Here is a 72089-nt window from a genome sequence, read left to right on the forward strand (position 1 = left end):
GTTTGAGGTTCGCCGATTACATTGTAATTCTGTCAGAGACAGCAAAGGACTTGGAAGAGCAGTTGAACGGAATGGACAGTGTCTTGAAAGGAGGATATAAGATGAACATCAACAAAAGCAAAACGAGGATAATGGAATGTAGTCGAATTAAGTCGGGAGATGCTGACGGGAATTAGATTAGGAAATGAGACACTTAAGTAGTAAAGGAGTTTTGCTATTTGGGGAGCAAAATAACTAATGATGGTCGAAGTAGAGAAGAAATAAAATGTAGACTGGCAATGACAAGGAAAGCGTTTCTGAAGAAGAGAAATTTGTTAACATCGAGTATAGATTTAAGTGTCAGGAAGTCGTTTCTGAAAGTATTTGTGTGGAGTGTAGCCATGTATGGAAGTGAAACATGGACGACAAATAGTTTGGACAAGAAGAGAATAGAAGCTTTCGAAATGTGGTGTTACAGAAGAATGCTGAAGATTAGATGGGTATTGAATAGAATTGGAGAGAAGAGGAGTTTGTGGCACAACTTGACAAGAAGAAGGGACCGGTTGGTAGGACATGTTCTGAGGCATCAGGGGATCACAAATTTAGCATTGGAGGGCAGCGTGGAGGGTAAAAATCGTAGAGGGAGACCAAGAAATGAATACACTAAGCAGATACAGAAGGATGGAGGTTGCAGTAAGTACTGGGAGATGAAGAAGCTTGCACAGGATAGAGTAGCATGGAGAGCTGCATCAAACCAGTCTCAGGACTGAAGACCACAACAAACAACAACTCAGCTATAATCCTGCTCTATTCTCTTTAGCCGCTTTTATGTCGTCTCGTTGTTCCTGTAGAGCTGTACCATAGGAAGCAAGGAGAGGATGTTGGTTGGTGGCCGGTATCCTCGATCTATAATACAAACTGCACACAATTAATGACTGGGTTCTTTATTCCTAAACAAAGAGCTACTTAACTTATGAGTCTCCATGTGCTGTGGTACAAGCTCTTTTCTGTATAGTGCACGTAGCCTCATTGCTGTTGAAGTAGAAGTCCGCTGTGTTCAGTATAAGGTTACTATGTGTTGCCTGTCTCTGTACTAGAGGCTAAGTCTGCGGGTCCATCTCGATGACACGCTAAACTCCATGACGTATAGACTGGAACTAACTAACCGGCTAAACTGGCCCTCCGGTCCGCGTTGGCGATCCTAAATACTGGCGGCTGAGAGGGCTTTGTCTTCGCGTTTCCATCGAGTCCTGTCGTTGGCCTCTATCAGTACTCTCTTAACCTCTACGCCGCATGGTGTGCTAGCGTCAGGGTACGCCAGTTCAGATTTAAAGCAGGGCAGAGCGAATATCGTTCTGCCAAATAAAAGATGGCTGGAGCAGATACTTGAGACAGTGAAGAAAAAAATGGTTCAAATGACTCTGAGCACTATGGGAGTTACATCTATGGTCATCAGTCTCCTAGAACTTAGAACTACTTAAACCTAACTAACCTAAGGACAGCACACAACACCCAGTCATCGCCGGCCGCGGTGGCCGTGCGGTTCTGGCGCTGCAGTCCGGAACCGCGGGACTGCTACGGTCGCAGGTTCGAATCCTGCCTCGGGCATGGGTGTGTGTGATGTCCTTAGGTTAGTTAGGTTTAAGTAGTTCTAAGTTCTAGGGGACTTATGACCTAAGATGTTGAGTCCCATAGTGCTCAGAGCCATTTTGAACCCAGTCATCACGAGAACAGTGAAGAAACCAGAGATAGTTCACCTGCTGATGATGATGAGCCGGCCGCGGTGGCCGAGCGGTTCTAGGCGCTTCGCCGCGCGGAATTAGCCAAGCAGTCTCAGGCGCTGCAGTCATGGACTGTGCGGCTGCTCCTGGCGGAGGTTCGAGTCCTCCCTCTGACATGGGTGTGTGTGTTTTGTCCTTAGGATAGTTTAGTTTAAGCAGTGTGTAAGCTTAGGGACCGATGACCCAGCAGCTAAGTCCCATAAGATTTCACACACATTTGAACATTTATTTGGTGCTTCAGTCCGGAACCGCACGACTGCTACGGTCGCAGATTCTAATCCTGCCTCGGGCATGGATGTGTGTGATGTCCTTAGGTTAGTTAGGTTTAAGTAGTTCTACGTCCTAGGGAAATGATGACCTCAGATGTTAAGTCCCATAGTGCTCAGAGCCATTTGAGCCATTTTTTTTTTTGATGATAATGATTTTTGCCCAGATGTCGGCTACTGCTGAAACAGACTCCACTGACCTGAGGAAGAATCTGTGAGAAGCGCTTTGTTAGAGCAGAAGCCGAGAGGGGGCAGCACCTTCGCTAGTGCGCCCGCAGTAGAAGAGTCAATGCGAGAGTTGGTCGGTGCATGGTGCGTGCGTCGGTCTACGCCTGCGTTTGCTGATAGCGTCCGCCCACCGGCGGTACCATCCGAACTCATCTCCCAGCTAGCAGCTGACGTTGTAATTATTTCCAGGGCAGGCTACACTCCAGCGGGCCGTCTAATAGCCACGTCCGTTACACGGGCGTACTCAGTCGCCCGCATCGCTCCATTCACGTCCGTGTGCGGGCCCGCTTGTTGCCGGGTACCGACGAGGAATTTCATCCTTATCGCACGAATAACGCCGGCACGTGCATCTCCGGCGCTAGTCGGCTGACCAGCACGGGCAGCGTTCGGCGTTGTTAGGCGAGACCCTGAGGGAGATAAGTTTTCTCATCAGCTTTCTGTGCGTCGTGTGTGGGTGCTGTGAGCTCGACGTAGCTGGAGGAATCTGAACTCGCACGCAACCGACACGATTAACTAATTTCTCCAGACCCTTGTTTACAAACAGGTTTTGTTGGTCCTTTTTAACCAACAATCAATTTTCTTTCCGAAAAAATAGGTGATCCGGAAACAAGTGACATCAGCCGCGCGGTCCAAGGCGTCTTGACACTGTTCGCGCGGCTCCCTCCGACGGAGGATCGAGTCCTCCCTCGGGCATGCGTGTGTGTGTGTGTGTGTGTGTGTGTGTGTGTGTGTGTGTGTGTGTGTGTGTGTGTGTGCGTGCGTGTGTGTGTGTGTGTGTCTGTGTGTGTGTGTGTGTGTGTGTGTATGTGTTGTCCTTACTGTAAGTTAGTTTAAGTTAGAGTAAGTAGTGTGTAAGGCTAGGGACCGATGACCTCAGCAGTTTGGTCCCATAGAACTTACCACAAATTTCCAACAGGTGACATCTACATCCACATGGATACTCTTAAAATCACACTTAAATGCCTGGTTACATTGAACCACTTTCACAGTTATTCTCTATTATTCCAACTTCGAACAGCGCGCGGGAAAAACGAACAAAATGGCTCTAAGCACTATGGGACTTAATATCAGAGGTTATCAGTCCCCTAGACTTAGAAGTGCTTAAACCTAACTAACCTAAGGACATCACACACATGCATGCCCCAGTCAGTATTCGAACCTGCGACCGTAGCAGCAGAGCGGTTCCGGACTGAAGCCCCTAGAACCGCTCCGCCACAGCGGCCGGCAAAAAAAGAACACCTATATCTTTCCATGCGAGCTCTGATTTGCCTTCTTTTGTTATGGTACACGATTCTCCCTATGTAGGTAGGCGTCAAATAAATATTTTCGCATTCGGAGAAAGAAGTTGGTGACTATAATTTCGTGGGAACATCGTGCCGCAACGAAAAGCGTCTTTGTTTTAATAATGTCCACCCAAAAACCTGTATCATGTCCTTGACACTTTTTCCCCTTTTTCACGATACTACGAAACGTGCTGCTCTTCTTTGAATTCCTATATATACTCCGTTAATCCTATCTGGTAAGAACCACAAACCGCGCAGCAGTATTGCAAAAGAGGACTGGCAAGCGTAATGTAGGCAGTCCCTTTAGTAGACCTGCTACATTTTCTAACCGTTCTGCCAGTAAAACGCAGTCTTTGGTTTGCCATCCACACAACATTTTCTTTGTGTTCTTTCCAATTTAAATTGTTCGTAATTGTAATTCCTAGGTATTTAGTTGGAATTTACGGCATTTAGATTTGACTGATTTATCGTGTAACCGAAGTTTAACGGATTCCCTTTAGCACTCATGTGGATGACCTCGCACTTTTAATTATTTAGGGTCAATTGCCAATTTTTGCACCATTCAGATATCGTTTCTAAATCGTTTTGCAGTTTGTTTTGATATTCTGATTTCTTTACTGAATGATAAATGACAGCATCATCTGCAAACAACCTAAACGGCTACTCAGGTTGTGTCCTGAATCTTTTACATAGATAAAGAACAGCAGAGGGCTTATAACACTGCCTTGGGGAACGCCAGTAATCACTTCTGTTTTAGTCGATGACTTTCCGTCAATTACTACGATCTGTGACCTCTTTGACAGGAAATCACGACTACAGTCACATAACTGACACGATATTGCATAAGCACGCAATTTCACTACAAACCCTTCGTGTGACACAGTGTCAAAAGCCTTTTGGAAACCAGAAATACGGGATCAAGTGTTATTCCCTTGTCAATAGTATTCCACAGTTCATGTGTGTAAAGAGCTAGTGTAAATTGTGTAAAAATGACTTTTAGCAAAGTATCAAATTGTGTCAGTGCTAATTTATTAGTCTTGTTGGGCTTGGTGGTCTACTTGTAGAGTGCGAGCATGGACACGGTTAGGTCTGGGGATCGAATGGCGGTCAGATACCGGAATTTTCCAGTCTGCATTTACGCCGGCCTTCACCTCTCGATGACGGTGAAGACATCTGAGGAACGGCACGTGGTTGGGATTCCACGTTAAACTGTAGTTCCCCTTTACCCGGTTAGATTGCTTGGGTAGGTTAAGGGCACGCAAGTCACCGAAGTGGCGTTCAATAGAAAAAAACTTGCAAACAGCTGGCTGAACATCCTTTGAGGTACTCCTAGCCGGCCATGCGATACAAATTTACTGTTTACTTATTAGCCATGTTACCACAGCACTGTATCGTTTCAAAAAGCGTCTGTGGAACTTAAAGGATGGAAGCAGGCTGTTCATAATGTCAAGCACTGTGGAAGTCCTGGTCTTCAAGTGTCAACGATATCGTATACTTCACTCATCGTCTCTTGCGTACACGTAAACAAAACATTTCGGTCACGGCAGAAAAGCTACCGGGAAGTGGTGTTACAGAAAAATGCTGAAAATTAAATGGATGTTTCAAAGTACTAATAAATAGATACCGAATCTAGCTGGAGAGAAAAGAAATTTACAGTACATCCTCATTAAAAGAAGGGATCTGTTGATACAACATGTCCTGATGCATCAAGGTTAAGTCAGATTGCTAATGGAAAGATTTGTAGAGGGGTAAACATTGTAGAGAAAGACCAAGGAGTGACTAGAGTAAACTAGTTCAAATGGATGCCCACTACAGTATTTATGTGGAGATGAATAGGTTTGCGGACTGAACACAACAATGTGTGGTTTCTGCCACGATTAAACGTGTTTGTATATAACAATATGTGAAAGTTGCAGAAACCTCGTGGTTTTCCGCTATAATGTTTTAATTGCGTGTGTCACAGCTAAAAAAGGCACAGCTAAATAAATGTTTCGACAAGCCAAAAGCAAGAGAAGCACGATTACAGCCTTAAAAACCACGACAAGTTGGACAATGCATAGCAGATACACCCCAAGACAAAAAGCGACGCACCACGAAGGAAGCATCCGAATGGAACGGAAATCGATAGATGTGATTTACATGTACAGACAAAATAATAATTACAGTTTCAGAAACTTTTGACACCAATGCAAAAAGGCCTGCCGAACCGAGACACCAGTGAACATGTTGCAGTTGTCAGGTCGCTGCAGAAGACGTCTTTAGCCGCATAATCACCGTCGATAAGTCCTGGCTCTTGCTCTATGACCCCGAGACAAAGCAGCAAAGCAAGCAATGGAAACTGTAATGCGTAAATGGGGATTGATTTTTCCTATTAAAGTTAACCCATCTCTTACACACTACACGTAGGTTCCTGAATACAACACTTCCCATCAAAAAGATGTGGCAGGATCAACAAACACGTAGGTTTCAGTAAGTAATGGCCGCGCTTGCTTTCCGGAGCATAACCGGAGGCAACTTACTTGCCTCTCGTCCTGTAAAGATGTCACGTAGCCATCGTCCTGATTGGTTTCTTGTCCTCTGGCCGCAGGATCGAAAGTGCTTGCAATAAATAGTGGATGACTAAGTGGCAAATGGGAAAGAATTCAGTGTTACTAAAAATGAAATTATGAAATATTAGAATGCCATTTCATTTTTGGTATTTTCGATAGAATCTTAAAATCAATCCACACGAACTCACAGTTTACACGAGATCACACATAAATGTTTCCCGAAGCGATTATTAGCGATTTGATTCATCTTTACACGAAATCGTCACGACAAAGTACACTACTGGCCATTAAAATTGCTACACCACGAAGATGACGTTCTACAGACGCGAAATTTAACTGACAGGAAGAAGATTCTGTGATATGCAAATTATTAGCTTATCACAGCATTCACACAAGGTTGGCGCCGCTGGCGACACATACAACGTGCTGACATGAGGAAAGTTTCCAATTGATTTCTCACACACAAACAGCAGTTGACCGGCGTTGCCTGGTGAAACGTTGTGATGCCTCGTGTAAGGAGGAGAAACGCATATCATCACGTTTCCGACCTTGACAAAAGTCGGATTGTAGCCTATCGCAATTGCGGTTTCTCGTATCGCGACATTGCTGCTCGCGTTGGTCGAGATCCAATGACTAATAGTAGAACGTGGAATCGGTGGGTTGAGGAGGGTAATACGGAACGCCGTGCTGGATTCCAACGGCCTCGTATCACCAGCAGTCGAGATGACAGGCATCTCATCCGCATGGCTGTAACGGATCATGCAGCCACGTCTCGATCCCTGGGTCAACAGATGAGGACGTTTGCAAGACAACAACCATCTGCAGGAACAGTTCGACGACGTTTGCAGCTGCATGGAGTATCTGTTCGGAGTCCATGGCTGCGGTTACCCTTGACGCTGCATCACAGACAGGAGCGCTTGCGATTGTGTACTCAACGACGAACTTGGGTGCACGAATGGGACACGCCATTTTTTCGGACGAATCCAGGTTCTGTTTACCACTTCATGATGGTCGCATCCGTGTTTGGCGACATCGTGGTGAACGCACATTGGAAGCGTGTATTCGTCATCGCCATACTGGCGCATCACCCGGCGTGATGGTATGGGGTGCCATTAGTTACACGTCTCGGTCACCTCTTGTTTGTATTGACGGCACTTTGAACAGTGGACGTTACATTTCAGTTGTGTTACGACCCGTGGCTCTACCCTTCATTCGACCACTGCGAAACCCTACATTTCAGCAGGATAATGCGCGACCGCATGTTGCAGGTCCTGTACGGGCCTTTCTGGATACAGAAAATGTTCGACTGCTGCCCTGGCCAGCACATTCTCCAGATCTCTCACCAATTGAAAACGTCTGGTCAATGGTGGCCGAGCAACTCGCTCGTCACAATACGCCAGTTACTACTCTTGATGAACTGTGGTATCTTATTGAAGCGGCATTGGCAGCTGTACCTGTCCACGCCATCCAAGCTCTGTTTGACTCAATGTCCAGGCGTATCAAGGCCGTTATTACGGCCAGAGGTGGTTGTTCTGGGTACTGATTTCTCAGGATCTATGCACCCAAATTGCGTGAAAATATATATCACATGTTAGTTTTAGTATAATATATTTCTCCAATGAATACCGGTTTATCATCTGCATTTCTTCTTGGTGTATCAATTTCAATGGCCAGTAGTGTACATACTGCCTTCCCGGAAACCTATCGCAGACAGGGCGTGGTCCATTTTGACAGTTTGGCACATGTCTGCGGCTGGCTCGTAGTTCTGAGCAATGATTATCAGCATTACAGAAATTTGCATTTAGTTTTTGCGTGTGCATTGAAAAACTTACTGAAAGTATTATTAACATATTATCAGTGCACGTTACGTCAAAAGCAGATGTATATTAACATTTAAACAGTATAAATTATGTAAATTATTCTCCTTACCTCCAAGCCGTGCGTGGGAATCCCTGCTACCTGTATGGGTTCCAGCACGATACGGCTCTTACTTACACGACCGTTCTCCATCTATAGCCAGGCGTTGCGTACACTCTTCACGCTACCTTACAGCCATGTGAATCTTTCTGTACTTTATATTAAGACGTAACAACAAACTGTAATGAAATGAAATGTAGGCGGATATGTGGCATAAACGCTACGTAACGTGTGGATTGACGACTGCCGAACAAGATGAAGGCCCAGTGATCGTACAGAAACATATGTTGAGTGTTTCCTAGGACTGCCATAGTTTGGTACTGAAAGGTTATACTACCAAAGGGCAGTCCATTACTGGAGCGTACTATTATCGAAATGGCACGACGAGGAGGTGGGATGCTGTCATGAGCAAGGGTCAAGGGAAGCTGTCCAAAGAGGTAATCATGTTCCACGAAAAGCTCCAAGTCAATCTGCACAGAAGGGACTCGCATATGCTGCTTCTCTAGGCTATCAAATTTTATCTGCCCCCCCCCCCCCCCCCCGCCGCTCCCAAACCTGTTATCCTGACTTGGCACTCCTGTTTCCTCGCATGAACCAACCATTGCCTGGCAGACATTTCCAGAATGAAGACGAGGTAATTTTCTAGGTGGAACAGTTATTTGCGCAGCCAAAATGGAGACTTATCCACTCAAGGGCTCCTCCAAAACATCCATAGTTGGTAAAAATGTGTCGCATTGAAGCGTGAATAAGTGGAGAGCGACTAACACCATAACCATATTGATTTTTCGACGTAATCACCAAACCTTTGTGATCACTTGTCATACGTGCATAGCGAGTAGGTAGCATTACCGTATATGTGTAGATCCAGAGCCAACTGTATACCATCTCGACACTGAAGACGATGGTCCCATTTTCCCAGGGAAGATAAAAATTTCATTTTTTAAAAAGCGATTGCCTTGATCTACAAGTGTGACTAGAATGCTGTCTGGGAAGGCTAAGCGTATTAATCTGCCAGAATGTTCACAGCAGCACAGACTGAAAGATGCATTGTGGAAACTGGTGCACAAGGGGTGTGTCATACAACAACAATACAAGAAAAACTTTATTCTATTTAAATTCCTCTCCGAAATAGCTTGTTTTGAAATTTGACCTTTGACGTACATGTTTATTCAGATGGTTCAAATGGCTCTGAGCACTATGGGACTTAACATCTATGGTCATCAGTCCCCTAGAACTTAGAACTACTTAAACCTAACTAACCTAAGGACATCACACAACACCCAGTCATCACGAGGCAGAGAAAATCCCTGACCCCGCCGGGAATCGAACCCGGGCGCGGGAAGCGAGAACGCTACCGCATGACCACGAGATGCGGACTACATGTTTACTCTGCATGTAGATGACGAACAAGAAAAATTCCGAAAAACACCACTTTAGTTTCGCTCTCGTGATTGGCGCTCCAAGTTCAGTGTTGCTATAATTAAACAGCCACTACTTGAGAGGGTCTTCATGAAAAACTAGTGATCGTAGGGCGCTCAGACTTTGTGGAAACATCTGCAAGGGCATGCGGCAGAGAAATAACGAACAAACCGAAGAAAGAAACGTATTTTACCTCCCACATGAGAGGATAACATTTCTTAACTGACTAACATGTTTACATTCCTGGTTACAAACGTTGATCAATGTGACGACCATCTGCATCCACGAAAGCCTGGAACCGTGCTAGAGATTGCTCTACTATTGCCCGACGTATCGCAGATGGGATGTTGGCTACCTCCTTCACTATGCTCATTTTCAACTTCCAGTGTGTGTCAGTGTCCAGTTGATTAACTCTGTCGTTCAGGTAACCCCACAGCCAGAAATCATACGGGTTTAAATCTAGTGATCTTGGTAGCCAAGCAATTTGGAACGATCGGCCAATGATTCGGTTTTTTCTCCAGATGTGTTACGAAATAACCGACTCACTTCACGAGCAATGTCAAGTGGAGCTCCGTCGTGCATCAAAAAAGTTTAATCCAAAGCACCTCTCTCCTGTCGAGCATGTTGGCGAACCAGACCGCAATAACTCTCTATGTCCTTGGTCCTTGAGGTCCGAGTTCGTCCTACCTCGCCGCACCAGTGCTGTCGCCTAACGGCAAGTCATGGCACTGTAACAGGACATCCTCCTCTAGCATTAATTTTCCTCAACAGTAGTTGTCGATACCAGTATTATTTTTCGAATTTTGGACAAGTCAGTATTATCTCAGTTGGTTTTCTGAAAACTTCCATATCATTTATACACAGTATGTTATATTTCAATCTAAACTTTATGAATAGGAATTACTTTATGAAATATTTTAGTTTCGATGTTATAATCGTAAGTATTAATTCTGAATGTAAAGTTATAATTATTTTTTTCTAGAAATGTTTGAAATTACGAAATATTTGTACACTTAAAATTTTTATTGTTAATTACTTAATCCTGTGCAATTTATTATGTTTATTTATGGATTCATTTATGAAATAATAATCAAAATTAATAATGTAGCGAGGGCTAGTAGGAATTCATTTGTTAAGAAAAACTGTAAACCCTTCGGAATATTGTTTTCTCCAAAGAATGTGAGAGTCGTAAGCTTGCGTGTGACGTGATGCGACGTATTTTTGGATAATAAGTGCGAAAAATGTAATTTCGGTTTTGTTAATGTGAAAAACCAAAAGACTATTTGAAATACTGAAATGTGAGAAAATATATTTACGTAAACAAAAATCAGTAACAACAATCTTCAAATTTTTTTAGTTCAAACTAACCGTGCGGACCTGGTGCGAAATTTCCTGCATGAAGCCATTTCAGACGGCCGGTGTGGCCGAGCGGTTCTAGGCGCCTCAGTGTGGAACCGCGCGACCGCTGCGGTCGCAGGTTCGAATCCTGCCTCGGGCATGGATGTGCGTGGTGTCCTTAGCTTAGTTAGGTTTAAGTAGTTCTAAGTTCTAGGGGACTGATGACCTCAGATGTTGAGTCCCATAGTGGTCAGAGCCATTTGAACCATTTGAAGCCATCTCAACATGACAAGCCAAGTAAACTTGAAAGTTTATTGTAATCTTCGCTCCTCTGAAATTCCTCATAAAGACTTTGCTTATTAATTACTGGGACTGGGCATTGTTTAATGTGGACAATAGCTGGAAGAAGGAAGGAGGGGGAGATTACAACACTAACATTACTAACAGTGCAAATCTTGCAGCGCACAGCCTGAACATTATTCACAGGAAGTCGGGTACCCATACGGTAAATAGTTTCCCTTCTACACTATCTCAAGTAGTGAAAGTTTAATTATAGCCACTCTGTACACATTGAAAGAGTGTAGGAGGCGTGTTTTTTACGTTAAGTACCGTTTTGAAATTAAAAAAAGATGTGCTAAGATATCTCAATAATTTTATTTTTACATGAAAGCCTGTACCTTAATCTACGGACTGACACCATTACAGTTTGATTCTTCCTTGTTTACGTTGTATACTGAGTGTTGAAGATGCTTCCGATAATCGCAAGTTCCGCCGACTGTGAAGTACGGGCTGTTATAAGATTTCTTAGTGCTAAAGGCCTAAATACGATCGATATTCATAGTGAGATCTGTGCAGTTTACGGAGAAAACATTATGAGTGATGGAATGGTAAGAAGTGGGTGAGAGAATTTAAAGACGGTCGCACAAATGTGCATGATGAACAACGGAGTGGGCGTCTTTCGGTCGTTAATAAAAGTTTGGTGCAGGACGTGGACAATAAGGTGAGAGAAAACAGACGCTTTACGATTTCCTCCTTGCGGGATGACTTTCTAATGTTTCTCGTAGTGTTTTGTATGGCATTATGACCGAGCACTTGAATTACTGAAAATTGTGCGCACGTTGAGTACCGAAAATGTTGACGGATGTGCACAAAACCAAATGTTTAGACAGTGCATTGACTTTCCTTGAGCGGTACCACAACGACGGTGATGATTTCTTAAGCCAAACTGTTACGGGCGATGAAACAGGGGTAGCCTACATCACACCAGGATCAAAGCAACAGTCCATGGAAGTTGAGCAAGGGCATCGTTTTGCTGCAAGACAATGCCCGTCCGCATGTGGCGAATCAGACCAAAGATCTCATCATATCTTTTCGATGGGAAACTCTAGAACATCCTCCGTACAGCCCCGATCTTGCACCCAGTGACTACCATCTGTTCCTGCACTTAAGGAAACACCTGGGCGGTCAGCGTGAAACGCTTACGTTTCATAGGCAGCGATGGCGAGCCGCAGAATCTCTGACCAGAGAGCATGTAGTCAGTTCAGTTGCGAGAGAGTAATAGCGCGCGAGAGTACAGTTCAGTTGCATGTAGGGAGTCGGTGCTAGTAGCGCGCAGTTGCGAGTTAGCTGTTGTGTGACGAGTCGGCGGGCATCGACATGGCATTCTGGTCGAGATTCAGGACAAGGTATATTTTTAAATAAGGTAATGAAGCAGCTTTGCGCACATCTGATAATGTAATGTAAATTAACTGTAACTAATTTGTTCAAGAATCGCCCCAATAATAATTTTATTTTCAAACCAAGCATTTTAACAAAACAAACATTTTATTGAAAGAAAATTTCCTTTGCTTTTCCTCCAAGAATCAATTTATCACGCTGGTTATTGCACAGGGCCTAAGGTTAGCGCAGCTGGCCTTATAAGATTTATCAGGTTTAGCATAACGTTAATTTTGTGGGGACTTAACATTTTTGCACATTTTTATTATCATTGACTTTTTTTACTGTGGGAATCTAACATATGGGATTATTTGCATTTTTTATTGAATTCATATCATTTAAAAATAATTACGGGGAGGTTACACTTGGCTCTATGTCCATTGACATTTAAAATATTTTCATTTACATTTTTTGCTGGGAGGTTACAAGCGTCTTCAAGACGATGACGAAGTCAAAACAGTGGTGATGCAGTGGTTAACAAGTCAGGCGGCAGACTTCTATGAGGAGGGTATTCAAAAACTGGTCCAACGTTATGACAAGTGCCTCAATATTACGGAAATTATGTAGAAAAGTAGATTAAGGTACATGTGGTGTCACCGCCAGACACCACACTTGCTAGGTGGTAGCCTTTAAATCGGCCGCGGTCCGCTAGTATACGACGGACCCGCGTGTCGCCACTGTCAGTGATTGCAGACCGAGCGCCGCCACACGGCAGGTCTAGTGAGACGTCCTAGCACTCGCCCCAGTTGTACAGACGACTTTGCTAGCGAAGCTACACTGACAAATACGCTCTCATTTGCCGAGACGATAGTTAGCATAGCCTTCAGCTACGTCATTTGCTACGACCTAGCAAGGCGCCATGACCAGTTTATATTGAGATTATATAATGTATCAACAAGAGCGATGTTCTCCAATTATGGATTAAAGTTAAGTATTACATCAACTCCGTACTTTATTTATTAGACTCAACTCCTTTAATCTGTTCCAGACCTCACGCCAGTCTGCGTGAGCTTAAACGCGTGCTATTCGGCTACAAGTCATAGTGGACTGGCTGTCGGGTCAGTCCACTACAGTACAGGCTTTCATGTGAAAATAAAATTATTGAGATATCTTAGAACGTCTTTTTTAAACTTCAAAACGGTACTTAAAAAACACACCTCGTATCTGATTCAGATGTACGTTCTCTGCGCGCTCTGCCCAGCTCACGGCTGAATCTCGCAGCGCGGTCCGTGCAGGGGACTTTTACTGGATGGGGGAAGGGCTCAGGGCGCTGAGGGATGTGGCCATTACAGCGTACAACATTAGTTTCGCCGAATTCGGGGAAAATGCACAGTGCTCTGGGGAGAAGAATGCGTGCTGCGGTGAGCGAGGCCGCAAATGAGCAATACATCTTGCTTCGTGAGCAACTGCCGGACACATCAATTATGTTCGTAATTGGAAGATTGCTGCCTTCGGTTCCGGCACGTGCACAAAAACGTGTGCCACGCGGTGACGTCATCACAGCGGCCGATTGCACCACACCGTTACCGATATAGGTTTCCACAGTCTGTCTTCAGCAGATGGCGCGAATGAGGATACCATATTTTGTGAGAGATTTCACTAAAGCTAAAGATTATTTGTCACCTATAAATGGAGCGCTGACTGTTCTCTTCTACACAAACGATTGTATATTACTAATCAATGGCCAGCCCATTTGTTAGTATTTTGTTTAAGTAAGATACTTTGTAAGTCAAGTAGGCGATATGCATTGGTTCTAAAAAGAAAAACAATCTCGGATAGGAGTGCAGTTGCGAAGTTAACCAATATAGTTGCAGATACAGGCCGGCCACGGTGGCCATACGGTTCTAGGCTGCTACGGTCGCAGGTTCGAATCCTGCCTCGGGCATGGATGTCTGTGATGTCCTTAGGTTAGTTAGGTTTAAGTAGTTCTAAGTTCTAGGGGACTGATGACCTCAGATGTTAAGTCACATAGTGCTCAGAGCCATTTGAACCAATTTTTGTTTTTGACTGCATCGGAGCTGCAGATATAACTAACTATATGTCAGAGCCGGTAACGAGCAGAGACCTATGCCTTAACAGTACATGACCTAGTTGGGGAATAGATAAAACGAAGCTGCTGTAGTTTGATAATATCATAGAGACACAATTCTGATGATAAAGTCTCTGACACAAGTTTATGAGGTGGCTTTCGATACGTGGGTAGCTGGTTAGTCTGTTCGAATAGTAGTAGTGGAAACCAGTAATTGGTAATTTAATGGAGTAGACGTGGTTCAAAAATGGTTCAAATGGCTCTGAGCACTATGGGACTTAACATCTCTGGTCATCAGTCCCCTATAACTTAGAACTACTTAAACCTAACTAACCTAAGGATATGACACAACACCCAGTCATCACGAGGCAGAGAAAATCCCTGACCCCGCCGGGAATCGAACCCGGAAAACCAGGCGCGGGAAGCGAGAACGCTACCGCACGAGAGTAGACGTGGTGATCCCTGGAACTCGCACTAATGTCCTACATTCAATTGCAAATACTTTCCTAAGTGCAGCATGCAGTTGCGGAGGTGGGAGTTATTTGACGTATCCCACCCGTCAGATGAGAACATTATGGTTGGAAGTCCCATGAAAGGTATTAGAAAGGAGCGGCAGGGTGTCGCGCCTGGGTTTCACTCTCTCTTTTCCCTTTCATTTTCGATATCGTCATCGTAAACAACAAAATCAAGACACTGTATAACGTTGTTGCTTTATTTTGTGGTGTAAGCGGTGCTGATAGCCAATAAAAGCGGTTTAAAAGCTGTGAGCTGTCTGGGGAAGTTAACCTTGCATTACTGCTCAACTGTTTCACCAGGTATCGAGTCTAGCTTACCAAATTCCCAACCAGACTAACATTAATTATAATCTTTTAATAGTCATACGATAACCGGTGATATATATATATTTATATAAAAGAGAATTTAAATAAAAAGAAATAAATCAGTTTATATTTGGAAATTTATTTTAACATTGATCATTGAAATTTCAGCATATTAAACGTGAGTCATAACTAAGCTGGTGCCTTATTTAGGATTGTGAAAATGTGAGATTGTAATCTTACGGAACACATCAAATATGGAGCCAAGATTGGGAGACTGCATACAACACTGCATTCATAAAATAACACACGAAGAACGTTGAAACATATGCAAGAGGAAATTAACCACAACCAACCGATTCAATTTTCACCCAAAGAAATTACGTTCGTAGCACAATCCTGTCCGTCATATAATTACCACACACTGGTATACTAAATCCATACTAACTCTCTGTGAAATCTTCCCAAAAAGAATAGCTGACGGCTACTTTGATGATTACACCACATGCTTCACGTGGTCAACTTGATTTACACAAAGCGTGTAACTCCACAATAATTTTGATAATTAAAATAAATTAGATCGAAAAGCAATTTACAAAAGAAAAACCTCGAACTGGTTACTAACGTCTTACTATTAACCTCATGGGTCAAACAATTATTTAAGCACGTGGTAGTGGTCTCACAAAGTACACCCCACGTGGGTTGAACATAAAGAAAAGTTGCTATATTGAAAAATACTGTCAAGACAAGACGTTATAATCTCACGCACATTCGCATTTAAGATTGATGATCTTAGTTCGAGTTACTGATCAACACGTGGTTCCACTTTACTCACAAACTAGTGACAAAGCAACTACCGGAAAATAATCTGAACTTCACCCGCGAATTACACTGCGTTGCAATTTAAGACAACTTTAGATATTTTAGAGCTAAACCTGAAATAAAGGTGATTAAATTTTCAGTTAGGCTGAACTTAAGAAATCCATTGGCCTACGGACTTTGCAGACACGCGCTTAGCCGGAGATCTTACCACTTCAGATGCTCGCCACGGACAGACTGACCTGGTCCCTTTCTGAGGGTGGCTCAGAAATACAAACGGAAGTGGCCAGAGGGGCAGCTTCCTATACCAACATGACAAGAGACGGACAGGACCATACTAAGGATAGAAACCTCTTTGCTTTTAGAAAGCGTAGCTACCTGTTCCGACGTTGGTCCTACTGTTCTCTAGCAGACAGGCTTGTCTGCTACCCTCAAGCATGCAACTAGAAATACATTTGCTCATTCATCCTCTCACACAGAAGAGAAGGGGGATGACAGTATTTTATCATATACAGTATATAAAAGAAAGCGGATGTAGGTTCCGTATGAGACTGTGTGACATGAATTACATATAAATTGTGTTTTAAAGTGTAGTAGTGTGACAGATCGTTCTTGTTTATGTGTAAAAGTAACACGTTCCACTACTCAGTCTCCTCCCAGATAGTCAGAAACGCCACAGTAAATTTAGAATAGGAATTTATGCCGTAAATGACAACAGATTTAAGAAATCAAACATGAAAGGAATCCAACAGAGACCTTTCAACTGCATGTTAGGAAGCGGTCCTCATCACATCACGTTGTGTTCGATGTATGCTGCTCCAACCAGCGTGTACTCACCAGCTTCGGCGACCTTCTAGGATTTTGAATGGTGGCAGCGACGGCGTTTCTATCCTTATGCTAATATCTGTGCCCTGTGACGTACGGTGAGTGGGGTAAAACTGTGGGACGTTGGTTTCACTACCACATGGCGAGGAGACCGTTATGCGTGGTACGGCCGGTCACCGGTGATTGTCATTTGGTTCTGAACTGTCGGGTGGAATGGTGCAATATGACCACTCTTTCTCCCGCGATTGCTGATAGCGTACCTTGCATCGATATTGTGTTGCTCATGGAAGTTGGTTCAGGCGACGTCGGTTTCTGCCTAATTAAGACGATTACAGTAAACTATAGCACTGCAAGCGAATTTCGCATAGCTTGACGGAAGTTGCTGAAGATGACTGACACTAGCTCGCCTAATGACACAGCCTCTTGTACCACTTGCATAGCCTCGCGGAAAACGCAAAGATGCGCAAATGTCGCGAGGTTGCTGTGTGCGCAGGCTTGATGTTCTTCTGTAGGCTTCGAGCTGTGCTGTGATGTAGCTGGCTGTCATGTTTCCTTAGCCACGTGGAAGGGGTCAAGTGCGTGTTACGTTGCACGCGTCAAGAGTACGTCCGCTTGAAAGCGCACTATATACTTTACACAAAATTCCGTCGTGATGTGGTTAATTTCAAAAATTCAGTTCTCTGTCTTAAATATTGTCCAAGCTAGTGGCACATAACATCAAAGTGTTATTACAGCTTTATCATAAGTGACACATACTGTAGTTCTGACGTCAACTTTAGCTTTGTGATATTCGGCAGCGGAATATGCTTCGTGTGTGTGTGGTACAAAATCTTGCTATTTCAGACAGGGAGATAGTGCTTTTCACCTAGCGTTGCCATAATCCAAGGACAAAAATCAAGGGCAAAATTCGGTGATTATAAAGATGTGGTTGAAACACGGACCGATATGATGTGCAAGTGACCATTGGATTGCATATCAGTTGAATCTTCATCATTACTGTACAGTGGTAATCATGAAGATGTGGTTGAAACCTGGAGTCACACAATGTCCTTTCACCTTTCTGCACTTCAGCCAAATCTTCATAATTACCATAATTCAAACAGTAATTCTGCCAGCAAAGAAGTTGTAACTAACAAGGAAAATTAATCCAGTCATTAATGGTGTCTATAAAGGAGTGGTCAGTGATGAAAATTAATTGCAGTTGACATTAAATAACTTTTTAATTAAATCACTGAACACAAATTATTAAAATGTACACAATCATGCTGCTACAATTGATATATATCTTTGATTTATGCTTTAAACCAGCCATTTTTGTCTGAGCCCTGGACAGAAGAAAGAAACTCGCTCCGATTCTGAATCAGTCTGAAAATCTGTGCAATTTGTGTTTTTCATGTTATATTGGATTTGGAGCATAGCATTGACTGATTTTAAAGCTAGTCTGTTTCTTTCTTCTGTCCATTGTGCATTCGCTAGGGAAAACACTCTCTCCACATTGGCATTATGCCTCGGAATGGAGAAATACACTCCTGGAAATTGAAATAAGAACACCGTGAATTCATTGTCCCAGGAAGGGGAAACTTTATTGACACATTCCTGGGGTCAGATACATCACATGATCACACTGACAGAACCACAGGCACATAGACACAGGCAACAAAGCATGCACAATGTCGGCACTAGTACAGTGTATATCCACCTTTCGCAGCAATGCAGGCTGCTATTCTCCCATGGAGACGATCGTAGAGATGCTGGATGTAGTCCTCTGGAACGGCTTGCCATGCCATTTCCACCTGGCGCCTCAGTTGGACCAGCGTTCGTGCTGGACGTGCAGACCGCGTGAGACGACGCTTCATCCAGTCCCAAACATGCTCAATGGGGGACAGATCCGGAGATCTTGCTGGCCAGGGTAGTTGACTTACACCTTCTAGAGCACGTTGGGTGGCACGGGATACATGCGGACGTGCATTGTCCTGTTGGAACAGCAAGTTCCCTTGCCGGTCTAGGAATGGTAGCACGATGGGTTCGATGACGGTTTGGATGTACCGTGCACTATTCAGTGTCCCCTCGACGATCACCAGTGGTGTACGGCCACTGTAGGACATCGCTCCCCACACCATGATGCCGGGTGTTGGCCCTGTGTGCCTCGGTCGTATGCAGTCCTGATTGTGGCGCTCACCTGCACGGCGCCAAACACGCATACGACCATCATTGGCACCAAGGCAGAAGCGACTCTCATCGCTGAAGACGACACGTCTCCATTCGTCCCTCCATTCACGCCTGTCGCGACACCACTGGAGGCGGGCTGCACGATGTTGGGGCGTGAGCGGAAGACGGCCTAACGGTGTGCGGGACCGTAGCCCAGCTTCATGGAGACGGTTGCGAATGGTCCTCGCCGATACCCCAGGAGCAACAGTGTCCCTAATTTGCTGGGAAGTGGCGGTGCGGTTCCCTACGGCACTGCGTAGGATCCTACGGTCTTGGCGTGCATCCGTGCGTCGCTGCGGTCCGGTCCCAGGTCGACGGGCACGTGCACCTTCCGCCGACCACTGGCGACAACATCGATGTACTGTGGAGACCTCACGCCCCACGTGTTGAGCAATTCGGCGGTACGTCCACCCGGCCTCCCGCATGCCCACTATACGCCCTCACTCAAAGTCCGTCAACTGCACATACGGTTCACGTCCACGCTGTCGCGGCATGCTACCAGTGTTAAAGACTGCGATGGAGCTCCGTATGCCACGGCAAACTGGCTGACACTGACGGCGGCGGTGCACAAATGCTGCGCAGCTAGCGCCATTCGACGGCCAACACCGCGGTTCCTGGTGTGTCCGCTGTGCCGTGCGTGTGATCATTGCTTGTACAGCCCTCTCGCAGTGTCCGGAGCAAGTATGGTGGGTCTGACACACCGGTGTCAATGTGTTCTTTTTTCCATTTCCAGGAGTGTAGTACTGCACAATAGCAAGCAGTTCTGAATGCCTGCTCTTTAGAAACACAATCCTCAAAAAATTTAACCCACTTTTTATGAGGCATCATCTCCGAATTCTGGTTATCTCCCTGTGTAAGAAAACATTTCAGTTTCGCTATCTGGTCAAATAGCAAACTCTCATCCACTTTGCAAGTTGTGTTTTCTTGCATCCACTTCAGTGTACATTCAAACTTTTCCCCAATCAGGTAAAGCCTTCAACATCACCTGAAGTACACTTCGCACAGCTGAATGTTAACTCTACACGACCAAAGAATATCAGATACCGACAGCAGAGGCGTTGCAAACCCAACAGCGGAAAACTGAAACAATCGCAAAGAATCGATTATTGCACTGCCTCCACAGTCTCTTCTGAAAATAGCCGAGCGATTCGGAAGTGACACGGAATATCAGCACAGGTTTCCACGGCTATCGTGAAGTTTGCAGGAGTTATGAAACACTTGATCGGTGGCCAGTGACAAAACTTGCGTAAAAAAATTCTTTTTACTTACTAGCCACTTTTTTCGCGGAAATTTTCCTCTTTGTCCAGGACTCCCGTCTTCGAGCATAAAATCGCGGACTGTCCGCAAAATCAGCGATGTATGGCAATCCTATCTTCACGAAACTTCCCGCCGGCTGACGTGATGCTTGACACCAACTCTAGCTGAGAAGACCGATTTCGGGAGGACGACGGTTCAGATCTCCTTCGGGCCATCCAGATTTAGGTTTTCCGTGGTTTCCCTAAACCGTTCGAGGCACATACCTGGATGGTTCGTTTCTAAAGGGTTCTGCCCGATTTCTTTCGCCATCCTTTCGTAATCCAAGCTTGGCCTTCGTCTCTAATGTCCGGATTGTCGACGGGACGCTAAATTCTAATCTCCCTTGCATCCTTCCAGTTGAGAAGATTGAGGTTCTACCGGTAATAGCACAGCCCGACATCAGACTGATAATAACAGCTAAATCGGAGAGCAAAAGTCAACAATGATGATGATAGACACTCGCTTCATGGGCGTAACCCTTGCAAGAACCCCCCCCCCCCCCCGCCCACCCCTTAGAGAAATATCTCAGTTTAGCCAGTGAGTCCGTAGAGCACGGTATATGAGGCGTTCAGTACGACTGGTCACGCTTTTCGATCCGAGTTTAACGGAAAAATAAGACAATCCGTCCTTGGACTACCTTAGAGTGTTATCGTGGAGGATTGTTTCTATATGTTTTTGCCGAGAAGCTCTTGAAATTTATGTTCCTCGCAGAAGCAGTATAGCGCCGTCGGGTTCTCTAAGTGCAATTCTACTGCCTGTGCTTCTAGGTCCTGAAGTGGAAAGCTATATTATTCGGAATAACGTTCAAGGGATGTAGTTATGATATACTTATTTAATAAGCACCACAAACTGATAATGATTGAGTGAAAACTAACAATTTCTTGAGAGCATGGCTTTACGACAAAATTAGATGGAAGGCATGCTATGGGCGACCGGCGACTATGGCGCGCAGCCTGTCCCTCGTACTCGCGCCCGTGACATGACGTACGTTTCCGTTAGCTTGGACACTATTCATTTATTTATTAAGGCGATCGATTTCTGGCGCTGTTATATTGTTGTAATAAAGTACTTACTAACATAGTCTTCTCCTAATATCTGTATTGGAATACGCGACTTTTCTTAGCAAATAGCCTGCATCTGTGGCGAGCGGTTCTAGGCGCTTCAGTTCGGAACTGCGCTGCTGCTACGGTCTCAGCTTCGAATCCTGCCTCCGCCATGGATGTGTGTGATGTACTTAGGTTAGTTAGGTTTAAGTATTTCTAAGTTCTAGGGGACTGATGAACTCAGATGTTAAGTCCCACAGTGCTCAGAGCCATTTGAACCATTTGAACGGACAGATGGACAACAATATGACCCTGTACGTGTTCTGTTTTTACCGAATGAGATACAGAACCCTAAAGCACCAGATTATATTGAATTAATATAAAATCCAATGACGGATTCATACAGGACAGGAACTTACAAATAAGATGATTATAATTACAGGTCAATTGCGAGCAAACAAGTTAAGTCGGGAAACGTCATATGCAAATTTCGACTACAAAACTAATTTTGCTCGGTATTTTGGACCGCCATTGTTCCTGAAGTGCAGGCCCATGACAAGATAAAAGTATTTTTAATACCTGCCAGACGTACTGTTAAAAAAAAAAAAAGACTTACAGTGGTGCGGATTGTTGATGAAACGAGCTGTTTAGTTCATACTGGTTTCAGGGCCACGCCGATTAGTGGGGACTGGCCAACTTAGCCGGGAAATCGCCTCAACCCACTGTCTAAATAGCAGTAGGCAAGGTCAGCGCAGGTTCCGCACTGAAGCTGGCTGCGTGAACTACAACGACGCAACAAAACGGAGACACGCTCTCCAGCCCCACCCTGACGAAAGTTCTCGTCGAAGCCATTGGTTTGTAGATCACTTTTAATAACTAGCGCGGAAGTTTGGCCCCATCTTTGCTCAACGTGTGGTGGCCGCCATTACTGTGCAGTCACTTGTGTTTGGGTCATAACGGTAAGAATCAGATCACGTCCCGAGAGGATGCACACGACTGCCGCCATCGCCAAAAATATACAAGCACGCCGGCTGCCCTGCGACTCGACTGGACAGTGCACGCCACGCGCCGATGGTACGTGCTTTAGAGTTGCCGCCCCTCGCACTAAATTCTCGTTTCTCTCACGGTCAACGATATCTCCCAACATCGTCTCACGATTTTTACTATTTAGAACTCTCTAGGGGCTGGACGAACATTTTATTATCTTTAATAACGATATGCATCACTCCACACAGCGGCAACAACACTAGCTGTGCTTGAACGTTTTCGATGGAAGGTTCGGAAGCAACTGCCATTACAGTCTAGATCTTACACCGTGCGATTTACATTTTTCCATGAAGTTGATAGAACATCTGGCGGGAAAGAGATTTTTCTAGCTGTGAGGACGTCCACACAGCGGTTCGTCGTACGGCTCCTCAAGCAAGGGGTGGACTTCTCTCGTCAAGGAAAGGAACGATTGTTAGAGTGCTCCTGCCGTTGTTTACAGGGACTTGGCGAAAAATAGTGTTGGGGAGCTTTGAACCGTAGCGCAGCATTCAAGCAAAGTTGCTTGGCCTGCAATTATAATGCATAACTTACCTTTTGATGTCCACAAGTATGTTTTTGTGGTGGCAAATGTAGGAGTGAAGAGATTTCATATGCAAGTGATTGTACGAGGGTCGTTCCGAAAGTAATGCCTCCTATTTTTATTCATGGAAACTACAGGAGATTCATAAATCACAACAGCACGGCTAAATGGAGCAATATTTCAGCTAAAGATTGTCCTTTTTCCACATAGTCACCACCGCCATTCGTTAAGCACTTTTGCCAACGATGAAACAGAGCCTGCATGCCGCGCTTGTAAAATTCGAAACCAGCTGAGGTTAAAACCACTTCCTCATAGCTTTGGCAACAGCATTCGAGTACTGAAAATGTTCCGTGCGTAGTCCATCTTTCAGGGGCCCATAGAGATGGAAGTCTGAAGGAGCTAAATTGGGACTGTACGGCGGATGTGGTAAACCAATCCAGCCGAACTTTGCAGTGAGTTGCGTGGTCGCAAAACTGGTGTGGAGCCTGGCATTATCATGTATCAGGTGAAAGTTGGTCTTTTTCTCTGGCCTTACCCTGGAAATTCGAGGTTTCAGCTTAGTCAGTGTCGTCTTGTAGCGTGCTGAATGCACAGTGTCTCCAGGCTCCAGGACATCCAGAAGAATCACACCCTGGGTAGCCCAGAAGACTGCACATCACTGTGCCTGCAGACGGCTGTGTCTCGAATTTTTTCGTTGACAGGGAATTCGCATGTCGCTATTCCATGGACTGTCTGTTGGATTCCGGCTCGTAGTGGTACACCACGTCTCATCTCCGGTGACGATGCTATTCAGAAAATTGCCACATTTAGCTTAATATTCGTCCAGCAGGTCCCGACAGTTTCCCTTCGATGAGTTTTTTGTACCTCTGTAAGCACCCGCCTCGCACAGACTTTGCGATAACCGAGAAGTTCCAACATTGTTTCCAAGGCATTACAGCTGACATTCGGCTTTGCACACAATTCTCTGGTCGTTATCCTCCGATAAACACGGATGAGTTGAGCAAGACGCTCTTCATTGCGAGGGTTGACATCTGGGCAGGGTCGACCGGGTCGTGGCTTGTCACGCACGACCTTTTCACCACCGTGAAAATGCTATTCCCATCGCCTCTCACTGCTCACGTCTATTGTATTGTCTCCACACACCTTTAGCAAGTGTCGATGTATTTCAGTCGGCGAAGTGTCTTCAGCATTGAGGAATTCGATCACACATCGCTTTTTTACAATGAGGAGAGAAAGAAACTGGTACACCTACCTAATATCGTGTAGGGCACCCTCGAGCACGCAGAAGTGTAACAACACGACGTGGCACGGACTCAGGTAATATCAGAAGTTGTGCTGGAGGAAACTGACACCATGAATCCTGCCGGGCTCTCCATAAATTCGTAAGAGTACGAGGGGATGCAGATCTCTTCTGAAGAGCACGTTGCAAGGCATCGCAGATATGCTCAGTAATACTTCCTGGCAGATTAAAACTGTGTGCCGGACCGAGGCTCGAACTAGGGACCTTTGCCTTTCGCGGTTAAGTGCCCTACCAACTGAGCTACCCAAGCAAGACTCACGCCCCGTCCTCATAGCTTTACTTCTCCCAGTACCTCGTCTCCTACCTTCCAAACTTTACAGAAGCTGTCCTGCGAAATTTGCAGAACTATCACTCCTGAAAGAAAGGATATTGCGAAGACATGGCTTAGCCACAGCCTGGGGGATGTTTCCAGAATGAGATTTTCACTCTGCATCGGAGTGTGCGCTGATATGAGGACGGGGCGTGAGTCGTGCTTGGGTAGCTCAGTTGGTAGAGCACTTGCCCGCGAAAGGCAAAGGTCCCGAGTTCGAGTCTCGGTCCGGCACACAGTTTTAATCTGCCAGGAAGTTTCATATCAGCGCACACTCCGCTGCAGAGTGCAAATCTCATTCTATGCTCAATAATGTTCATGTCTGGGGAGCTTGCTGGTCAACGGAAGTGTTTAAACTCAGAAGAATGTTTCTGGAGCGACTCTGTAGCAACTCTGTACGTCGCACTGTCTGCTGTAATTGCCCTAGTCCGTGAATGCACAATGGACATGAATGGATTCAGGTGAGCAGACAGGATGCTTACGTACGTGTCACCTATCAGAGTCGTATCTAGGCTGTCAGGGGTCCCATACCACTCCAGTTGCACAAGCCCCACACCATTACAGAGCCTCCACCCTGCTGACATGCAAGGTCCATGGGTTCATGAGGTTGTCTCCATAGCCACACTCGTCCATCCCCACGATACAATTTGAAACTAGAGTCGTCCGACCAGGCAACATCTTTCCAGTCATCAACAGTCCACTGTAGGTGTTGATGGGCCCAGGCAAGGCGTAAAGCTTTGTGTCGTGCATTCATCAAGGGTGAGTGGGCCTTCGGCTCCGAAAGGCCTTACCCATGATGTCTCCTTGAATGGTTCGCACACCCGTGATGTTTCATTGAATGGTTCGCACGCTGACACTTGTTGATCGCCCAGCATAGGAATCTGCAGCTTTTGGCGGAAGGATTGCACTTCTGTCACTTTGAACGTTTCTCTTCAGTCGTCGTTGGTCGCGTTCTTGCAGTATCTTTTTCCGGCCGCAACGATGTCTCGAGAGTTGGTGTTTCAGAGGATTCCTTATATTCACGGTACAGTCGTCAAATGGTCGTATGGGAAAATCCACACTTCATCGCTACCTCGGAGATGCTGTGTCCCATCGCTCGTGCGGCGACTGTAACACCAAGTTGAAACTCACTCAAATCTTTATAATCTGCCATTATGGCAGCTGTAACCGATCTAACAACTGCGCCAGACATTTATTCTGTTACATAGGCGTTGCCGACCACAGCGCCGTATTCTCCCTGTTTACATGTCTCTATATTTGAATACACTTGCCTATACCAGTGTATGTGTATGTGTATGTGGCACATCCATACATCAGACTCCATTTTGGAACACTCCTCTGCGGGCGCCAACTACCGCAGAGTAACTGAACCATCCGTAAATCAGAGAGGAAGGTTCATGCATTAACAGTACACTATCGACATCCGGCGCGGTCATCCAAAGTTACCACAAAAAAATAGGAGGCATTACTTTGGGAATGGCCTACGTTGGGACAGTGTATACTGTTCAGTCCAAAACTATAGTTGGTTTGAGAGGGAGGCATGACACCACCACAAGAGGTCTTCCTGAGAATACATCATCAACTGTTTCTCGACAAATGGCTCGCTAGACCTCTCTAAGTTATTAAAACCTAGGCCGTACACTTGGACCCGGGAAACTTTTCGGCACTGGAGAACGACTGCAGAAGATTGAACAATTACACCAAAGGCTCCGCTGGGAAACAGCGAACAGATTGGAACATGGTTGCTGTAGAATGCACTTTCCAGTGACCATAAGCAGTTGGCAAGCAAACTTAGAAACTCCGATCGCAATTAGTAATTTGTTTGACAGATGTACAGAATGGCACCAAGGTGACATAGTGCAAGCTACGTATTTGCAAATCCGCTCCCCATTGGCTGGAGAACGTACAACGGACAAACCAACGACACAAATCTGTGGAACAGGAAGAGTAATGGGAGGAGACAACTTGGCGGGAAGTTCGGTTTTTTATTTAGCCTTGTTCCGCCGAAGATAGAAACTTGTGATCCTACATAACCCCGAAGCCTTGCGACACTCTTGCTCTTTGAACAACCGATCAGTATTTTTATCTCACATATTCATTCGAAATAAAAATTTTGGTTCCGTTATTTTTGTTAATTGCAGTTTTCCAGTACATGTACAGAGTGACAGTTATTGAACTATACGAAAAAAACGTAAACTAGTTATAAACTACGGCGTGTATACATTATTCGGAATTTAGGTTATGACATATTCGATATGCTTGCCATCATTGGCGATGATGTTGCGCAAACGGATAGCGAAATTGTACATGACCCGGTGAAGTGTCGGACCATCGATGCTGTTGATGACCTCCTACATTGCTGTTTTCAGCTCAGCAATGGTTTTGGGGTTATTGTGTACACCTTGTCTTTATTATAGCCCCACAAAAAGGAGTCGTATGTGTTAGATCCGGATAATATGGCGATCAACCGAGGCTCATGCCAGTGGCATCTGTGTACACTTGAGCCAGAATGCGGTCCCCAAAGTGCTCCTCCAGGACATCAGTCATTCTCCACCTTCAATGGGGTCGAGCTCTGTCTTGCATGAACATTGGACAACGGGGATGAAATCATCTTCCAAACCCTTCAGCATCCATCGTGCCATCAAAGGATATCGCACCGATTATTCCGTGACTGGACACTGCACACCACACGGTCACCCGTTGAGGGTGAGGAGACATCTCGATCGCAAAATGCAGATTCTAAGTCCCCCAAATGCGCAAAATTTGCTTATCGACGTACCCATCCAAATGAAAGTGGGCTTCGTCGCTAAACCAAGCCATACCAATTCCCATAATGCCGCGCGGCCAACCGTGCAGTTTGAAAGTACTAACGCAAACCGTTCAGAAGTTATGTCGAATTTATTTAATATAGTTCAATCTGTCACCTTGTACTTATTAACGTCAATGTCACATTGCCTGATGACCCACATTTCTGTGTTGTTTTCCTATTATTTTCCTTTCAGGTTTGTATGGAGACTGTCACATATTTTAAATGGCTTTTTGCAACCAGCCTTGCACCCACGTTGACGTTTTAACTGAACCATTTCAGCATAAAATGACACCCTGCAACTTAATTATTGTAAGATTTAGTCTGTATGAATGAAACTAGGGACAGTGTATTAACTACTCAGCACCAGACACAAAATTCCATGCTCTTTTCAAATCGACAACACATCTCAACCCCAGTCGACATCTACATCTACATGGATACTCTGCCAATCACATTTAAGTGCGTGGCAGAGGGTTCATCGAACCACCTTCACAATTCTCTATTATTCCAATCTCGTATAGCGCGCGGAAATTTTCATTTGTCTCTGAAACCTACGATTTCATTTCACAGACTAGTTTCTGTATGCCTGCGATCTTCATTATACATACTATGTTTATTGTCTTAGGGAAACACAATGACGGTCTTGCATTTTTGTTTAATTTCACGTTTCAGACCAACACCATGGAAATAGTAATACTAGCGCTTTCGACTTATTACCAGTCATCTTCCAAAATTACTGTTAAACAAGTGTGTTATTAGGAAACTACCACGCATAGACGAACATAGAACTTAGTAAGATTTGCAATTTAGTTTCGTAGTTTTTTACTATCCCCCTTTTTAAACAGTTCATTTGACTATGACTTGGCAGTAAGGCCACACCGGTAATGATATCATTTGTGTGACCTGAGGTTGAAATACTTAATTAAAAAAAACTACGCTTTTCCATAGAATTAGGAGGTCTCTGTTATTGGTTGAGCGTTACACTTCCTTTGTTTAATTGTCAATAAGTTAGATGTGACGTAATTTAATTTAGTAGCAAATCCGTTGGCGAGTAATAGAGTAATTGAGATTTTGATAGCATACGAACGCGCAACGTGTAACGTTTGCACTCGTCTCATATTGCCACGAGCTTCCTTCTTTTGTTATCTGGGCTCGTACGCATAACGATTACGACTGGTCATACCGGGTTTAATCTGCCATTATTCGCCACCGAAATGGTGCCTCAGAGATAAAACGAAACTGCTGACGTAATAGTAAGAAGTCTCCTGGAGAGCGTTTCCTACACACAAACCTAAGCTAACAGTCGTCTTCATCGTAAACTGGCGAATGGAGTCTTGGACGCTGCGTGCTTGCGCCAGGAGGAAATTGCGAAATGGTAAAACGGTTTTTATTACATTTTCAGAGCGAAAAGGGGAGTATAGTTACATTCGCGCTTACTATGGAAGGAGTCTGACTCCCAAGGGATTCCAAAATTTAAGAAAGGACATTTTGTACTTGATGCTATGCTTAGAATGTTTAATGGGATAGATATAAACAAGGTTTGCCTGTTTGCACCCCATCAGTCCTCGCGCGTTCCACCTCCCCTTCGCTAGCAGCACTAAAATATTACGGGCGCATTAAGGCGGAAGATGACGGAGCCGACTTCGCTTGCTCGGAGAATTAGTTCATCCCGCAAGGGTTGTGCAGAGCTACCATCTTCGGTTCTAAAGGACCACCATTAAGGCGTTTTAGTACACTGAGCTTCACGTCACGGTTAAGCTTGTGATATTGCCTCTTAGCATCGTTGTTTTAGTACCAAGCCCCCGCCAATTTTTTTTTAAAGCGAGAGTGAGTTTCCCAACCTTCAGACAGCAATTGTAAGCAGTTGTTAGAGTAAAGGGAAGATACGAGGGAGGAGGGAGATAGGATGTGCAGCAGTTTTATTGAAGCCAGGGCTTTATCACAGCGAAAACTGCTATCTGGCGGCTAAATACGGTTGTAAAGGCGGTACCATTAAGAAATTAGACGCTGCGCTTTACTGTCAAGGCAAGCTATCGCGCTTACCGAAATGGAAAGTGTTACACGATAAACAACTTGGCCAAACGCTACCAAAATACGGCTCCAGTAGTTCCATGCGTGTGGGATATGTTGATTAAATTTCATCCTTATGCGGTCTTCTTTTTCAGTACAGAAAAAAGCCATACCTACAGATGAAAAATGGTGTGGGTACACCATGGATACAGGGTGTGTCCAACGTTATTAGAACTTTTCAGGTGGGAGTTACGTCACATCATGACCTGCACGTGAAGCTTATTGCCATCTTTCGGAGTTCAAGGGAGGCTGAATCACTGGTATAAGGATTATGTGAGCATCGTACCGATATATCAGGTAGACAGCTGGCTATAGTACAACGACTGCAAAACCAGTGGTGACGAGATGGACTTAGGACGACATTGTGCCTGTAAGAGTGGGCACGAGTTCTTCTAGGACTACTACGCCACGAGAAGATAGCAAGATCGTTCGACTACCTCTGACGAAGATACGGGTGAATCAGCTGAAATCCGTGTCGAGAGGTTGTAGACAGGGTGCTACCAGAAACCATCGTGAACAGATAACTGGAAGCTGTGTTGAGACCTCGAGTCGCAATGCGTCGTTTACCGCCTGCATCATACTAGAGCCAGTGGAGACTTACATGATGTAGAACGAGAATCAACTTAGACATTGAGTTGCATTATGTGGTGTTCAGCAATGAGTCTTGCTTCTGTTTATTGAGATCAGAGGAAGCACCGTTCCTCAAGACCTAAACCCCTACAACACCCGAAATCACTGTATGGGAAGCTACTAATAATTGAAGAGCACCGATTTGAGAATTGCTGGAGGGAGGCTGGATGCTCGCCAGTACGTGGCAAGGATGATAACCACCGTTGCCATACCTTTCATAACAAGGATACGAAGTGACATAATCCAAAAGGATAATGCGAGACCCCATACGCACCGAGGAATATACGGATTTTTGACAGCCCTGACATGTCCCCTGAGTTATAAATCATAGAGCACGTCTGGGATGCATGGGAAGACCCAGGCGTTCATTCTAGTTTTCACTCAATAACCTTATGAACTAGCATGCAGTTTATTTCTGGCACAGCGAGAAATTCCTTAGGTTATTTGCTTCCATGACACAACGAATAAAAGTATATATTCGTGCTGTGAGGGTCTTACATTGATGATGTTGATGATGCACATCACATCCGAATGGGATGAAGATTCATCATTTAATACTCCTTATATATTGAACATGTCAACATAGTTGGATAAATGTCGGAGTGGTATTTCCATTTAAATAAGTATACAACCTCCCAATAGTAACTTGAGTAACCACCGTTTGCAGCACATACAGCAGCTGCGTACACGTGCTACGAGTTTTCCATCAGAAGCTGATAGGCCATTACTGCTAGATCGCTGATGTTAGTAGCAATCGCAAACCGAACACAGTCGACAGAATATGTGTTGGTTTGTGCCGACGTTACACAATTGGAGTACTAGCGGACAGTCGAACTTCTTTCCGTAATCATGCTGTAAAGAGCAAATCAACACCGAAAAGCTTTGAAACAAAATCACGAAAAAAATTTAAATAATTAATCGTAAGGATAATCGATTAGCCTATGCCCTATGTAAAATTAATAGGTGCGAAAGAAGTACCGGTATATCCATAACGTATTACCAGCATAGTTACGATAAATCGATTAATTGCAATTAATCGCCCTTATCTACCCTTAGGTTACTGTACCTGTTAAGACTGCAATGTTTTTCGCTAAGATTGAGCTTCCCTTTTCTCTCATCAGATCCAGAAGACAGTAGACAACGTAGCTAATACTACTATCGTGTTTCTTGACTTCCAGAAGGCCTTCGATACAGCTCCATACTGTTGCGTAGCAAAAACAAAATAGTTTACGAGGTGCTATCCAAAATTTTCGGGACTGGTGCTACCATCTGTTGAAAACCTTACCTTTGGACTAATGATCACCATCACCCTCGAAGTAGTTCCCGTCAGCACGTACACACCGGTCCCAGCGATTCTGCCACTGGTCAAACGTTTTCTGGAAGTCCTGTTCCTTGAATCCTCTCTAGAGTGTCGAACCGACTGCCTTTCAACTTGAGTTTCAATTTTGGGAATAGCGCGAAGTCGCAAGGTGCCAAATCTGGCGAGTACGGTGGGTGGGGTAAAACCCCATGATGTGTTTTGCCAAAAAGGTCCTGGTGAGCAAGGACGTGTGACAGGGTTCGTTGTCGTGATGCAGCAGCCAGTTCCCTTGACACCAAAGTTTGGGCCGCCGTCGCCGCATGTTTTCACGGAGCTGTCGCAAAACGTCACAGTAGTAGGTGGAATTCACTGTTTGGTTGGGTGGGAAGAATTGGTTCAAATGGCTCTGAGCACTATGGGACTTAACATCGGAGGTCATCAGTCCCCTAGAACTTAGAACTACTTAAACCTAACTAACGTAAGGACATCACACACATCCATGCCCAAGGCAGGATTTGAACCTGCAACTGTAGCAGTCGCGCGGTTCCGGACTGAAGCGCCTAGAACCGCTCGCCCACCGCGGCCGGCTGGGAGAAATTATTTGTGCACAGTTCCCTTGGTATCAAAGAAAACGATGATCACACTCTTCAATTTGCTCTTGACCTGTCTCGCGTTTTTGGGTCTTGGAGAGCCCGGGCTCTTCCACTGGGACGATTGTTGCTTTGTCTCTGGATCATAACCGTAAATCCCTCTCGTCGCCGGTGATAGCCCGTGACAAGAAGGTTGGATCATCAGATGTGGTCTGACGAAGTTCTGCTGTTCTTTTCGCGGATCCATCGTAAAATCGCCACACACCAAATACAAGAGCATTGCGGAAATCACTGTGGACACGCAACACGTCTTCCCAGCTGAATGCCACTCCGCACACTGACTCTATCTATGCAGTTCTCATCACTTAGCTGTGCAAAGATCTACTACTCCTACTTTCCAGATTGCAGCACCAGTTCTGAAAATTTTGGATTCCGCTTCGTATTCTTGCAAAGAAGAAAACAACCTGCCACTGTTAATAATGCTGTTTATTTACACAAAATAGTGCGTTACAGGTCTCGAACCAACAATTCTTCAAACGGCTGCTCACATTATTGTTTATATTAATTGTCAACTATTTTTCTCCCTTGTGGCGAAAGTTCCTTGGGGTGGTGGTGCCCTACAGCAAGAAACGATGTGAGAAACAACTTTATTTTGCTGTAGCTGTACCTAACAACGAATGAGAACAATGTAAAGAAACTTTTAAACACTTAAGTCGAAATTCCTGCGTCATTATGTTCCATTGTTGACTGCTTGTGTTCTCAAAATAGTAAAAAATACCTAAAACACTTCTTTGATACATAAATGTGCAGTTAGTTGCGCGCGCGCGCGCACACACACACACACACACACACACACACACACACACACAAAGCCCGAATTGTTTTTGGCACATATGACACTGTGTGTAAAGAAGGCAATATCACAGATGAAACGGTGGCAACGAATGTCACTATATGTACAGCAAAACATTTACGTTGCATAAACGCTTTATTACGTGTAATTTACATTGAATGAGCAATGGTTTGAATTAAAATAAACAAATAAAGAGAACGCTTTGTTATAAAATGTTACAGAAATAGATATTACTTAAATATTGCGATGTAAAATGGGAACAAAACAAATGATAAGAAAGAATTTTATTAACGCTTGATAGCTAGTATGAAAATAGTAAACTGGACAGTAGGCTTAGTAGTAAAGGTAACCACTAAGTCGCTCCTAGGATAGGTGTAGGCAGAAGCCAAGGTAGCGTCCGATGTGCCATGACAAGTGGCTGATTACTGCATATATGTGTATATGGCATGTAGCCGTACAATATAGTGTTACTTATACATCGATAGTTGACACATGCGAGATCATCGATAGTACTTTTAAAAATTATCGGTATACCGATTATCTGTCGTTTTTCTTTTGCAGGTATTTCAACTGCAAAATAGCTTTCTAAGATCTTTTTCATTGTTTAAAATACAACACTACAAGATACGCAAATTTTGTTTTATAAAAAGTAAGGTATTTAAATTCTTCTTGTTTAGTCTGTTGTTTTTTTTTTTTTTAGCAGTTATTTCTCCTGACTACAAGAAAACCTTCTCTACAGGAACTAAAGTCACTGGGCAGCGCAAATATTTAGTTTCCATTACACGCAACGTACTATCAGATTTTACTCAATATTCTAATACACCAGGATGCTTGTGTATTACAGGTTTTCCAAAATATTGACTTAGGTTAATTATGTAATCACCGACTGGTATGACGATATCTACTTCACACTGTTGCTAACTGGGCAAAAAAAGTACATCATCCGATTTAAAATTGTTAGACGTGTCAGTAGACGTATTATCACTGCTCATGGATGCTTCTGTTTCAAGTATTATTCTTGAAGCTAATGCGATAATAGCAGCATACTCTCTCTGAAGTAATTGTGAAGCGTTGTCTGCCACTTGAAGTGACCTGAAACCAAGTTTTTTAAACGTAGGACATAATAGTGTTTCAGGCATATTAACAGTCAGTGTGTTAAATGATTTCATTCTTTCATTGATAGGTTTAACCAAGGAATCCAGAAAACTTCGTGTTTCGCTGATTGATAAAGTGCTTTCCAAGTCTGGCAACTTTACAGCAATAACTCGTATAAGAGGTATAATTAAGGAAGCAGTGATGTATGACACCCCTGAGATTGTTGTTGTTGCTACATCAAAAATTTCAAGAAGACCTGTTATCTCTTGTGTAGGTAGATAATTTTCTGCTGTGAGGGAAGGCCGTGCTCTTGAACTTCCATTGATCGCAATCGCAAGCTCACATCGTAATTCGAAAATTCGTTTAGCATATAGTATGAGCTGTTCCATCGAGTCAGCACCTCTTGTACCAATCTCGTTCTTTTTTGTTTGCTCTTTTTTGAACATTGCGCAGTTTGTCACTGGCTAATGTCGAGTTACGAAAAAAGTACAATAGCCTTTGTTTTCAGTAAAATTATGGAAAATATTTCTACTTTCAAACAGTCTTGTACTGTTAAGTTGATTCAGTGCGCAAAATAGGGTGAATGTGGAATCTTTAAGATTTCTGCAGCATTTTCATAACAGCATCATTGTCTGTAATCACTACTAGTGTCTTATCACGAATGTTGCATTCTACTAAGTTTTGATTGTGACCTGAAAAAAATGTAGTGCTAAAATCACCAGCCAATATGTCCGAAATTTTGCATAATATTCCTAAGAAAGTCTTTTTTTTTTCGACGTCTTGTTATCTGAAAAATTACTTTCATATACAAAAAAGTAATTCTCATAAATATTGGGGCAGTATATTATTACTTGTCGATGCTACGTTGAGCTTCAGCGCCTTAGAAGCACGGCGAAAGGAGGAGGGAGGAGGAGAAGAAGAAGAAGAAGAAGAAGAAGAGAGGAAGAGGAAGATCACCACAAGGAATAGGGATGCGAGATGGTAAACGTTTATTGGTCTGCCATGCGATGCTGCTATCTCAGTTATGCACGCTTGCTGCTGAACTACAGCAGATACGGTATAAACTGCAGACAGGAATAGCAAGATTTAGTGAAAGTGCGTCGAAGAGATCAGGGGTGGCTTCGTCACTCATTATGTTTTTTCTCAGTTGAGTTGACACTCAGTTCGAAACAGAAGCTCCTGATACATCGTTCAGGTCGGCAGCACTCGTGATCTTGACGTAGTCGATGTGAAGTGTATATCTTGTAGAAGTTTTCTTGGGAGTTCCGTTCGTCGGGGAAAGCGCGCGGAACGGTATAAAGAGCCCAGTTGTGTTATAAAGGCTAAGGAAAGGCGTGGCGAGAGACAGCTGTGCTGGCACCTTCACCCATCATACCATTGTATTCCTATGACATACCCGGGGTGCTCAAAGTTTGCACTTGACAGATCCTGATAGATAGCGTTGAGAGGCACCCACATGCCTTGCTCATACTGTGGCATCAAGCAGTCAGGCCTGCAAGATGAGTGGTCTGCCATGCGAGTGGGCTCATTCTTATTTATCGAGTAACATGAACTCTAGTACTCACAATTAAGTTACAAGTTATTCTCCTGTTTGAATATTACGCAACGGAAACGCACATCTGACTATTAGTAATTTACACAACACTGACTGTTCGCTACGCACTGGCAATACCACATTTTCTTTCTTATTTAACGGCTTTTATCAAAACGTGGCCATCGCACTGAATATGAATGGCGCACACATTATAAATTCTGGATATCATGACAACATACAATTCGAAGGAAAAGGCCACCAATCTTTTTCTTTTCACTATCTTATTTATTCCGATAAATTCTATAACCTAAACACACAAATTCTATAACCTACAACAATAACACATGAGAAATTCCGCCCAGTGGGCATGGCTTTACATTGGTGATTCTCTATCTTATGGTCTCGTAATTATTTAATGCTACAGTGCACTTTCTGGATAGGATGGTGGACCTTTTGCTATATCTCATACTTCGACTCTCACAACCATCATCACGAAACTTTCCTCCAGACCGAGCGGTACAAAAGGAACATGCATAACCCACTACCTCTGAAACTACCTTGCTACTCTCCCATGCAAACCACACATACTTAAATTACATGACATACACCACACTGCAACATGGAATACAACACAAGGAATAGTCGCAACATTATAATCACATCACTTTCAGCTTTCCCACTTCAGTTAGTATTTATCCCAGTTTCACACGACACTGCCCCACACGTCTTCCTGTGCAATGCAAGCCAAGTGGCGTTGCTGGATAGACGGCTGACTCACCTTGCTTCTCTCTCAGAGTATTATAGTTTGAATCAAGCGTCACACGGAAACATAACGCGCAAAGTAGTATTAAGAACATATTCATCACACACGCGAGTCCTTAACTGATACCATGGACGAGTACTTCTCTGTATCCTTTGTCTCATACACAGATTGAGACTCACACAGTACTGACCACGTGGAAGTACTCGTCTCTAATTTCAAGTCCTGCACACGCCATTTCTTAAATATTTCCAACTTATAGTACACACGCTAGTAATTCAGCACACGGAAGTATTTCAACTTATAGCTACACGTGGTTTCATTGTGACCGTTGGTCACTTCCGAAGATTACTACGATCCCCTTAATATTACCTGCCTGACATTTAATTCTCCCCACAAAAGTTCCTGAAATCGAGAAATTATTATTCCAAACTACTCTTAAGTATTTCACATGCATACCATGTCTCCCCTCTTTTGTCTTTACGGAGCACACCCAAGACAGGTCTTACCAACACTAGATCCCGCGGCAGAGTGCTGAAACATGGCCGTTCTTCAGGTCATCTCGCACCTCTGTCGAGGTGGGGGAAGACCATGCTACCGTATTGGTCAGCCACATTTCAGGCGCTCAAAGCTCCGGTAAGTTTCATCTCTTTGGTTCCACCAAAGGTGGCCAAAGGATCGTCTCAAAGATGATCATATATTCACATTCACTATCTGCAGGTAGCAGACGACCATACATTCATTCATTTCACAGATCTCACCTAACTGGATGTAGGGATTTATTTTGTGGGAGTGCACATGTGATCAATTAAATAAATAAATTGTCATTCTTTCCCACACTGGTATCCGGCTTCACTGTATTAATTGAAATTGAGTTATTATTAGAAGAAATATGTTGTTGTGACAAGAATAACGAAGAATGTTGTACCTATTTTCAATGTCGGGCGGTACTGTACCCTTTCAGCGTTTCGTCGGGTTCACTATGGGGACAATACAACAGCTATCCATTACAGATAGCGGAGAGTTTTGCATTACCATTATAAAGTTCAGATTCCGCTAATAAGGCCTATATTTACAGCTTGCCGTGGTTAGTCCTTCTTGGCAAAAGATATGTATTAATATTGACGCCATTTTATAAGCACCGAAAGTTTTAATTCTGTTCCGATTCGCTAACACAATGGAAGCACTTCCGTATAAATCGCACCCCAAAGCACGTTGTTTGTGCACACGGAAGACAACAAAACAGTAATTGTAACGCCACGACCAGCTCATTTCGCTATTCTGTATCAATGTTGGTTCAGAAAGTGTTTCTCACTTGTTACTCTGTCGTCGTACAAACTCTCAAGTGTAAAATTTGGACGGTCTGCTATAAGTGGCCCGCGAAAGTAACAATATTTTGAGAAAGCGCATTAGAGACAACCATGCTCAAATGTGTTGCTTATTTGTAGTAATGAGTAAGAAAATAAATTAAGCCTGTTGTAACACAATTATTTAGTCTTTTGCTACTGTTGGCAGTGTCCGTAAACAAAACACAAATGACACGAGGGCTTCAGATTTCTATCGTCAAGAGGGGAGGGTAGGGGAGGGGTGTGTGTGGAGGTGAAGCTACCAAGAAAAACGATTTGACTTGTACCAATATGTACCGATTCCAAGAATGAACCGAAACTCAGCATGGCATTGACAAGTTAAAGGCGGAAACATTTTTTTTAAAATATTACATGTTCATAGGTTCTTCGTTGTGATGACCTGCAATTTTTGTAACTTTTAATATGGGTGAAACTAATTTTTCGTCCATTACAAAGAAATTCCTTTCTACAAGTAAATATGCTCACACATTTGAAGAGGACAATCTGTATAATGTGCATTCGTGAATCCATCTTATTTAAGTGTGTAATTTTTACCATAAGCAACTGATCGATACGAGATGAGCACGACAGAGTCTGCAATCTACTTTCCCTCTGCACTCCACACGCTATGTAAGTAATGGGATCCGACAATTTTTCGCGCGCCAGTTAAAAATGAATTATATTATAAAGGATATGACTTTTAATAGTTAAACCACGCTACCGATAGTGACGAATTATCGTCAGAGATTATCGATTAATCGATAGTACTTCGGTGTTTAAATAACACTACCGTATCGGCATGTTCGCAGATGACGCAGTTGTGTGCAGAGAGGTGACGTCAGTAGTACGGTGAGGGTGTGGGACGGTGGGTGGCCGAGAGTTTGTTGTTCTTCCACGGCTATCGGAAAAAAGAGGGACGTTAGGAGGAGGTCGACACTGCGCTTCTTGGTCCGAGGGACGCTGTGCGTCGTGTTTATGTCGGCCGGAGGAGCGAGGTTGAGGCAGCCTCTTATGTGGATGCATCCAGCGTGTACAGTGGCCTGGGATGGGGTGGGGGGGAGGGGGGGGCGAATGGAAGGTGTCTTGTTGCAACGCTCTTCCCAGCGCACGCTTGTCGAACAACGTGCGCACACGAACGCACGGACATGAAGACGTATAAAGGCCAGGATGCCGTAGAGTTTAGAGGAGCCAGAGGGTATAAGTGGGTCGGTAAACACGGCCACGCAAAGAGGAAAATGGACAGAAAAAAAGACTAGCAGTCATTGGAAATAGAGCTGCCGAAGAAACAACACCGTGTGACCTATAGTTCTGCTAAGCAGACTTAGCAAAAGTCATACATTAGGTATTCTTGGGCAAACTGGTAAACATTTGTTTCAGACGTTGTATGCTGATATTCATTACAAGAGAGCGTTACCTAAATACCTAAATTGTACCACTTTTGAGATTTATTTATTATAACCTAAACAGTAAGTTAAAAAAATATTTAAACAATGCCATCCTCAACTGCAGAATGTTGCTCTTGGCATCTCGTTCAAAGATTCGAAATTCCGAGAATAATTAACACAGTACAATTAATTTTCTAAACCTCCGCGAGTGGTACAAATTAGAAATCTGGTTTCCTAATTTGTACCAGTAGGTGCATAAATTGTACCACACTGATAAAGTATGTCCCTGAACTTAAAGAAACATACTAGTCTAAGCATAACAAAATGTTCCATATTTTTGTTGTTAATCACTGTTTGCAGCCATTTCAATATAACTTTTACCCTCCTTCCCCCATCCCTACACGAAACCACATTTTACATTTCAAGCAACTGATAATTTCTTCTATTCGATCTTCTTCGCCCATCTTGCTGTGCCATTCCTCTGTTCTGTGAATGGTGGTTTCTCCTTTTGACAAGTGGAGCTTTCATTCTAGATTCTTTCTCCATTGCTTCAGTATTTCTTGGATGGACACCTTCAGCCCACCCTTTGTCTGCCCATGACTTCTTATGCATTGAGATTGTGGCGCAGTCTATTTGCTTGTGCAATGCCGAACGCAAGTTTTCTTACGTGCAACATGCTTAAACCGAAATCATCACTTCAAATGTAAGAATATGCTCTTCCAGTTAGTTTTCAACTTAATTGGAAAACACATTATTGCCGCCAAATGTTTTATATCCCAGTTTGCATGTTCGTTTTTATTTTGAGCGTGCTTCTTGAGCGTTGACCTAGGCACATTTTGTATGCGTGCACTTTCATTTAATACATTTAGATATGCCGTTACGGCTAAATGCAGTTCATCCGTGCTCCACTTCTCATAACGCCTTTCTCTCGATGTAATGTAATACAAAATAATTATTTGATACTTAGGATAAAGAACACAATAAAAATTCACCACATCATTTCGAAAGATTCTGTTGCACCAGTAATTCTCAATGCGTTTTTAAAGCTTATTATACGAGCTAGTTTCTCAGATTATAACAGTACAATGTTGGACAATTATACCAGTCCAATACGGGCCTCGTCGTCATTTTCTCGTCGTCATTTTCTCGTCGTCATTTTCTCGTCGTCATTTTCTCGTCGTCATTTTCTCGTCGTCAGTTTGCTCCAAACGAACCACAACTAATATTTACGCCCGTCTCAAAACTTAGATTATTTCACTTTTATTCACCCGTAAATAAAATATTATGTTTTCACTTACCTTATAACAGTAATTCTCTTCGCCACGTAAACAAAATGTTAGATGAAAACTACAACAAAATCAATGCTGTCCTCAGACGATCTATTCGTCAACACACAGTAGTCATGGCCGTCAGTATGGCTCCAATACGCACGCAATTTGCGTTGAGCTCACTAAATGTCTGTCAGTACAATGCGTGCGAACTGCATAACAGTGGTACAAATTGTGACCCGGTAAAACATTGGCAACTCTCCCCTGAAGAGCCATATATTTCAGAATAGAAGTTTTCATACGTTCTTCCCTTTTTCGCCAACAAATGGAAATGTGGAGATTTAGTGAAGTGTCGGGCGGGATTAGCCGAGCGGTCTAAGGTGCTGTAGTCATGGACTGTACGGCTGATCCCGGCGGAGGTTCGAGTCCTCCCTCGGGCATGGGTGTGTGTGTGTTTATCCTTAGGATAATTTAGGTTAAGTAGAGTGTAAGCTTAGGGACTGATTACCTTAGCAGTTAAGTCCCATAAGATTTCACACACACATTTAGTGAAGTGATTCAAACACAACGGGATGTGATAAATCGTGGCAAAGATCTCGGTACTTCAATCACCACGGCTTTTGATATTGAGCTGCAGCCTTTCTCAAGTGTTAGTTCATACTCGTAGACAGCGAGCTGCGCCTCTACCCCACTTGCGAGGCCAATAACCTACTCGTACACAGCAGCTGTAGGATGCACTGGGCAGAGGCATTTACACCGCGTCATCCACTGAAACGCTTATTCCGTCCGCGGTTCGGGATTTCCGTGGCGTCTCGCGTAATCACACGCCCGATCGCGGGCATAATCAAATGGTTCTGTGCACTATGGGACTTAACATCGGAGTTCATCAGTCCCCTAGAACTTAGAACTACTTAAACCTAACTAAGCTAAGGACATCGCACACATCCGTGTCCGATGCAGGATTCGAACCTGTGACCGTGGCGGCCGCGCGGTTCCAGACTGAAGCGCCTAGAACCGCTCGGCCACACCGGCCGGCCGCGGGCATAATCCATGCGCTCTGTAACTTGTTGGGTTTGTTGTTGTATTCTGTAAACTAAACTGGTTACCTATTGTTAAACTTCGTCCGTGTCTGTGATGTAACCCTGAACGATGCAGTGGTGTAATTACCGAAATGCATCTGATAATAAGAGTCGCCAAATCAATCAAGCTATCTGATAATAATAGTCGCCAAATTAATCAGAACTGCGTAACATTTACCAAAATCATTAGAAAGATTAAAACTGTATACTGATTAAGCCGTCATGTGAAATTCTGTATTGCGCATTGCCATGGACGGTGCTACGATGCGTGACGTCACAGTACGTGGCATGCAGTTCCAACGCTCAAAGCTGACAGAATAAAAACTATACGTAAAATTACAAATCGAATTGCCAAAGAAAATTTTGGGTAAACGATAAATCTCACAAATCTAAGGGCTGTCAGTTCGACTAAATACCTGGGAATTAGAAGCAACTTAAATTGGATAGACCACATAGATACTGCGCTTTGTTGGCAGAACACTTAGATGATGCGACAAACCGATGAAAGAGACAGCCTACATTACACGTGTCCGTCCTCTTCTGGAACACTGCTGCGCGGTGTGGGATCCTTGCCAGGTAGGATTGACGGAGGACATCGAAAAAGTGCAAAGAAGGGCAGCTCGTTTCGTGTTAGCGCGCAGTAGGGGTGACAGTGTCACTTATGTGATACGCGAGTTGGAGTGGCAATCACTGAAGCAAAGGCGGTTTTCTTAGCGGCGAATTCTATTTGCGAAATTTCAATCACCAACTTTCTGTTCCGAATGCGAAAATATTTTGTTGACAGCCACCTACGTAGGGAGAAATGATCATCATAATAAAATAAGAGAAATCAGAGCTCGAACGGAAAGATTTAGGTGTTCCTTTTTCCCACGCACCATTCGAGAGTGGAATGGTAGAGTAGTAGTATGAAAATGGTTCGATGAACCCTTTGCCAGGCACTTTAGTGTGAATTGCAGAGTAGCCATGTAGATGTAGATGTAGAATAAATTATCAAAATGATTCTTTGAAAATGCCCTGTGACTTTAAGTACACAAACTAAATAAATTTTCAAACATTGAATTATGCCCACGCAAATGTAAACTGCGCTGTAAGAATAAGTTTGTATGCATAAGGAATGTAATCAGAACAGAACGTTTCCTAAAGTAAATCTAATAATAATTTTCAAAAGCAGTGCTTAACACTGAGTGATCTTATTGGCCTGACTGTGATATAAAACTAGCCCTCGTAATTTTTCGGAAGACCTGCTTATGGTAGCAGAAACTCGGTACTGCTCGAAAGTGCTGAAAATAAAAATACGGCGCAGCGGTAAGCCAGCTAAGGAAAAGAAAGTTTTACACAGTGCAATGCGAGGACGTGCAGCTACGCCGAGCGCATTAAGCTTTGGTTTCAACCACTGTGTTCTGCGAAGTGTAATGTGGCGACACACAATTACAAAACACAATTTTATTGAAGAGGCGGAGGAAGATATTGCATTTACTAAATGACTGAAAGGATATTAGCACTGGAGAATTACATTGAAGCTCTGTTTTCTTGACGGCTGCAATCATTTTTATAAAAATCTCTTTTTATATAAAAAATATGACTGTCATGAAATGAGTTAATAGAATGGTAAAGAAGTAGTAAATCTGTAATTTATGATTGCAAGCCATGTGAATAGATCATTTTACTTGATCTCGTCCCGACAGCCAAGCTAGGTGACCCCAACAAATAAAGACAGATTCCACTAAAAACTTCCCCTTTTCGAATACATCAGAAACTACGCACAAGCAAGCAATGCAACAACAACATTACCTGAATATCTTCACACTTCTCAAATCATATTTCTTTACCTCCGTATTCCGCTAGCAATTTCCTGACAGCTTAGTAGCGCGACCAACACCCGATTCAAAGTCAGTAGGGATAAAGGTCGCTCGAAGACACCACACTCAAATTTTCGCGGAAACGAATGAAATGTATCGGCATCATTTACCCTAGCTAAGTCTGCCGCTTTTATCAAAACCACTTCCAGCAAGTTAATGGTTGCACGCTCTGCTCTGTGGACATTTTTTACCATACAAGTCCACACTGACTAATCCGTAACACTCGCCGAGAAAAGCAAAGCAGGACTCGGCGCCTGTGCTCCGGAATGCACTTTCGATTACTTTTTAGGCTTTCCGCACTGGAAAAGTAACCTCAGTGATCACGAAAGATCACTAATTGTAGAATTCCGAAATGGTAACCACTTTACAAAGCACAAACTCCGCCCAAGAGGGCCCGAGACGCACCACCTCAGCCACGTAAGGACTCCCGATCGACCCCCGATTTCACAAGCTCCAGATCGCCCCACAAATTATTTAACATTTAGTCCTTTCAGCCAGTCAGAATCAGTAGCATAATGCAGGCATTCTCATTGTCCACTACCTGTTGGTGCTTGCAGCGCATCGCTAAAGTGGTGCCTTCTGGCAAGACGTTAAAAAATTTTTCTGCAATGGATGTTGGTAAGGATGTCGGAACCAAGGACGTCTCGATCCGCAGCTGCTCACGCTAACCACGGGACCAAGGCGCTCCTGACCTCACTTTCTCCTGCATGTTGTCTATCTTGCGCATGGACTACTCAGTTTGTATATTTTGCTTTTTTTTTTCATAGTTCCACACAACTTCTTCCTGTTTTCTCGATTGATCTGTGTTCAGTTTTTTAAGGCCTATCCACTTTGCCAACTTATAACTAAATCTAAGGGGGGTGCGATAGGGAGGTGCCCTTGTGAGTATTGTCACCAAAGAAGTTACAATGTTTGTAAACAAGTTTGTAAGAGACGTTACACGTCTAGGTTGAAGCAGAAACAAACAGTAAGTAACATCTTTGACAGTGTGATGTTAATGCAAAGTAAAAGGTAAAAAATTGAACAGTAAATAAATAAAAACGGAGTAGACAGGAAAAATCTCTAACACAAAATAGGAGCAGCATGCCTACAAACCACATTCTAGTAATAAACGAATCCAATAAAATTAAAAATAAAATTAGTACTTGACAACACTAAAGGCTACTTCAGGAGGCATAAAACATGGACAGTGATACAAAAACCAATTAAAAGAAGAAAGAATTATCAATGTAACTACAGAATATATAAGGAACTTAAGCGTTATCAATAAGATAAATGGTTCAAATGGCTCTGAGCACTAGGGACTTAACATCTGAGGTCATCAATCCCCTAGAACTTAGAACTACTTAAACCTAACTAACCTAAGGACGTCACACACATCCATGCCCAAGGCGGGATACGAACCTGCGACCGTTGCGGTCGCGCGGTTCCAGACTGAAGCACCTAGAACCTCTCGGCCCCTCCGGCCGGCTCAATAAGATAAACAGAAGTGAATGAAAATAGGAAAATGGAGGAAAGTGAAGGAACGTACAGTAAATCAATCTTTGAGAGTGTGGTGGTACTGCATTTGAAAAGGTAAAAAGGCTGAACAATGCATAAATACAAAAGGAGCAAAAGGGAAAAACATTTGAGTATAATGAATGAACTGACAATATGTTGTGCAATTTGCCGGAAATCGTTGACAGAATTAAAACAAAATTATAGATTTATTTTGTTTTATTGGTCTTTACAATATGCATATTTCGTTGCCGCACCCGGTACAAGAGAGGAACAGTAGCGGTCGTGGGGTGCTGCTGTGTCAGCCCCGTGGCTGCTAATTGCGCGATGCCTGGCGCGCGTCGCTGTTTGCCTGGCGCTGCAGTTTTCGAGTCGCAGCCGGGAGCTGCAACCTCGGCCGCCCCCCTGCCTGCTACGTCAGCCGGCGCGGCCTGCCCTCCTCACGGCGGAAGAGATTGGCTGCGAAGGGGCGCGCCGCCGGCAGGGCACGGGAGGGGAGCCGGCCAGCCAGACTTTACGGCGGCGCGCTAATGAATTAGCCCCGCGGCGCGCGCCAGGGGCGCCAGATCTGCTCGCCGCAGTCCATCCGTCGCCGCCGCGCCGGCAATAACGGCGCCGTTGGGGCAGGTGTGCCGGTAAACACGGCGCCGTTACCAGTTCATTTGCGTCCCCGGCCCTCCCGGAATGCCTCGTTGCACTCCGTCACTCCTCCATCGCACGGGCCATCTGTCGCAAGAGGCCGCGAGCATCCATTACCTCGGCGGCAGATCTCATTTCTTTTGAAATGTAGACAAAAAAAGCGGCGAAACCGCTGCGGTGCTCTCCAACATACGTAGGTGTCATATGCAACAAGCTGGCGCTGCTCACCCGACGGTTTGGCTTGCTGGCCCGTAGAATGCTGAGACTAACTTTCACATCTCTGCTTGGTTATACAGGGTGTTTCAAAAATGACCGGTATATTTGAAACGGCAATAAACACTAAACGAGCAGCGATAGAAATACACCGTTTGTTGCAATATGCTTGGGACAACAGTACATTTTCAGGCAGACAAACTTTCGAAATTACAGTAGTTACAATTTTCAACAACAGATGGCGCTGCGGTCTGGGAAACTCTATAGTACGATATTTTCCACATATCCACCATGCGTAGCAATAATATGGCGTAGTCTCTGAATGAAATTACCCGAAACCTTTGACAACGTGTCTGGCGGAATGGCTTCACATGCAGATGAGATGTACTGCTTCAGCTGTTCAATTGTTTCTGGATTCTGGCGGTACACCTGGTCTTTCAAGTGTCCCCACAGAAAGAAGTCACAGGGGTTCATGTCTGGCGAATAGGGAGGCCAATCCACGCCGCCTCCTGTATGTTTCGGATAGCCCAAAGCAATCACACGATCATCGAAATATTGATTCATGAAATTAAAGACGTCGGCCGTGCAATGTGGCCGGGCACCATCTTGCATAAACCACGAGGTGTTCGCAGTGTCGTCTAAGGCAGTTTGTACCGCCACAAATTCACGAAGAATGTCCAGATAGCGTGATGCAGTAATCGTTTCGGATCTGAAAAATGGGCCAATGATTCCTTTGGAAGAAATGGCGGCCCAGACCAGTACTTTTTGAGGATGCAGGGACGATGGGACTGCAACATGGGGCTTTTCCGTTCCCCATATGCGCCAGTTCTGTTTATTGACGAAGCCGTCCAGGTAAAAATAAGCTTCGTCAGTAAACCAAATGCTGCCCACATGCATATCGCCGTCATCAATCCTGTGCACTATATCGTTAGCGAATGTCTCTCGTGCAGCAATGGTAGCGGCGCTGAGGGGTTGCCGCGTTTGAATTTTGTATGGATAGAGGTGTAAACTCTGGCGCATGAGACGATACGTGGACGTTGGCGTCATTTGGACCGCAGCTGCAACACGGCGAACGGAAACCCGAGGCCGCTGTTGGATCACCTGCTGCACTAGCTGCGCGTTGCCCTCTGTGGTTGCCGTACGCGGTCGCCCTACCTTTCCAGCACGTTCATCCGTCACGTTCCCAGTCCGTTGAAATTTTTCAAACAGATCCTTTATTGTATCGCTTTTCGGTCCTTTGGTTACATTAAAACCTCCGTTGAAAACTTCGTCTTGTTGCAACAACACTGTGTTCTAGGCGGTGGAATTCCAACACCAGAAAAATCCTCCGTTCTAAGGAATAAACCATGTTGTCTACAGCACACTTGCACGTTGTGAACAGCACACGCTTACAGCAGAAAGACGACGTACAGAATGGCGCACCCCCAGACTGCGTTGTCTTCTATATCTTTCACATCACTTGCAGCGCCATCTGTTGTTGAAAATTGTAACTACTGTAATTTCGAAAGTTTGTCCGCCTGAAAATGTACTGTTGTCCCAGGCATATTGCAACAAACGGTGTATTTCTATCGCTGCTCGTTTAGTTTTTATTGCCATTTCAAATATACCGGTCATTTTTGAAACACCCTGTAAAAGGCGAGTCCCCTGGACTCAGGTGGATGTTTGCTGTGAACCCTCCGTTATTAAGTGTGCTTCTACTACCCCTACCGTTTTATGCAACCCGAAACGTCTTCTGATACCACGCACAAGATTTTCATATTCTGTCGCTCACTACACGCAAACTATTAGTCCTGTAGAAAAATTAATAGGATCCTTTTGTATTCCGTCTTCAGACCACGAGTGGCCTACTGGGACCATCCGACCGCCGTGTCATCCTCAGCGGCGGATGCGGATAGGAGGACCGTGGGGTCAGTCCACCGCTCTCCCGGTCGTTATGATGGTATTCTTGTCCGAAGCTGCTACTATACGGTCGAGTAGCTCCTCAATTGGCATCACGAGGCTGAGAGCACCCAGAAAAATGGCAACAGCGCATGGTGGCCTGGATGGTCACCCATCCAAGTGCCGACCACACCCGTCAGCGCTTCTAAACTTCGGTGATCTCACGGCAACCGGTGTATCCTCTGCGGCAAGGCCCTTGCTGGATCCATTTGTAGGAAATTTGATATAGTTAAATTTTGTACTGGGATACATTTTTGCTAGTGACCATAGTTTTCGAATTATTCACGAAAAACGTAGAAAGATGAAATGATAATTAAATGGACACCCTAGCTGCAAACAGGCCTTGATGTACTTCATTGGGGACTTGTTGAAAATGTGTGCCCCGATCGGGACTCGAACCCGGGACCTCCTGCTTACATGCAGACGCTCTATCCATTTTTTTTTCTTTTTTACTCATTTTGTTCGACATAGTTCGTTGCGTTTGGTCGGGGCGGACGTCACAAGACAGTCGTTCAAGTTGATTGTTGGTTCCTTGACTAAGTTTTTTTTATTACAGAGAGCACGCAGCCCTCTGACCGAACACGCTGAGCTACCGTGCCGGCACTTGTATTCCGTCTTCAGGCCACGAGTGGCCTGCTGGGACCAATCCATCTGAGCCACCGCGGGCACAGAGGATGGTGCGTCTGCAGGGACTTATCCCTTGCACACTCCCCGTGAGATCCACATTCCCAACATGTCCACACCACTACATTCGTAGTGCGCCTAATAGATGTTTGCCCATCATACTCATTACTCGTGGCAGATTAATCTACCAAGTCCCGTACGAGTTCGGGCATAGCGTGTGCGTTCGCACAAGACGGTCAATGGCCGGGAAGCCATATTTTAACTATATATGACGGCAGTACCTGTTCCCGAAAGAACAGTTACCGTGGATGACCATGCAGCTAATGAGTATGATGGGCAAACATTTATTAGGCGCACTACGAATGTATTGGTGTGGACATGTTGTGAATGTGGATCTCACGGGGAGCGTGCATGGGATAAGTCCCTGCAGACGCACTATCCTCTGTGCCCGCGGTGGCTCAAATGGATAGAGCGTCTGCCATGTAAGCAGGAGATTCCGGGTTCGAGTCCCGGTCGGGGTACACATTTTCACCATGTCCCCAATGAAGTACATCAACGCCTGTTTGCAGCTAGGGTGTCCGTTTAATTATTATTTCATTCTAGCAAAGCTGCATGGTCATCCACGGTAACTGTTCTTTCGGGAACTTCGAAAGTGTTTTTTTTTTCCTTTTTCTTTTCAATATCTTGAAAACTGTGGCCTCCAGCGAAAACATATACCAACACAAAATTTAAATGCATTAAATTTCACTGTTAAGGTGAGACACGGGCAACCTTTGTTGACAAGCGGGCCTGATTAGCATCCTCTCTTAATCTCCTAGGCCTCCTCATCACGTGACGGTACAGCAGCGCTCCTAGCGAATGAAATCAAAACTGTAGCGTTAATGCTTATGGGGTAACCGTAGAGTATAAATATCTATGGAGTGAGCATTCGGGTGCGCAGAACGAGAATTCTCTCCGCAACATTGCGGCAGCTTAAGTCTCGTGATTTTGGGACGGCGCTTTTTAGCCTGCATAGCGCTTATCGTATTTTGAGTGCTATTACTTAGTTGCTACAGGTAGATCGCCTTCAGAAGTACCTTCAAACTTGGTATACGTGTTTTACAGACAGCTTAACAATTTGATACCAGGAACTGATGTTCGCTTAAAGATGTGGAAAGCGAAAGTACACTACTAGCCATTAAAATTGCTACACCAAGAAGAAATGCAGATGATAAACGGGTATACATTGGACAAATGTATTACACTAGAACTGACATGTGATTACATTTTCACGCAGTTTGGGTGCATAGATCCTGAGAAATCAGTACCCAGAACAACCACCTCTGGCCGTAATAACGGCCTTGATACGCCTGGCCATTGAGTCAAACAGAGCTTGGATGGCGTGTACAGGCACAGCTGCCCATGCAGCTTCAGCACGATACCACAGTTCATCAACAGTAGTGACTGGCGTATTGTGACGAGCCAGTTGCTCGGCCACCATTGACCAGACGTTTTCAATTGGGGAGAGATCTGGAGAATGTGCTGGCCAGGGCAGCAGTTGAACATTTTCTGTATCCAGAAAGGCGCATACAGAACCTGCAACATGCGGTCGTGCATTATCCTGCTGAAATGTAGGGTTTCGCAGGGATCGAATGAAGGGTAGAGCCACGGGTCGTATCACATCTGAAATGTAACGTCCACTGTTCAAAGTGACGACAGTGCGAACAAGAGGTGACCGAGACGTGTAACCAATTGCACCCCATACCATCACGCTGGGTGATACGCTAGTATGGCAATGACGAATACACGCTTCCAATGTGCGTTCACCGCGATGTCGCCAAACACGGATGCGACCATCATGATGTTGTAAACGGAACCTTGATTCATCCGAAAAAATGACGTTTTGCCATTCGTGCACCAAGGTTCGTTTCCTTGCAAATGTCCCCATCTGTTGACTCAGGGATCGAGACGTGGCTGCACGATTCGTTACAGCCATGCCGATAAGATACCTGTCATCTCGACTGCTAGTGATACGAGGCCGTTGGGATCCAGCACGTCGTTCCGTATTACCCTCCTGAACCCACCGATTCCATATTCTGCTAACAGTCATTGGATCTCGACCAACGCGAGCAACAATGTCGCGATACGATAAACCGCAATCGCGATAGGCTACAATCCGACCTTTATCAAAGTCGGAAATGCATTTCGCCTCCTTACACGAGGCATCACAATAACGTTTCACCAGGCAACGCCGGTCAACTGCTGTTTGTGTATGAGAAATCGGTTGGAAACTTTCCTCATGTCAGCACGTTGTAGGTGTCGCCACCGGCGCCAACCTTGTGTGAATGCTCTGACAAGTTAATCATTTATATATCACAGCATCTTCTTTCTGTCGGTTATATTTCGCGTCTGTAGCATGTCATCTTCGTGGTGTAGCAATTTTTATGGCCAGTAGTGTATACTGCTTTTTCGCCATAGTGAGAGGCACCCACATGCCTTGCTCATACTGTGGCATCAAGCAGTCAGGCCTGCAAGATGAGTGGTCTGCCATGCGAGTGGGCTCATTCTTATTTATCGAGTAACATGAACTCTCGTACTCACAATTAAGTTACAAATTATCCTCTTGTATGAATAATACACAACGGAAACGCACATCTGACTATCAGTGATTTACAGAACTCAGACTGTTCACTACGCACTGGCAGTACCACATTTCCTCCTTTTTCCTTGCAAATGTCCCCATCTGTTGACTCAGGGATCGAGACGTGGCTGCACGATTCGTTACAGCCATGCCGATAAGATACCTGTCATCTCGACTGCTAGTGATACGAGGCCGTTGGGATCCAGCACGGCGTTCCGTATTACCCTCCTGAACCCACCTCCTTTTATTTAACGGCATTTATCAACACGTGGCAACCGCACTGAATATGAATGGCGCACACATTATAAATTCGGGACATCATGACAACATACAATTCGAAGGAAAAGTCCACCAATCTTTTTCTTTTCACTATCTTATTTATTCCGATAAATTCTATAACCTAAGCACACAAATTCTATAACGTACAACAATAACACATGAGAAATTCCGCCCAGTGGGCATGGCTTTACATTGGTGAATCTCTATATTATGGTCTCGTAATTATTTAACGCTACAGTACACTTCGACTCTCACAATCATCATCACGAAACTTTCCTCCAGACCGAGCGGACAGAAGGAACAAGCATAACCCACTAATCTTTTGAAACTACCTCGCTACTCTCCCATGCAAACCACACATACCCAAATTACATGACATACACCGCACCACAATATAAAATACTACACAAGTAATAGTCACAACATTATCACTTTCAGCTTTCCCACTTCAATTAATATTTATCCCAGTTTCACACGACACTGCCCCACTTCGTAATTCTACTTTCCTACTATGAACTCTGGAGATAATGCACGTCTTCCTGTGCAATGCAAGCCAAGTGGCGTTGCTGGATAGACGGCCGACTCACCTTGCTTCTCTCTCAGAGTTTGAATCTAGCGTCACACGAAATCATATCACGCAAAGTAATATTAAGAACGTATTCATCACACACGCGAGTCCTCAACTGATACCATGGACGAGTACTTCTCTTTATCTTTTGTCTCATACACAGTTTGAGACTCACACAGTACTCACCACGTGGAAGTACTCGTCTCTAATTTCAAGTCCTGCACACGCCATTTCTTAAATATTTCAACTTATGGTACACACGCTATTTCTTAAATATTTCAACTTATTGTACACACGCTAGTAATTCAGCTTAACTTCAGCACACGGAAGTATTTCAACTTATTGCACACGTGGTTTCATTGTGACCGTTGGTCACTTCCGAAGACTACTACAATCCCATTAATATTACCTGCCTGACATTTAATTCTCCCCACAAAAGTTCCTGAAATAGAGAAATTATTATTTCAAACTACTCTTAAATATTCCACATGCATACCATGTCTCCACTCTTTTGTCGTTACACAACTAAGACAGGTCTTAACAGCACAAGATCCAGCGGAAGAGTGCTGAAACATGGCCGTTCTCGAGGTCCTCTCGCACCTCTGCTGAAGTGGGGGAGCACCTTGCTACCGTATTGGTCAGCCACATTTCAGGCGCTCAAAGCTCAGGTAAGTTTCATCTCTTTGGTCCCACCAAAGGTGGCCAAAGGATCGACTTAAAGATGATCATATATTCACATTCACTATCTACGGTTAGCAGACGACCATACATTCAATCATTTCAAAAGATCTCACCAAACTGGACGTAGGCATTTATTTTGTGGGAGTGCACATGTGATCAATTAAATAAATAAATTGTCATTCTTTCCCACACTGGTATCCGGCTTCGCTGTATTAATTGAAATTGAGTTATTTTACAAAAAAAAAAAGTGTTGTTCTGACAAAAATAATGAAGTATGTTGTACCTATTTTCAATGTCGGGCGGTACTGTACCCTTTCAATAGTATCATAGCTCAGATTCCACTGAATTTAGGTTTTTTCGGTAACTATAGAAGTAGTGATAGCTAACAACATTCTTTTAAGCTTTCTGTTGCACTTATTCATATTGTCGAATCTCTGTTTTAATTATAGTTTAATTATAGTGTAGCCAGCGCCATGAAATTGTTATGGTAAATACAGTAAGTGATTTGCACCACCTGCTTCCCTACCATTTTTTTCATTTTTCTTTATTTTCCCTTCTGCTTCTTATAAAGTAAAATAAAGTAAAATAACTACCATTTTTTCGCCACCTCATGAGAAAAGTAAAACTATACACAAAAAAAAAAAAATGAAAAGTACGAGACCAGTTTCGGAGTAATAAATGAAGTGACTGCCGGCAATAGTTTTTTTTTAGAATTTCTATTCCAGCGATCATATGGTCGGATCTGTTCTTTGCGTTACAACGGTACTGTATTGGAAACTGTCTCATGCAGAAATACTTCAACACACACACGGGCTTGAGAACCTGCATAAATCAGAGGAAGTTAATCAGAATGTGCATATGAACATAGCACCAATATGTACACAATGACTGGCTGTTCACTCGAGCACATTTGCAAATTTATCTAGCACTTGCCTCGTAAACGCCGGCCGTTATGGCCGAGCGGTTCTCGGCACTTCAGTCCGGAACTGCGCTGTTGCTACGGTCGCAGGTTCGAATCCTGCCTCGGGCAAGGATGTGTGTGATGTCCTTACGTTAGTTAGGTTGAAGTAGTTCTAAGTCTAGGGGAGTGATGACCTCAGATGTTAAGTCCCATAGTGCTTAGAGCCATTTTAACCATTTCTTTGTCTCGAAAACACATGCCATAAAATCTCAGAAATTATATCTACAATAAAAGACTTTATAGTGCCCTGTATTGATATTTTTCAACATACAAAGTGCCTCATATCAATACGACATTTAGAATTACACGTTTGTTGTACGTCCCTATGAAAAGTAACTGGTCCTCCTTTCACATGCTTCCCTTTACATCCGTAACAACAACAACACTGCTCCGTAGCTGTTACTTAAACTCAAATATGCAGAAAAGATATAGAACAACAGCGTCGTCCAAAAATCACTTGACTAGGCCGGTTTTTATACTCTATGGGGGTAACGCATCGATATCAATGGCAGCCCTTCCCCGACACGACACGCCACGCCAACAAATTGTTTCTCAAAAAACGAGCTTTTGTAATAAATTCATTTTATGTTCACCCGTCCATCAAATGATTATATTTATTTACGCGTCGTGAACATTGTTTCTGTGCTTACAACGTTTTACAATAACTATTTTTTAGAAATATTCAGTGCAAAATTCTGCAACGCCGTGGTAAAGAAACACGTTTACAATAACTATTTTTTAGAAATATTCAGTGCAAAATTCTGCAACGCCGTGGTAAAGAAACAATGTTCACGACACGTAAACAACTGTAAACATCTAAAGACGGGATGTCAGGGAAAGATAAACCCCCTTAAAAACAACTGGTTGCAACTGATTCATTAAACAAAATACAATGAGGTTGGCAACCCCAGCCGATAAAGCAATTAGGCCTCAGGCAGGTCATTCGAGAGTTTGAAATTTAGTGAGTTTATGTCTAATTTTGCAAATTTATCCAAAAGTACGTTTGATATCTGATTGCTTAGACGTTGTTTCTGTAACACTAAATAAATTTACATGGATTGGTGGCAGGGCCTGGTGAACCCATGAACCCATGACGAGGCGCGGGGTTAGAAAGGATGGGTGACCCCTGCTTGCTTCATGTAGGGCTAATACATTTCTATGAAAGTCCAAAAGGAAAGGTAAGGGAATACCGACATTTCTTCAATACCAGTCATGTCATGCATTTGATGATACTACACCTAAAGGAACTTTCCCGTTGCATTTAAAAAAAAAACAAAGTTAACGTATTACATAAATGTAATAAATAAAAAGTGAGTACCTAAAAAATTACTTTTCCTCGCTTTAGGCCTAGCGATTTTCCCTGCCAAATATGTGTGTGTGAGAATTCCTAAGGGATCAAACTGCTGATGTCATCGGTCCCTAGACTTACACACTACTTAAACTAACTTATGCTAAGAACAACACACACCCACCTATGCCTGCGGGAGGACTCGAACCTCCGACGGGAGTGGCTGCGCAACCAGTGACATGGCGCCTCTAACCGCGCAGCCACTCCGCGCGGTATTTCTTCCGTCACATCCTGGAAATCAACAGAACTGGTTACCCGATGTTCAATTCTTAGTTAAGGCGAGGATGGAAATGCTTTCTTCTTGCATTGTAGCCCGTAATCAGTTCTTTATAAGAGCCAGTTTGGAAAGACCTCTCTTAGCTTCAAAATTCGCAGCTGGTGTTGAGAGGAAAATTCGGTGAGCCATCATTACTTTTGGAAAATGTAAGATCATTTTCAGCCATTAATTCATATAATTCGAGGCCGGCCGCAATGGCCGAGCGGTTCTAGGCGCTACAGTCTGGAACCGCGCGACCGCTACGGTCGCAGGTTCGAATCCTGCCTCGGGCATGGATGTGTGTGATGTCCTTAGGTTAGGTAGGTTTAAGTAGTTCTAAGTTCTAGGGGACTGATGACCTCAGAAGTTAAGTCCCATAGTGCTCAGAGCCAGCCATATAATTCGACTGGTGAAATGTTTATCAGCCTTTTCATCGAGAGAACGCTTCAGATATTCGCTAAAATGAAGAAATTCGAAAAGAAAACTCTCTCCAGCGAGATCTTTACTTATTTGGCTTCCTTTCGTCGCTATATTCTTGATACACATGCTCACTTACTCCCTAGTTTGGTTTGCATATTCATCAAAATTTTCCCTAACGCGGCTGAAAAACGTAATCAAAGTTCACAACGCTGACATCCGCTAAGTCTAGTCCAGGCTTTTGCAAATATTTGTTAGTTTTGTCCATTGGAGACAACATGTAATCCCAGAAAACAACCATTATTGCTGTATTCTGTTTTTTAATTCTTTGTGAAGTGATTCTGACTCACTTCTTGTCGCTGCCTTTTCTTCTTTGTTCTCGACAATTCCTTCAAGTGACACGTAAACGGCTTCGAAATTATGTCGAACAGCTGATATTGCTTCCTTGCGGCACGACCATGTAGCACCGGACAATGCATTAAGTCGCCCATTATTCTTCAAAAGAATGTGCCAACGATGATTAGAAGCTACAAAAAAGTCATATAGCCGCAAGAAAGAAAAAAACTGATTCTAACGATTCCTCTGCACCGTTTTGGATGACGAGGCTTAACGAAGGCGTAGCACTGTGCAGATAAGAAGTAAATGAGTTCAGTTGCTTTATCTTTGAACTTAAACCTGAATATTTTCCGCTTTCTCTCGTCTGACTGTGTATGGGAACAAAATACAAAAATGTTTCGTGGACTCTTTCCTCGAGACTATACCGTACTATAACGGTTAGTTGATCTTCATATACCGTGTCTACCGCTGAATCTACAACTAGTCGGTAGTATTTTGCATACGCTATAGTTCGTTGTCGATACGTCCCTCGTTCTTCGAGTGCAGAACACGCGCCACTGGTTTTTTGTGATGGTTAGCACTGTTTTGATGAGACTTCGATTTTTCTTCCCCCATCTTCCAACCAAAAAATCCACATATTGAAAATGGAACACGCATGTCGTCTGGGGCACTGTTGTCGCTGAATAATTTATAGGAAATACAAAATACATTTCCTGTAGCTTCGGAATCCAACAGCCATTTTCTGTCATTTCTCATTCAGCAGTTTTCTGAAGAACAAATTTTTGGATGCGTACCTTTTTTGTGATTTGTTGACACTTTCAAACTTATTTAAAATATCTAAATTAGTCTTGAAATAGTCCAAACCTTTCGCTAAGCACAGTGCCACGAATTAGTTGTTCACGTTTTTCTGTTTCGCTGGATCTTTCTCCAGTGTTGAGAACTTCACTAATTCACAGTTCGCAGGTTCGAATCCTGCCTCGGGCATGGATGTGTGTGACGTCCTTAGGTTAGTTAGGTTTAAGTAGTTGTAAGTTCTAGGGGACTGATGACCTCAGAAGTTTAGTCCCATAGTGCTCAGAGCCATTTGCACCAATTCACAGTTAGTGTTGTCATCGGTTTTGGTTCTGTGGTCATCTAACATTTGTATTCATCACTGACCCACTTAATAAATACTGCTCCACAACAGTTTCAGATTCATCAGAACTTGTCAAACATACCTTAGAAGAAGTAGGCACACATGCAGGAGATTCTTGTTCAGTACAAACTTCACTACCGTTACCAATGAAGTAATCTTTCTTCGTAAAATACGAAGTCGCTTTTGGCAGCTTCTTCACAAATTTAGCTGCTTCTTTCTGTGCTTTTGTTTTGCTGGCACCACTAGAAAACTTTCTCACACGGTGAGACTCCATTTAGAGTCTGGAAAACCAGAAATGAAACTCAAATATGAGTTACTCAGTAATTGATTCCAATAAGCAATTTCACCCCACGTACTAACAACAGCCAGTCTGCAAATATTCTGTACATTTGTGTGTCTCACAGGACACAGAAGTTCAGAAATAATCAGCATATAGCCTTGGTAAAAAAAATTCTACCCGACTGCACGCATACGGAGTTCATAAATAGTAGGAACTTGTTGAAATGAAAGGAAACCATCCAACTGTGCGACTACGCAGTGACTTAATTTTTCTCTGTATTGGGACTAGATCTTCTGCAACTATGTGAGACTGCAGAGAACATGTTCAGCGAGAAAATATGAATCACGATTTTCATGTCCTATAGGGTATTTTTTTTTTTACTGTTTACGAACTCTAGGGATTGGTCGATGAGAGGGTACGGAACATAAAGGTCTAATGAACTTATGTCCGAAAATACATGGTTTCCATGATAGAGACCATTTATTCAATCATACTTCGTCACAGACACTGCACTCTAGTACGCGCTGTACCATATAGCCATAGTTACAGTATGTGTTGAAAATAATTTCCATGTGCCTCAACGCATGCATGTTCGCGCCGTAGCATGTTCTGCCTCATACGTTCACATCGGCCAGGCTGCATCCGAACACTGTCAAAGGCAGCTTGAACACGCTGCTCCAGTGTCTCCACATCTGGAATGGGCTCTGCATTCACGATACTTTTGAGATGACTCCATAACCAGAAATCACACGGCTTGATACCCGGTGAACGAGCAGGCCATGCAGCTAGACACCTCGTCCATTCTATCGACCAGAAAGACACGATTAAGATGCGTCCGGACGTTGACGACTAAGTGGGCTGGAGAACCATCATGTAGCAGACACTTAACCCTTCGAATCATTAATGGCACTTCTTCCTGCAGGGGAGGCTAAGTCACCCTCATGAAACGCCTGTAGTTCCGGCATGTTAGGCGACGTGGAAGGAGGACTGGTCCCAAAATACAGTTGCCAATTATCGCGGCCCGTACATTACGGTTGCACCAATGCTGATGATTCGCCGTCACCAAACCGTGGGGTTTCTGCATACTATCCCACAGATGACTGTTATGAAAGTTGAATATAGTGGTGGCCTCATCTTTGATAGGATGGGTGATACAAATCCCAGAGTCGTGGTTGTCTAGTGAAGAAACCGGTGACAAAACTGCTCCCGATGTGGAAAGCCTATGGCTAGCAAGCCCTGTATACGCTGTGAATGGTGAGGGTAGTGACAACTGTCATGGAGAATGTTCCACACGGTCGTCTGGCTTACCCTGTTCTGGCGGGTCAACTACCCGGTACTGACAAGGCGCTCGTCTACCACAGTGTTCATCACATTTTCCTCCAAGTCTGGTGTCAGATAATTTCGGTTTCGTCCTTCACGATTTCTTGTCTCCTGAAACGACCCTATCTCAGACAAGTGGCAAAAAATTGATGCAAACATCGAATGCTGTGGCTGTTGTCGGCAAGGATAGGTTTCCTGATACAACCTTGCTGCTCGCTGTCCGTTGGCATTTACCTTTCCGTAAGTAAACACCATGTCGGCAAGCTCTCGATTCGAATACGGAACGATTGTGTACAACGCTGTATCACATCCATTACAAAGTGAGTCAGCAAGAGAACTGAATCGGACACAGCCGGTCGGGGTGGCCGAGCGCTTCTAGGCGCTACAGTCTGGAACCGCGCGATCGCTACTGTCGCAGGTTCTAATCCTGCCTCGGGCATGGGTGTGTGTGATGTCCTTAGGTTAGTTAGGTTTTGTAGTTCTAAGTTGTAGGGGACTGATGACCTCAGAAGTCCCGTAGTGCTCAGAGCTATTTTTTTGAATCGGTCACAACATTACCAATTACTATGGCAGAAGTGGGCGCTAGGGCATGACGTATGAGGAACAGTACCATCCTCTAGGAGGAAAACATGCGTACTGTAACAATGGCTGCATTGTACAGCGCGTTCTAGAGTGCAGTGTCTGTAACGAAGTATGATTGAATAAATGGTCTCTAGCATGGAAACCATGCATTTTCGGACATAAGTTCATTAGACCTTTATGTTCCGTATCCTCTGATCGATCAACCCCTAGAGTGGAAAAAATCACCCGGTCTATTCGATCTCCTTTTTTAAAACTGATTTATGGTAATTTATTAAGATGGTGGCTGTAACAATCGAAAAAATGTGGTATATATTTGGTCATATTTTATTCTATGATGATGACTGTATGTTGAGTTAGTCTTATTAGACAGGCGGCTGAGAACTCGATCTCAGTGTGGAGACACCTGGTGGCCCGGGTCTAGGATCCCCTAGTCCGACCGTGGTCGCTGGAGGTACCCGAAAATATGTCCCCGTCGGAGTACAATGCGAGCATCTTGTTCTTCCAGGAGGCCGGCCGAGGTGGCCGAGCGGTTCTAGGCGCTACGGTCGCAGGTTCTAATCCTGCCTCGGGCATGGAAGTGTGTGATGTCCTTGGGTTAGTTAAGTTTAAGTAGTTCTAAGTTCTAGGGGACTGATGACCTCAGAAGTTAAATCCCATAGTACTCAAAGCCATTGTTTTGTTCTTCCCGGAATTTCTTCCGCGGACCGGATTGAAACAAGTCGCATAGCAAAGCGCGCGCTAAAGCGAAAGGAAAAAGTCTCGAATGGCAACTGCTACTGGTGACTCCAAAATTGTGGATATCGTGTCGGCCGCAGTTAGCAATTTGTTTATTGACATCTTGGGTTGTCGGGTGTTCTGCCGGATATCAGCGTCGTACTTGCACGATATTTCGGTCACGTAGCTCGAGACCTTCATCAGGTGCATCCTGAGACTCAGGTCGCACCTGATGAAGGTCTCGAGCTACGTGACCGAAATATCGTGCAAGTACGACGCTGATATCCGGCAGAACACCCGACACCCCAAGATGTCATTAGATCGCCGGGAAAGCCTGAAGAGTTACAATTTGTTTATTGGTTGACCTTTGTCCACTACCAGTGCTACTTGCACTTAACGACGGTAGCTGCTGTTGCCAAACGTTTAACAGCATATCATCCGAAACTGTACTTCTGTCAATCATATCTCGTGGATGCGCCAGTATTGTCTACAGGTTTTATCGCTTCGTTTTTCTTGATAAAGGACTTATATGAGCGTTTGGTTCAAAAATGGTTCAAATGGCTCTGAGCACTATGGGACTCAACATCTTAGGTCATAAGTCCCCTAGTTAGAACTACTTAAAGCTAACTAACCTAAGGACATCACACACACCCATGCCCGAGGCAGGATTCGAACCTGCGACCGTAGCAGTCCCGCGGTTCCGGACTGCAGCGCCAGAACCGCTAGTGAGCGTTTGGTCTTGGGATTTGGTACAGTACGTAGTTTTTAAAGCAAGACAAATTTGACGATGTGGTAGGCGCATAATGATATCCGACAGGAGTGCTGGTGCCTGCTAATATCGGTTGGTGACCACTACTTAAATTGTTCATTATCATCGACAACTTGTTGATGCGCGAAAATATTTTCCATGACCGCGAACCAAATTTGTGATTTGTTCGGTCATAAACGATGGCGTCCGTAACTGGAAACGTGGCGCGGAAGGGCCGCATCAGTAACGGACGGTTGGTTCACTGCGAGTGAGTGCAGTGGCTACGCGGAAGAAATCACCGGAACAGTCAACGTTTTCAAAACTGGCTCATCGCCTCCTCCTGGCGCAGCGGAAAGATAAAGCACACGGTGGTGTGTTAAAGTTATGCAACCGACGCAGGATTTTGCTCTGTTTTAGCGTCCTGCTCATTGCATTGCTTCGTTTCTCATTTGGCGTGGCACTAAGAGAGATCTTCAAAACCTGGATGTTATGTCGAATTTCCTGAACCTCATCGTATATGGCGCGTAGCTGACTGTGTCTTCCGTTGTCGCGATGTCGTGCTTAACTGCCCACAAAATAAACAGTTCACACTTATTCTTGTTTCTTCGTTATCATGATCACAAATTACATGAGTAAGGCTTATGAACCACATATAAAATAACGCACGCGGTATTTAAGTCTATATCTTTACTTTCTGTTTCTAACTAAACAAATACACGTTTGTCGACGGCATAGGATAACCCGACGCTGAAAGTAACTTCGAAGATAATCTTTGTACTAATAGTAACACACACTGCATTAGTGGATTAATTATTCCCACAAACATACTGGACATTGCCCTCCGTGTCTGTGCTCACTAGCAATAGTGTGAAAAAAAACCACTTGTCGGCTTTTTTGTTCTAAGGTTTCAGCGAAAAGCAGCGTCACGAATCGCTAAGATCCCGGTATTGCTGCGTATTCTATCTGTCTGAGAGGAAGCGGTGAAGGACGCTTGCGAGATCAACTCGCATGCATGATTTCCCTGGTTACGCGTACACACTCGGTGAAACAGTACGCTGAGTCACTCGAAGCGGTGAGACGCAGCACATTCCTTGGCGTGCAGATAACATCAAATGGTAGCTTTGGATGCGGAACGAACAAAACTTAATTGTGAGAGTGCCACAAGGATGTAGACCAAACGATCCGATAAAACATCGCCGGATCAAGTGTTAGTCACCCCATTAAAAGAATCACTGGTCGCTTTGGAGCCCTTTAGATGGTATACAACTGGAACCAGGCGATCATGTGGGCCCGACTCGTGATGTAAGTCTTGACAGTGACGTGGTGCGTCCGTGCTAGTCGGTTGTGTGGAAACTTCGCCGTAGGATTTGGAGACAAAAAGAAGATATCGTGTATGAGCATGTTCAGGGCTACATTGTGAATGAAAATGTCCGGTTTGTTGGTCTTATCAAAGCGGCCTGTTAAACGCGTTTACAAGAAGTAGTTTTACATTTGCAGCCGTGCAACACAGAGTAAGAACAATGGTTGTAAAAAGATTGTAACGGATAAGAATCTGAGACTAGTGTCACGCCTTTTCTGTGACAATTGGTTTGAAACTCAACAAGAATTGCTGCCCATTATGGCGTTAAAGCCACAGTGTGTGGATGGTGTAGTTCAGACTGGAGATGGATCTCTGGTGTTTTTGGGGTGTTTTTCGTATCAATGGGTTCACTCATTGAGCTTACCGTCATCATGAATCAGGAAATCTGTATCAACATTCTCGGAGACCAAGTGTTGGCTCCTCTTGCAAATCTTCATCAAGAGCATACTGTGGACACCCCAGTCATCCAAGATGACAACCGTGTTTACAAGGCTGCACACGTACGTTTTTGGTTTATGAATATTCAGGCACCATTTTGCATCTGCACTGGCCTTGTAAATTACCCTGTCTTAATCCCCCAGAAAAGGTCTAGTACTTATTGGAACAGCGAGTGAAACGTAGCAATCAACATCTTTACCGTTTGGAAGTTCTACGGGGTGTAAACATTAACGAGAGGCTTCAGATGGCTATGGCATAACTGAAGAAACTTGGGCTCTCTTCCTCACCGGATCGAGGTTTTTATCAAGTACAGAAGAGGTATTATCTAGGTAGATCCTGGGAGTGATCAGTTGTTTGTCCGGTATGTTTAGTTTGACTGTACGATCTGTTTATGTCACTGGAAAAGGCCGCAACCGGTATACATCTGCCAGGAGCTATCTAAATTTGGACGACGGCATGAACATAGCTGTGGGGAATGTCAGGTGCCAGCCGGATATTAATGAAAAGAATTTCCAGTATATACTATATCAGATCCTCGCAAATGGGGTCCATCACAAACTCCACGTCCGAGCGATTTTTAAATTACGTTCGACGCACTTCGAGTCATATTAACAAAATGAACCGTTGGTCGCTCCATCAAGAGATCGTTTAATGAGCGCCTGGGTGCTTAACAAACTGCATTGGTACGCGCTACGACACAAGAGTTTTATGCCACGGAGAACCTTACTCACAGAATTTCGAAGGATACATCTCGTGTACTCACTACGATGGTAGCAGTAGGAGAATTCTGGGTTTTGTAGGCTGGCTTTTGTAGGGTGATTTTGTTAAATTGGGATAAACTGCAGGAAACGATCCTGACAGAATACGGAACAAATATGGTGATATGGATATGGCTAGAAATGCTTCCCAAGGGAGATAAGCGAATGGAATGTGAAGATAAAGATCTTAGACAGAGATCCAGCACCAGGCAGGCAGACCAGCAGCGTGAGGTAAACCAGACAACCGTGTGGAACATTCTCCACGAAAACCGCCACTATCCACATCACTTAAAACGCCTGCAGGTGTTATCACCTACGGACTTCCCTCTGCAACGATGATTTTGTCGCTGGTTCGTCGCAAAGGCCACCTCGGTACTGGGATATCTGTCATCCATCGTCTTCACAGATGAGCCTACATTTATGACGGTCAGTATCTTTAAGCTTCACAGCACGCACCTGTGGACTTGGAGAATTCTTATGGTCGGGGGCCAGCGATCCATCAGCACCAGTTCAGCCTCAATGTATGGGCGGAAAATATTGGTGACAGCCTCTTGGGACCAATCATACAACCATGGTTCCTCACAGGCGAGGCATATTTGCGCTTCCTCCGGGTGGCCCTGGCTCCCCTGCTGGAAGACGTGCCTTTAGTAGTGCGAAAGGTAATCTGGCTACTACATGGCGGAGCCACAGCTCACTGCCTTTAGAATGTGGAGCTAAGACATTCCACGTGCTTGGTGTATCATATGTGTTATCGGCCATTGAAATCTACAGTTTCAAAGATCTAATATATCCAACTTCAGGTGGGTGTAACCTCCCTTGTAACAAAATTCCAACCTTATATCCAATTGATCTTTTTTGGTCTTTATCGTGTCACATATCGTTTCCTGCCGTTTGTCCCCCTTTAACAAAATCTCATTGTATGGCGGGGTAACGATGACCTTGACTTCGCAGATCGGTTAAGTAGGGGCGGAAATGATTTTAAATGTGCTAACAGTTAAAGTTCCGCAATTATGAAAAAAAACAGCTTTAATATGCATTTTCTGGAACTTTTACAATGGCGTCATTTTTAAAAGAGTTAGATATTTGAAAAGCAACGTGAAGAGTAAATCATCTGCGAAAGAAACAGTCAACAATTTGATACATGTAAAAGAGGGTGAGAAAACATTTCTGGTTCAGGAGCAAGCAGGAAAAGTCCACTTTTGCCAAGGAATTGCCTAAAATAGTGTATAACGAACGGTATTAATTTTTCTTTAACTTTCCCCAACCATGCTTGTATTTACAACCTTGCATTTGCCCTCTTCTTATTCCTGCCTAGCCCTTTTGCATTTCGTGTCAATATCATTTTTAGATGCCTGCAGTTCCTCTCGCATGCTTTATTAAATGCATTTTTTTTAGTTTCTCCTTCCATCAGATACATTTAATACGTCTTGTTTTATCCAGGGATTTCTACTAGACCGTGTCTTTCCACGTGTGTGTTCCTCTGTTGCGTTTCTCAAAGCCATCCATTCGTTTTCCATTGAATTCCTTTCCCCTGCTTCAGTCCAACGTTGCGAAACGCTCCATCGGAAACTCTCGACAACCTCTGGTTCCGTCAATTTATCCAGGTCTCATTACGATGTTTCCTCCCGTTCCCCAGGGTGTGGGCAATGCACGGCCATTACCCCTGAGCGTGGCTCGCTGACATCAAATAGGGGGTGGCCGTGCACCGTTGCTCTTTAAACCCAACAACACATCATAATTTTAATGCCAAAGCCTTGTATTAGCAGTGAGACATTAGCGAATTATTTAATAAAACATGTACTGAGGCTGTATCTGTTGGTCGAAATCCCGATGGAGAATAACATCGCTCTAAACAGATTAATGTTAAGTTTTATGTAAATCCCTTTTAATTATTTCTTAGAGAAGCACAACGTATGCGAATGGTGGCCACAAACAAGTAACTCATCGAGTAAAAAAAACAGTGTTATCACCAGTTAAAAGTGGTTAGACACTGCACTCGCATTCGGGAGGACGACGGTTCAATCCCGCGTCCGGCCATCCTGATTTAGGATTTCCGTGATTTCCCTAAATCGCTCCAGGCAAATGCCGGGATGGTTCCTTTCAAAGGGCACGGCCGACTTCCTTCCCCGTCCTTCCCTAATCCGATGAGACCGATGACCTCGCTGCCTGGTCTCCTTCCCCAAAACAACCAACCACCCACCAGTGAAAATTTGGGGATTACTTTGTGCAGACGTAACATTATACCCAGCAGTATACGCTAAATCACAATGTGCAAGTCCCGGTACACGAAAATAACATTGGCGGCATGCACACCGCCCGTAACATTGCCGGCTCCAGACGAAATACTTCACAAACCCTTCAGACGCAAGGCGACAGGTGAAAGACCTCGAGCTCTGCTCCGCACGCTTGTTTAAAGGTTCGGTCACATGACCCTCCTTCATTCAGTGGAGATACTTCCGTGCTGACCACCATTCGTAATTTTCATAACAGTTTCATATAATTATTTAGGGTGAAACGTATGATAATCTTTGCAGTCATTTTTCCAAAAAAATCATTTTATTTCTGGGTGGCCGGATGCCCTTCCTGCCGCCATCCCGTACCCCCCCCCCCCCCCACCGGGACGGAATTAGTGTACCCATGCTGTCTGCGTCTAGTGTAATTCATGGAATTGTGCGAATGTGTTCAGATGTCTGCAAGTCGTGTAACGGAGGCGGAACGTGGCGACTATGATGTGTCATGCAGCGTAACTTGCTGTGACAGTGCGAGAGAGAGACAAAGATATTGTTTATTACTCTGATACATCATACGACCAGCCCGGTATTCACCTAGCGCGATGTGGAAAACCGCCTAAAAACCACATACAGGCTGGCCGGCACACAGACCGAGGTCGGTAATCCGCCGGGCGGAATCGATCCGGGGCCGGTGCGCCTACGCGAGTCCAGGAAGCAGCGCATTAGCGCTCTCGGCTAACCTGGCGGGTCTAACAAATCATTTGTACATTATTTTAACAATTTTAAACAAACCTCAAACACACAAATTGTAATATTGAGCACTGTAGCCAAAACACTAACTTGACCTGTTTTATGAAACAACTACAATTCAATACACGTCGAAAGCTATGGGAATAGTAAGGAAATAAATTGATGCTGATATGATCGTTAGTGTCTCTTTGTAGGAGTTCATAATTATGACACTATTTACGCAAGTAAACTAAATTATTTATAACATTTTAGTTGTTTAATTACAAAAATAATCTGTTCAGTATATTGCTGGGATTAACCTCTCGTCTGGTGTAACATGAGTGCCACTTTTGTGAGGGATTCAGTTGCTCCCATTTACTACAAGGTCCGGCAGAAAAACCTCCCCTTTAAGGAAAGCTAATAAAAACAAAACCAAATAAGGTAGAACAATTTTATTTATACTAAATAAAAGTACATATTATGCCATTTTAGAAAATACTCTTATGGTATTACTTTTTAAATAAAACATCCCTTAAATGGCTTCCTGCACTGTCGACACACTGATTGAGTCTTTCCCTGAAGTTATTCATTACTCTTTGAGTCATTTCAGGTGGAATAGCTTCAACCTCTTGTGTAATTGCTTCTTTCAGGGCTCGTAAAGATTGTGGACGTTGTTCATAAACTTTTGCTTTTAAATAGCCCCAAAGAAAGAAATCACAGGGCGTTAAGTCCGGCGATCGTGGGGGCCAGCCAATGTCTCCACGCAACGAGATCACAGGTCCAGGAAACATTTCCTTCACCAATGCCAGTGACTGCCGCGCTGTGTGGGCTGTAGCACCATCTTGCTGGAACCACACGTTCTCTATTTCACCAAAAAGCTCCCTTAGTTGCGGTTGGAGAAAGTCGCGGAGCATGGCACAATAGCGTTCACTGTTGACGGTTAAATTCCTGTCATTTTCTTCGAAAAAGTAAGGACCGATCACTCCGGAATTGTAAACAGCACACCATACTGTTACTTTACGGCTATGAAGTGGTCGTTGATGAAGTTCTTGGGGATTGTGTTCACACCAGTACCTGCAATTTTGGCTGTTCACTGTTCCGGCAAGGTGAAAGTGTGCTTCATCAGAAAAAATCACAATATCGTTGGGACGAATGTTCCGAAGAAGGTCTTGGCACAAACTTACACGGACACCACAGTCTCGTTCACTCAGTTCCTGCGTAGTTACAAGTTTGTAAGGATGCATTTTAAGATCTCGATGCAAGATTCTTCTCACACTTCGATCAGATATCCGTAATGCTGCCGCATGCTTTTTAGCGGATCGTCGAGGAGATTGTTGAACTGAAGCTCTAACTGCATCAACATTTCCGGGGCCTGTTGCAGTCCGTGGTCGTCCAGGTGGTTTCCTTTTTAATGCGGAACCTGTCTCACGAAAGTTAGCAACCCAAGAATAAATTGTTTTCTTATCGGGAACAGGGTCCCGTCGTCCGAGCGCAAAGCGAACGCGAAAAGCACGTTGAGTATTAATAGGCGATTCGCCATTTTGAATAAAATCTTCCACTACGAAGGCACGATGTTCACCAGACCACGCCATGGCGTACACAAAACGGCACGTAGGCAGCTACTTAACGACGCGCCCCCCACCACTCTGCTCCTTCTACTGTCCGCTGCACGTTACTTTGTAATCGGGGAGTTTTTTATGCCGGACCCTGTATAAACAGTGATGGTAATAATGCTTCCAAACTATTAAAGCTTCAGACACGGAGTTATGTTCAATGAACTCTTCCCACTTCCGCGGGTCCAAAACGGCCATTGGTTTTTCTCTAGCAAGCTTGAAACGAATTTCAATGTATTTTCATTAAAATCATATTAGTAACGACATTTCAAGTCACAAGTCCCTTCGTATTAGTTCGTCCTGCGACCTTGTCGCCGGAACATGCCCCTCTTCCTGCTTGGAACAACCCCGGTGGCCTCTGGGCTTCGTTGACCAACCGCCTTCACTTCCGCTCAGCTCAGCTCGCCTGTCAGAGCCCCAACAAACATTCACACCGGCCCGCAGCCGACCTGTCAAATTCAGTCCATCAAAAAAATGTTCAAATGTGTGTGAAATCTGCTAAGGTCATCAGTCCCTAAGTTTACACACTACTTAACCTAAATTATCCTAAGGACAAACACACACACCCATGCCGGAGGGAGGACTCGAACTTCCGCCGGGACCAGCCGCACAGTCCATGGCAGCAGCGCTTCAGTCCGTCCTGCAGCAGTCAAACCAGCGGCTTGCAGCGTCACGCCATCTCCTTAAATTCCTGTATTTTTGCAATTTCTTCTATTTTAATATGCATTTCGTAACCAGTAAATTGCGCTCAGGTTCCGCATCTACCCTTGGAAACGTCTTACAGGTTAAAATATCTGTCTTACCATTAAATAATTGTTCTGCCATTAAATAATTGTTCTGAAATCAAACGGTGTCTCCAGGTCTCTCCCACGCATACAACCGTCTTTCATGATTCTTGAACCAAGCGTTAGCGATTATTGAGTTATGCTCTGTGCAAAATTCTGTGACGCAGCTCTCTCTTTCATTCCTTTTCTCCCTCCATGTTCTGCCACGTTTCCTTCTCTTCCTTACCCTACTATCTAATCCCAGTGACGCTTCATAATTTTCTCCCTTAACTACCTGAATAATTTCCTTTATCTTATCATACATTACCTGCGGAGTTAATTGACTTATAAACTTGTACTAGTGTGGTGGGTGTTGTCTTCGTATCTGTATTGGCTACGATAACGCGTTCACTACGGTGATCATAGTAGCTTACCCCTTTGACTTTGTAATGGTAACCCTGTACTTACCTTATCAGAAGTCCTTCCCGCCACCACACGTCACTAGTTCTCACTATATCAAACTTCGACCTATCCATGCCGGCCGGAGTGGCCAAGCAGTTCTAGGCGCTACAGTCTGGAACCGCGCGACCGCTACGGTCGCAGGTTCGAATCCTGCCTCGGGCATGGATGTGTGTGATGTCCTTAGGTTAGTTAGGTTTAAGTAGTTCTAGGTTCTAGGGGACTGATGACCTCAGAAGTTAAGTCCCTTAGTGTTCAGAGCCATTTGAACCATTTGAACCTATCCATTTCCCTCTCTAAATTCTCTAACCTACCTGCTCGATTAAGAGATCAAACATTCCACTCTCCAACCCGTGGAATGTCAGCATTGCTTTTCCTGGTGACAGCATCATCATGAGTATTCCCATCCTGGAGTTCTAAGTTAAATATGTCTTTTTTTATCCAAGGATTGCTACTAGGCCTTGTCTTTCTACATGTGTGATCCTCTGCTGCCTCTCTCAGTGCTACCCATTCGTCTTCCATTAATTCAATTCCACTGTTTCAGTCCGGCGTTGCCTCTGAAACTCTCAACAACCTCTGGTTCCTTCAATTCTTCCACATCTCATCTCTTTAAGTTGCTGCCTTTTTCCAATTTCTTCAACTTAAATGTGCGTTTCCGAAATATTTTACCCAAGAGAAGAGCTTTATGTTCTCGGGAAATATAAGGACTGAAGTTTCGCCATGCTTTTTATCCTGTCTCAGTACCAACAAGGCCAGATCAGCGAATAATCCAAACTGTTGCCCCTGCAACTACTGAAAAGGCTGCTGTCTCTCTTATGGGATCACAGTTTAGTGTGTTTAGTCGACAGATATCCCTCCGTTATGCGACCATGAAAACTGATGATGGTGTTAATCCTTGTCTGCTTATCCACCCGTCAATGCGACACATTTTTCCCCAAGAAGGGCGACGTGACGGCGTCCTTAGTTGTAGAAGTATGTATTTTGGCTGTTCAGGAAAGGTTCCACCTCGAAGATTACTTCGTCAGCTTACTGGAAGTCCCTGCCGCGCAATAGTTTCTTTTCCGAGCAAAGACGAGTTGGTTGGTTGATGTGGGGGAGGGGACCAAACAGCGATGTATTCGGTCTCATCGGGTTAGGAAAGGATGGGGAAGGAAGTCGGCCGTGCCCTTTCAAAGGAAACAACCCGGCATTTGCCTGAAGTGATTTAGGGAAACCACGGAAAACCTAAATGAGGATGACCGGACGCGGTTTTGAACCGACGTCCTCCCGAATGCGAGTCCGTTGGGCTAACCACTGCGCCACTTCGCTCGGTATGAAAGACCAAGAAGTCACTGAATGCCATGTCAGGAGAATAAGTTAATAATTCGGGGGGAGGGAATTTGTAGCGCAAGAAAGGTGCCTGTGTGATTGCCATGTGCAGAATGAGCTGTGCAGTGGAGTGGATCAAAAACACCCCCAAGGACAGCTTCCTGAGACGCAAGTACAGGGTGTTTCAAAAATGACCGGTATATTTGAAACGGCAATAAAAACTAAAACGAGCAGCGATAGAAATACACCGTTTGTTGCAATATGCTTGGGACAACAGTACATTTTCAGGCGGACAAACTTTCGAAATTACAGTAGTTTACAATTTTCAACAACAGATGGCGCTGCAAGTGATGTGAACGATATAGAAGACAACGCAGTCTGTGGGTGCGCCATTCTGTACGTCGTCTTTCTGCTGTAAGCGTGTGCTGTTCACAACGTGCAAGTGTGCTGTAGACAACATGGTTTATTCCTTAGAACAGAGGATTTTTCTGGTGTTGGAATTCCACCGCCTAGAACACAGTGTTGTTGCAACAAGACGAAGTTTTCAACGGAGGTTTAATGTAACCGAAGGACCGAAAAGCGATACAATAAAGGATCTGTTGAAAAATTTCAACGGACTGGGAACGTGACGGATGAACGTGCTGGAAAGCTAGGGCGACCGCGTACGGCAACCACAGAGGGCAACGCGCAGCTAGTGCAGCAGGTGATCCATCCAACAGCGGCCTCGGGTTTCCGTTCGCCGTGTTGCAGCTGCGGTCCAAATGACGCCAACGTCCATGTATCGTCTCATGCGCCAGAGTTTACACCTCTATCCATACAAAATTCAAACGCGGCAACCCCTCAGCGCCGCTACCATTGCTGCACGAGAGACATTCGCTAACGATATAGTGCACAGGATTGATGACGGCGATATGCATGTGGGCAGCATTTGGTTTACTGACGAAGCTTATTTTTACCTGGACGGCTTCGTCAATAAACAGAACTGGCGCATATGGGGAACCGAAAAGCCCCATGTTGCAGTCCCATCGTCCCTGCATCCTCAAAAAGTACTGATCTGGGCCGCCATTTCTTCCAAAGGAATCATTGGCCCATTTTTCAGATCCGAAACGATTACTGCATCACGCTACCTGGACATTCTTCGTGAATTTGTGGCGGTACAAACTGCCTTAGACGACACTGCGAACACCTCGTGGTTTATGCAAGATGGTGCCCGGCCACATCGCACGGCCGACGTCTTTAATTTCCTGAATGAATGTTTCGATGATCGTGTGATTGCTTTGGGCTATCCGAAACATACAGGAGGCGGCGTGGATTGGCCTCCCTATTCGCCAGACATGAACCCCTGTGACTTCTTTCTGTGGGGACACTTGAAAGACCAGGTGTACCGCCAGAATCCAGAAACAATTGAACAGCTGAAGCAGTACATCTCATCTGCATGTGAAGCCATTCCGCCAGACACGTTGTCAAAGGTTTCGGGTAATTTCATTCAGAGACTACGCCATATTATTGCTACGCATGGTAGATATGTGGAAAATATCGTACTATAGAGTTTCCCAGACCGCAGCGCCATCTGTTGTTGAAAATTGTAACTACTGTAATTTCGAAAGTTTGTCTGCCTGAAAATGTACTGTTGTCCCAAGCATATTGCAACAAACGGTGTATTTCTATCGCTGCTCGTTTAGTTTTTATTGCCGTTTCAAATATACCGGTCATTTTTGAAACATCCTGTAGTATGCTCTTGTGCAGGTTTACTCCTTACGAACATAATCTGTTAGCGAGTCACAACGGCAATCCCAAAATAAACTTACCACCTAGCCCGATGACGGTGGGGTCTTTGACTTTATCTACGGTGGTGAATCCACCTGTGTCCATTGCTTCCTTTGATCCTTAACCTGTGGATCACGGTAATATACACAACACTCGTCCGTGGTAATCAAGATGGATAAAGAAGTCATCTGTCTTGGCCTGACACTGCCGCAACTTTCCGATGTTGCCTCCGCTGAG

This window comes from Schistocerca cancellata, chromosome 6 (assembly GCF_023864275.1).
Source record: "Schistocerca cancellata isolate TAMUIC-IGC-003103 chromosome 6, iqSchCanc2.1, whole genome shotgun sequence".
Lineage (NCBI taxonomy): Eukaryota > Metazoa > Arthropoda > Insecta > Orthoptera > Acrididae > Schistocerca > Schistocerca cancellata.